General features: G+C 34.8%; 2 protein-coding genes and 2 long non-coding RNA genes across 4 annotated transcripts; all 4 read left to right on the top strand.

Annotated features, from left to right (window-relative positions):
• Positions 1-9,802: 9,802 nt before the first annotated feature.
• Positions 9,803-16,336, top strand: LOC114745008 (pullulanase 1, chloroplastic-like). Its single transcript, XM_028933154.1, has 11 exons — positions 9,803-9,890; positions 11,301-11,442; positions 11,562-11,614; positions 12,215-12,352; positions 12,455-12,654; positions 12,815-12,964; positions 13,676-13,736; positions 14,055-14,171; positions 15,408-15,474; positions 15,575-15,688; positions 16,244-16,336. Exons 4-10 carry the CDS (start codon positions 12,266-12,268, stop codon positions 15,586-15,588), a joined length of 696 nt encoding a protein of 231 aa, XP_028788987.1. The 5' UTR covers positions 9,803-9,890; positions 11,301-11,442; positions 11,562-11,614; positions 12,215-12,265; the 3' UTR covers positions 15,589-15,688; positions 16,244-16,336.
• A 978-nt stretch (positions 16,337-17,314) lies between these two features.
• LOC114745010 (uncharacterized) lies at positions 17,315-18,055 on the top strand. Its single transcript, XR_003740158.1, has 3 exons — positions 17,315-17,367; positions 17,787-17,857; positions 18,019-18,055. It is a non-coding gene; the product is annotated as an uncharacterized LOC114745010 (long non-coding RNA).
• Positions 18,056-18,075: 20 nt separating this feature from the next.
• Positions 18,076-22,683, top strand: LOC114745009 (uncharacterized). The gene is made up of 5 exons (XR_003740157.1): positions 18,076-18,615; positions 20,143-20,214; positions 20,640-20,696; positions 22,392-22,460; positions 22,639-22,683. It is a non-coding gene; the product is annotated as an uncharacterized LOC114745009 (long non-coding RNA).
• A 38,311-nt stretch (positions 22,684-60,994) lies between these two features.
• On the top strand, positions 60,995-62,066 carry LOC114745016 (L10-interacting MYB domain-containing protein-like). The gene is made up of 2 exons (XM_028933158.1): positions 60,995-61,312; positions 61,395-62,066. Exons 1-2 carry the CDS (start codon positions 60,995-60,997, stop codon positions 62,064-62,066), a joined length of 990 nt encoding a protein of 329 aa, XP_028788991.1.
• The last annotated feature ends 2,936 nt before the right edge of the window (positions 62,067-65,002 follow it).

Here is a 65,002-nt window from a genome sequence, read left to right as displayed (position 1 = left end):
TAGATTGGATAGAAGTCAGATAGTGTAATGTGATTTGTGTTTAGACTGAGTTTTGTAAAAAAGTCTGTTTGAAAAGTTGAGAGAAGCTGAAACTTATTTGGGTGATTAATAGAAAAGTAAGTTTAGATACAAAATGACTTAAAAGGACAAAACTTTTATTGAGTAATATATATCTAATATTATATATATAATGTGATCATTTTAAAGAAGTATTGAAAATAAAATTATTAAAAATAAAGAAATTTAATTTATTGCTAGGAAGAAATTGAAAAATACTAAAATACTTAATTACATATATTAATGGATATATATATATATATATTTATATAAAGGTGACAAACGCTACGCCTTTGTTCTTCTCATTTCTAGATTTCCCAGTGAAAATAAAAGCATACAAACACCCAAAATGAATATATGATGAGTAGGTGAAAAAACTACTGTTAATGCCCCTACAGCTTTTTCTGGACGCACCGGTGAAAGCAACAAAAGGGAGCTTCTCCTCGAAAACTCATTTGCACAAATAAGTCAGATTGAAAAAACATAATTTCAAACACACTCCAAATCCAAAAAACCCTTTTGCTAGTTGGGAAGTCACTTTGGGGCTCCAAATGTGATCCCAAACACACCCTTATAGGGTTATAGACTTGGCATTTGAGGGAATAGAGATAGAGTAATTAACTTTTCCCGGCAATTAAAAAGAAAAGGGAAAATCTCATTTAAAGACCACTGTAACCAATTAATATCAGTCAACTTCAAAACATTTGAAAACTTTAGTCAACCTCCTTGGACCAAAATAAAAATAAATTTTAAGGGTAAAATCTTTTTATTTTTTTAAAAAATAAATATTAAGGGTCATCGGCCATTAGAGGTTGGAGGTCCGACTACGGGCACTTAGGTGGCTGGCGCCAAAGCTCGGAGCTTAGGTGGCCAACCATCAGAGGATTTTTTATTTTTTTAAATAAGGTGGTTAAGGGAGGGTTTGAACCCATGACCCATAGGCACACCAAAAATAATGTGACCACTAAGCCAATTGAGTCATTTAACCATATAATACAAAGAAAAATATATATAACAAAACAAATGCAAAGTGTCCAAGTGTAAATGAATAAGTGGAATCAGACAATTTGCAAGTGAAATTCAGTAATTCAGAACAAAGATTTAGCGACTTACAAGTAACATAATGGAATTCACAACCCAAAATGCAAGTGTTTATGTGTGAATGAGCAAGTGAAATTCGAAGGTTTACAACAAAAATTCATAGTTTTATAACCCAAATTCGACGATTCATAAGAAATATAAGGAATTTACAACCCCAAATATAAGTGTTTGAGTATGAATAAACAAGTGAAATTTAATAATTTATAACAAAAATTCAGCAATTTACAAGTCAAATTCAAAGATTCATAGGAAACATAAATATTACAAAACTTAAAGAGAATTCACAACTCCAAAAGTTTTGCTAATTAATGCACTGGAGTTTATATTCAGGGAGGCTTCATTTGGGTTGTGAATTCCATTATGCTCCTTAGACGGTGATCGCTAGCAGTGGCCAGCCATTGGTGAGGGGTTGAGCCCTTTTTTTTTAAAAAAAAAAAAAGATAAAGGACATTTTTATCATAATTTAGTAAATTTAAAATTCCAATTTGGGAATGACTTCTCTCTTTGTCATTTAAAATCCTTAGCTTCAAATTGAGATATCATATATTTAGACTTCTTTATTTGTTATTTTTCCTAGTTTTTTTTTAAAAAAGTATACATATTGAATAAGATAAAGTTAAAAAGTTGTTATATTTTTAAAAAAAGTTAATGTACTTTAAGGTTTTCCTTGATCGAAATGAAATATGTTGAAAGTGCCTATAAATAGAATCAATAGAGTAACTTATTTTATGGTGTCAAAAAAATAAACACTACCTCGAATCTTTCTTGTACAAAAGTTAGTCTAACAGTTAATTTAGTTTTAAATATAAGACCCTAATTCACTTTGTCTCTCATATTTATTTATTTTTTTAAAAGTAGTTTTTGAATAGTTGCACATGTTAAAAGTTCCATCAAATGGTAGTACTATTTCCGATCCTTAATATAAGAACTAGTTGACTAATTTGAGTAGATTAAGAAAATTAGTTAAGTTAATTATTTGTAATAAATAGGTGTTGTCTTTCTTAAAGTGTCTTTACTAATCAAGTATATTGGTTGAAACTACCATTATTACAAGGACTACTTTGGAAATAAATAGATAAATATAAGAGACAAAGTAGATTGTGATCTTATATTTAGGACCAAAGCAAAAATCAAACGAGCTCTTATATCTTATATTAAGGAACGGAGGTAGTACTAGCTAATATACATGATTAGCAAAGATATTTTAGGAAAGATAACACTTATATATTATAAATAACTAACTCAACAAACTTTTTTAATTTATTCAAATTAATCAACTGTTTCTTATATTAGGGATGAAGGTAATATAAGAGGACGGTTTTTTCTCATAACGTACAAAGGGCCTTTTTTTTTCCCTCTCTCTTTCAAACAATTGCTCAACTTGGTTATTCCCATTAACAATTTCAATTTAACTTCCTCATATTTCCGGCGTATGTGTGAACAGAGACATTCCATTAATTATATGAGTTAACATATTATGGTTGGTATAGTTTAATTAAAGTTTGGTTTTAATTCCTATAATTTCAAATTATATTTTTTGTTCTTATAGTTTCATAAGTACCTGATTTGAGTTTAATGTTTAATTAAGGCTTCAAAACTCGTCAAAGATACAATAACTGCCTTGTACCATTCGTTTCAAAGTATAGATTTCCATGGACAAATCAGACATATTAAAAAAATACAATAAATACATAAAATGTATGAACTACACCATCAAATCTGCCCATCATTAAAAGCATCGTTGTGTTGTTGGCAAAAGAAAACATCATTATTGTGTCAAATAAACTGAAATTATCAAAAGCAAATAAAGGAAAAACAAAAATAATAATAAATACTGTTTTGAATTTCTAAAAAAGCTTATAAATTTTCCTGTAGAAATACATACATTTTTAAATAGAGGGATTAATTCGGCCAAAAAGGAAAGAAATAGAGGGAGTAATTATTAGCATGGAATTTAATTTATATATATGAATTCTGATTAAATCATATATATATATATATATATTATAAAAGTTGTAAGGTGTCCATATTTTACACAAATTAATTAACTTTAATCTAAAAAAAGTAATTAAATTTAACTGTTATATTTTTTATATTTTTATCTGAACTAGCATAATGCAAAGTGAGCCCAGTGATTTAACATTTTAACTAACACTTCAGATTAATAAAAAAGGTAAAACAAAAGGTAATGAAATTCATATATTGTTCATATCAAATTCAAAACCGGAGATGGTGTACGGTTGATATAACGGCGCTGCTTGCACTGAAATTTGACTATGTAACTCCACATAGCTAGCCAGCAACCTTTATCTCGCACACAATTAATTTTGCCAAGGCGGTTCGGTCATTATCTTCCTCGAACCAAACACAATCGCACACTTTGGTGGCCCACTTTTTATCATCATCTTCCTGTAACTCCCTCTGCTCCAAACATGGTGGTCTCTTTGGAAGAGGATGCGCTCGAGTAACATAAATACCAGAGATCCCATTGCATGCCTGAAATTCAATATTAATAACAGATCAAAAGATTTAGCTGCAAGTAGGAACATTTCAAAACTGATTGGTATCAATTATTTGATCAACATCTCCAGTACATGACTTACCTGATAAATATCATATTGCTTTCCAGCTTCAATGTAGATATATCCCTTCATATGGCCAACATCTGCAGTTTATTACCCAGGGATTTCAATTCAACAAACTTCTGCATCAGACAGAAAGCCAAAAGCCTTTCACGCCCAACCTGCAGCAACCAAAGATTAGAAGGGAGGAATTGAACTGACGAAGCAACCAAAGTCGTTAGGTGGTGACGACTGCAACTTTTATTAGTAAAAAGTAGTAAAAACAGGATACAGAAGTCATACTGTGCATTTGACTTTCCAAATAGTGGGCATTGATAATGGCAGTTGTTAAAGAATTCAACTCGAATGTTTTCTCATCATATCTTCTCCGGCGAAGGTGGCGAACGTAGAGCTATTGCCATAACGTGCTTCCATCATTTTATCAAACTCCTCCTCATCCATCTCTTCCTCTTTGGGAAAAATATGGAAGGCTATGGGCCTTAGCAGGTTCATTCTTTGTTGGTTGCACGGTATCAAAATCCTCGTCTAGAAAATCTGTTAAGCAATTTTCAGAAAACCACCCAAAGAAGAAGCATGAATGAAAGAAAAATTCACTTCAACTGGCAAAAATAATAATAATTCCATCTCTAAGAAGTCCAAAGCAATGACCAAAGAAAACATGCAATTAAAGTAATCAAACAACTAGGGGGAAAAAATGGTGCCAACCCGGCAAGCTGGAGACCAAATCATAAAAAGGATGATGAATTCCAACAGCAAATGAGGAAATAAATCAGAATGCCACGCTCAGGAGCAAACAAAATATTTTTCCTATTTCACTATGACGTAACAAGCATTACTAGTATGAAAAAGGCGACTCAGAGTTCCAAAGAACCGTAGACCAATCTTCTATATGAAATGCCACTCATTGCTATGTATAAACAGTAAAAACGAAGGAAAGCTAGACGAAAAATAGAAATCAGACAAGCTTTGATGGCTGCAAACTTGACAAAGACAAGTTCTACAACGAGCCCAGAAAACCATGAAGAAGAAGGACGGAAAATGACCACCAAAGACATGAAATTCAAGCTGCCCAGCCCACCCAATCATTAATTGCCTCCCCACAGAGCAAAAACAACCGGATTGAGAAAAGTTCGACAGCCAATGAAAGCAACAAATATGGTCAAAACCCTACTGAGTGCCGGCAAAAGCGTGAGCAATAAACAAAATGTACGACCAGAAGAAAGAGCCACAAGCATATCCATACCATCATCAAAGTCACCGTCGAAGCTGTCGTCGGTATCTCCAGCCTCAGCAGCATCTTCGAAGAACTGCAGAACCCCCCGGTTCCTTGTCTTGTGGCCACCGCCAGACTTGTCATTCCCATCGATTCGCTTCCTCTTTCCGGAGGAATCTCTGCCGGCGACTTCCTTGCCCTTGATCGTCATTTCCGGCGAGAATGCAGAACGCCAAACGCATGCAGATTGTCAGAGACTGGAGAGAGCGGAAGAAAGTGGGGAGTGAGAAATTGCGAAAATGAATTATGTCCCTTTTGCTTCAAAACTCAAAAATAAGACAAATAGTAATAAAATTAATTTTTTCCCATAAAATAGTGATAAAATTAATTATTAATTTTTTAATACTCTCCGGTCCTTAAATAAGACCCATTTAACTAATTTAATTAGATTAAGGAAGTTAGGTAAGTTGGTTAATTATAAGAAAAGTGACACATTTTTCCTAAAACACCATAATCATCTTTCTTAATACCTCATCTCCCTCTTCTATTTGATTATGGTTTAGGGAGTATCCATAGGGATAATTTAGAGAACATTGATAAATATGAGAAATAGGCCTTATATTTAGGACCAAAACCAACTCAACAATCGGGTCTTATATTAAGGACCGGAGGAGTATTATTATCTACAACGACATATTCACCTATATCATAGTTAATTTTAACGTGGTTGATGGTTTCATAATTAATTTAATCAATATATGCGTGTTTAAATAAAATTTTATGACATCCTAGCCTTTAAATTGACTTTTTTGCCTTCCATAATTGATTTAATCATTATATAGTAGTAGGTGTTTAAGTCTTGAGTCACATGGTTATGCTAAATGAGACGGAATGAAAATGAAAATGAAAATTTAATACTCTTCTGGTTTTTAATATAAGACCCATTTAATTAATTTGATTAGATTAAGGAAGTTAGGTAAGTTAGTTAATTATAAGAAAAGTGACACATTTTTCCTAAAACACCATAATTATCTTTCTTAATACCTCCTCTCCCTCTTCTACTTAATTATGGTTGAGGGAGTATCCATAGGGATAATTTAGAGAAAATTGATAAATATGAGAAATGGGTCTTATATTTAGGACCAAAACTAACTCAAGAATTAGATCCTATATTAAGGACCGGAGGAGTATATTATAATTATAAAATGTTTGTAGTTATTTATAGTGTTATTTCCATGCGTACCTGTCACATAGGGATCTTTTTTTCACTCTTTTTTTCCGTTGGCAAGTTGGCCCAAAAAAGGGAAGTTGTTTTGCCCTATTTATTTATGAGCCACATCATAAATTTTTTATATAAATATAAAATTTTATTTTTTATTTATTATTGTCTGGACTGTAATTTTTTTAAAAATATATATTAAATAATAATAAAATTAAAAAATTATTAAATTTTAAGCCAGAATTAATAAAATTTAAATTCTTTTTTAACATGAAGGGTGGCTTATAAATATGACTAAACAAATAATATATTGGACATTTAATTTCTTTTTTTTAAAGAAATTATGTTGGAAGAGCTGCTTTTAATAATTGGTTCCCATACATTGTTAATTAACAAGTAATACATCATTACATTAATGCTAATTCTAATCAAAACGAATATATTATCTTTGGTCCTAATTATAAGAGTTAGTTGACTAATTTGAGGAGATTAAGAAAATAAGTTAAGTTAGTTATTTGTAATAAATATGTGTTTTCTTTCCTAAAATACCCTTATTAATTAAGTATATTAGTTAGAACTACCATTGTTAGAAATATTATCTTGGGAAAAAATATTTAAATATCAGAGACAAAGTGGATTAGAGTCTTATATTTAGGACTAAAATAAAAGTCAAATAATGTCTTATATTAAAAACTGGAGGTAGTAGTACACAAATATAGAACCAGTTTCAGTGTTCACTACCTTAATGAGCACCCTAAACTCGTTAGATCTGGATCGTATTTGTATGATTCAGATTTAAAATATTTAGTTAATTATTTTTAAATAGAAAAAATTATTTTTTGAAAAAAAATGATAGTTAAGAGATTATCTCTATTTTATATTTTATGCTTATTAAAATAATTATTTTAAACAAGTAAAATCAAATCCAGACTATTCAAATGAGATATGGACGATCAGGATCTGATGAGCTTAAAGTGCTAATAAGAGTAATGAGCTTAAGGTGCTCCCACAATATACATCAGCTAATCACCATCATTATTCACTATTACATTAACATTAATTCCAATCAAACAGATACACAATCTGCAGCCAATCAGAATCTCTACTACATCAATGTTAATTTCCAGCAAACCAAATACGTACTAGTAATCAGTAACGGATATATAATTTGCAATCAACAGCTGGTGCATATTAATCAATCTTGACTCTTTTTATTGTCTTTTAATCTAATTATAATGAATTATAGTAATTTTTATAGTACTTCATACTAAATATTAAATAATATACTCAAGAGTCAGGTCCTTTAATTTAATCTTTTTTTTGGGTCAAAAGTAATTTAATCTTTCTATCTATCCACTTATATATATATAAAAAAAAACCGTAGGAAAAGGTGGTTTTAAGAATTGATTCCAATAATGCTTTAATACATTATTAATTACTAAGTAATTCATTATTTAATGTCTGTGATTTATAATAGTAGTAAGTAATATATTATTTAATATATTGTTATATTCAGTTTTAATTAATCCCAACAAAATAAAATATATAACCAATACATTAAAGTTAATTTCCAAATTAGTTAATTCATTATTATTGGATTTAACGTTATTAACACGTTATTATCAGTAATGGGAATGGAAATGTCAATTAATAACTGGCCTCCGTCAATCAATAACGGGAGGATTATCAATCACCAACGGTCGGATTCTGGAGCGGGAAAACTCACGCCCCCGCTCCCGCCAGAGCCACTTGCTTATATATACACTCGCGCGGCACTTTTAATTTAATTTATTCTCCAAGCCTCGTCTTTGTGATTCACTTCTCCGTGCGATTGCGGGTTGCGATTTTCTAGTTTCGATTTTCATCTTTGGTAAGCAGAGTTCGTATGATTTTATTTCTCGTCAAATTCAGAGCCCAGACCGTATAGTTGAGTTCCGTATGATGTTTCAGCCTTTCAGGTATGGCTTTGATGTCTCTTTATCTGATGTCGGTCATGGATCTAAGTTTTGATCATCGCATTTTCCTTTGTGTAGTGCTAACACTTCAGTTTGGCAAGCTTCAGCTGTCTTTAAAATGATTATTTAACCATATTGGCCTTCGTGTTGTGTACAATCATTTAACCATATTGGCCTTCGTGTTGTGTACAATCATTTGCAAAATATTTAGGCTTCTGAATTATGCTTACTGCTCTCTTTCCTCGGTTTTCTATTTATTTATCAATATTCGTCATTTCTCCATTGAGTTTTAATTTTATGTTATCTTGAGCCTTCGCCGTTATTATTTTACTGATATCTATGGGCTAGAGTTTGGACCTATATTCGTGGCTAAAGTAACTGATGATATCACCTATCTCACTTTAAGAATAATTAGTTATTGCACTCAACTTTCAGAACATTTATTGTCAGCCTTCTCAGTTTTATGCAATTCTCCTTTCTCCTTGTAAAGTTGGGGTACCTTTTGCTTGTTGCCATATAGTGCCAATGACTTCTCTGTGCAACCTGAACTTCATGGTGGTTATTTGGCATTCAAATTGCAGGTAGCTTTCATCTTCTAAATCTTTCTATTTTTAAAGTTATTTTAGAATGTAATTTTTTTATGACTTTTCTGTTTTGCAATCTTTTTTGTAGTTTTTCGTGGCCTATTATCTCCCTATTTGATTTAACAGTACTAGTGATGGGAAACTGAAGATTGGTTGAAAGAGAATTTACAAGCAAGTTGCTTGCGAGGTTAGAACCTAATAATATATTCACTTAGGATGACGGGCAGAAGACTTACCAACTATCTGACGTGCAATTATAATGAAGCCCTCACCCTTAAGTTAAGGATTGTCCACACTTTCCAAGCTACTAAAATAGGTGCTTAACAGCATATATCAATGCATGACATTCATAAACCCAATCAAGACATAAATTCAGGATTTTAATGAGCATCTAGATGTTCTTGTTCTCTATGTTATCTTTATTTGATAAGATTCACTAGGGAATTTATCTCAGTAATCTTCCATGCTCTTTCTTTTAATGATTTCCTAGCCATGTTTTCCCTAAATATTCTCCTTTTGACTTTTTTGTTTTCCTTCCCATTTTTCTTCACAGTTAAATCTTTGTGGAGTTGGAATTGGAAGGTGGGTATAATTTCTTCATGGACTTTATATATTAATTTTCTTTCCTATTGCTGCTTAAAATCAATGTCATGAGGCTGATAAGCTTGATAATAGCATAAGTTTGTTTTGTTACTGAATTGAATCTGAACTATTTTGCTGAGGTCGGCACTGCTGCTTGTTATCTTAAACAAAACCCAGCTATAATAGCATAATTTGGCTTTTCTTTCTTCATATAAGTTCCTTTAATTCCTTTATATAATTTCATGTTAAATCCGCAAGTTATTGATAAAAAACTGTTTAAATTTAGTGTAACCGGTTTGATCTTGTTGCATGGCTTATAAGCTCGATGGAATGGATTCAGATTCCAAAATATTTCTTTTTCAGTCCTCGTAACGGGAATTGTACAAGTACCTCGGGGTACAATCTGACCTATTAGTAAGAGACTCACTACATAGGAGTTGTTAGTCAATTCTTTTGATATAGTCTGAGTGATATCCTTGTTGAACTTGCAGGATCAGCGGAGCTGAGCTGCGCTTATTTGCGCCAGACAATGTGGGTTGATCGAAATTGATGATGCTCAAGTGATTGCTGGCGCCTGGGGGAGCTCGTAAGATGAAGGTAGTGGCGCGCTCTTGTTGTCACTTTCCCCGGTGATTCTCCTGTCCTCCTTTCATATCATTTGTTGGAAATCCCATGAAAGAAAAACTCTATAAAATAACTTTTTTTCGAATCGTTACTAATATATATATATATTTTTAAAAATGTCTCTCCCTTGTATTTATTATGAATATACATTTTTAAATGTTAATTTTTTATCACGTGTTCGTATCTTCTCTATTTGTGTCTTTGTGAGACTCCAAATTCGACCAATGAACGTATGATGCAGATTTTTTATGAATAAAAGCAAATGTAAATGAGTAAATCTCACACTTTCAAGAGATTTCGTAAACACATCACTGTTTCTGATTCCAGTGTAAGCAAGACGCTGAATGTGTAGGGAAGAACAAGCTGCCTCTTATCCCAGCACACAGTCCGAGCTATACACTGGAAAATGCTTCGTTTAGTATCTTGTTCCCTTCCGCTTCCTCTATCTCCCACGACTCTGCTTCCCACATCTTCCATCGCTTATCTCTCGATCACCTCAATTGTGCATCCTTCATTGCGCTTTCGACGTCGTCGCTTTTCTCCTCATCTTTCCCTATCCATTTGTTGCTCTCTTTCTCCTTCTTCTCCTTCTAGTTCAACTTCACAGGTTTCTCTCCGTTTTCGATTTTACTGTTGCTGTTTCTTGCTATTTTTGGTATTCCAAAAGTGCTTTAGTTCCTTCACAAAGATCATCTGTACAACCGCTGGTCTATTGGATGCCAAAGAAGCGTCTTTATAGCTGCTGAATAGATATTGCTTTAAATTGAAATGTTAATGATACTTTACGATCCGTTTTGGTTTTCTGCCTTGTCTATATGATAAATTAGCAATCCATAACTATGCATGTGCTTCTGAAGTGATATATATAAAATTAAATGAAATGCTGAGAATGCTTGTGGCGATTTTTTTCCTTGAAAAAAAGGATTTCTTCAGAATCTGGAATATCTTGTCCAATGTAGAACGAGCAGTCAAGGACAACTCAATATTATGCGGCCGGACCGAGACTGATAAGTGCATTCTCTTTGCGACTATGCATTGGGAATCTTGAGAAACATAAATGAAATATCATATGCTTGAACAACTATTATGGTTTTGAGCAGATTAATTGGTATGATGATGGTAAAAGTGCATCTTCTTCTTAAACCATTGCGCGCAATGTTCCTGTTTGTATGTCCTTATCCTTGTTATTTCCCATTCTCTGAACATTATTGCAGTGTGTTACTCTTAATTTGCTACTTTTTTGGATGTAAAGGAATTGCTCATATGGTTTTATAATCTGCATGCAATGCAGTTTCGTTCGCATATATCTGTGTGTTCGCTTAATCTTCTTTGTTGAGCCTGTTTCTTGAGACAACTAACAAGTATCTTGAATTGGTGGCTCAGATGGAGGATAATTTCTTGTACTCCAGAGCACATTGGGTCAGTAAATCTTTGATTGCGTGGAATGAGGATATTGGGGATGGGTTTTGCTATCTACTTGCTAGTAGAGATGCCTCTTTGTCCATTGCAAATAATGAAATTCAAGGTCCAAACTCTAACAAAATGTTTAACCTACTACAGTAGTGCAGCGCGTTGAAGAATACTAATGTTTTCCTATGTGCAAGTGATTCCTGGTGGACATTGACCTTTTCCAGTGTTAAACAGGTAAAGATGTGAAAATTACGCTTGAAGAAGATGGAGCTGGCCTTCCTACATATGTAAATTGCTTTTACTCACAAAGCCTTTAAAAGTTATTGAGAGATCAGGCCCTGTAAAGGGGTGCCTTTGTGATGTCATTGTGTGTGAGAATTTTGTGGCTCTCATTTACAATGGAAAAGGGATTATAATGATGGTTTAATTACGGAATTGCCTCAAAGACGTGTGTATTGTCAGGTGGTCGAAAAATTTCCGCATATTCAAGATTATAAAGCTTTTAAATTGCCAACTTCTTTGGACGTTAAGCATCTTCTCAAATGTCAGTTAGCAGTTGTTACTAGCTTCCAGAAGCAGATTTCTCTTCAGACAATAGTTTTGCATGAAGCCTTCATTATCCTATAAGCAATGAGGAATTATTTCAATGATTATAGAACTATATTTCAACATAATATTTTACTCACAACTTGATTTCTATAATGATGGTGAATTGCAAGGTGAAATTGATAACTTTATCTTTGTTTGACAGAGTTTTTATATTATAGTTCATTTATCACAAGTGTTGCAGTGACTTATAATTTGTAGAATCTTTTTGCATTCTGTTCCTTTTTATTGTTTATTGATTATATTGGCATGCTACTAGCGTCTATTTCCTTTTCTCGCAGCTGATGAGAAGTGCAGGAATTGTACTGGTTTGCAGTTACCTGGTGTTATAGATGAACTTTTTTTCATATAATGGCCCTCTTGGTGCATTGTTCTCAAGAGATGCTGTTTCACTTTATCTACGGCCTCCTACCGCTCAAGTATGTTATGTTTCAATGACCCCCCGGGGGGGCCAAAAAAAAAAAAAATGCTTTTACAACCTTAGCTGCAACTCCCCTCAATATTTTTTCATGCTAAAACAGGCGATACGTGCTTACATCTACAGGGGCCCAACGAGAGAGAACCCCATTGAAATTGTACAGTTGGAGGAGGATAATGGTGTTTGGAAAACTAAAGGACCCAAAAGTTGGGAAGGCTGTTACTATGCCTATGAAGTAAATGTTTACCACCCGAGTACCTTGCGAGTTGAAAAATGCTATGACAACGATCCATATGCTAGAGGGTATGTCAATCTAGTCAGTTGGTAACCTCTCATCTTTTTGTAAATTCTATCCAAATTTAAGGATTATTGAGTATTACCATTCACTGGTGCTTATTTCTCTTTTTTGCAATTATATAAAAAATTACATTTCCCACTTGCTTTGTTGATTTCTATTTAACAGACTTTCATCAGATGGCAGGAGGACATTTTTAATTAATCTTGACTCTGATGAGTTAAAACCTGATGGATGGGATGATCTGGTAAACAAGAAACCTGTTGTGCATTCTTTCTCAGGTATAAGCATTTATGAAATGCATGTAAGAGATTTCAGGTGAGAAGTGTCATGTGCACTATTTGATTTTACTCATAGGCCATCTTTCATGACAATCAGATTCAATAACGATTTGATGTGAGCTTTTGAACATTTTATTTGGAAAAAGATCAAAAAACATGTGTGCATGTACGATTAAAGTTGGAGTGTTTTATCTTCTCTTGTCCTTTTCTCATAAGATGTGTCAAATTTATTCGGAATTGAAATTATAATTCTTCTTTTGAACATAAATGCTAATAAAATTCTATCTTTGGGCATTGCACTCGAAGATGGATGTTCATAGATTTATGGTTTGACTTTGTAGAAAGAAGAGAAAGGTAACATAAGGTCTCAATGAGAGAGAATTAAAAATAAAGAAGATAGAGGGTAGCTGTGTTGTCATCTTGCTCTCTGACTACAAAATGTCTAGGCTTCTGAAAATGCGTACTGCTCCCTTTTTCTTTGATTTTCTGTTTATTTATCAATATTTGTCATTTCTCAATTGAGTTTTAATTTTCAGTTATCTTGAGCCTTTGCTTTTAGTATTTCAGTGATATCTATAGGCTAAAGTTTGGACTTCTATTGGTGGCTAAAGTAACTGATGATATCATCTATCTCACCTTAAGAATAGCTAATTATTGCACTCAACTTTCAGAACATTTATTGTTAGTCGTCTGAGTTTTATGTAATTCGTGGTTAAAGTTTGGTAACTTTTTGCTTGTTGCCATACAGTGCCAATGACTCCTCTGTGCAACCTGAGCTTCGTGGTGGTTATTTGGCCTTCACATTGCAGGTAGCTTTCATCTTCTAATTCTTTCTAATTTTAAAGTTGTTTTGGAATAGGATTGTTAACGTTATTGTTTTGCAATGTCTTTGTTACATTTTTGTGGCCTATTATCTTCCTATTTGATTTAACAGTACTAATGATGGGAAACTGAGCATTGGTTGAAAAATTTTTTACGTGCAATTAGATATGCTCTGGCATGTGTTGCTTGCTAGGTTAGAACCTAATAATATATTCAATTAGAAATTTGCAATCCCTAATTCAGGATTGAAAAGATTACTGTACTGTTAACTGCTGTTGACATATGGAATAACTATATGTTTGAAGGATTCAGCTGGTGTACTTCATCTAAAGAAGTTATCAAGTGCCGGCATCAGCCATGTCCATCTACTTCCAACTTTTCAGTTTGGTGGAGTTGATGATCAAAAGGAGAAGTGGAGATCTGTAGGTAAAATATGTTTAATAATTAAATTATATTTTGAATAAAATAGTACTACCTATATTAAACCCTTTTTCTCTAATAATGGAATTCTACTTCTTGAAGGGTCAAATTCAACCTTAATATTTTTAGTTCACTATTAGTTAAGGACATGGATAGAAAGATAAAAATTTAATTAAATCTCATGTAGTTTTGAGTGTTATAGATTGATCAATGTTCTTAACCCCCTTTTGGTTGCTTTCTATATTAGAAATCTCGTGTAGTTTTAGATATGTTGGTTGCACATGCATTTACTATCTCTTATAGTCCTATATTTTTGTGACATTTGTGTTTGGAGCATTGGATATTCTCTTGCAAATACTAAATGGCTATACCTTTTAATTTTGAAACTTATACTTGAGATATTTGATAGAGATGCGTTCATGAGTCTACTGACTTAATTTTGCTTTTGCTGGAAACAACACACATTGAAGAACATGTGCTTTGCAAATGTCGTTTAGTAGTTCATTTTTAATATTAGTCCTTTATTTATTTGTTCAAGAAGACATTATCTTGCTTGATTTTTACTATCTTGTCTTTCTGCTATGATGGGATAGTTTTATTTTAAATTTTTGACAGTTATTAGACTGTCTGGATAGGTTAATCTTTCGGCATCCAATCCATCTAGTTATGTGCTGTTTGAATATCTGGTATAATAAGATCACAGCCTTGTCTTTGAATTTTTCATGGTGTAAGGTCATAAAGGGCGTGACACATTTCAATGGTAAAATTCAACTCCATGATGGCTCGGAATTCAGAGAACAAACGACTTCATCTGGGAAAATGCCTATTGTGTTCATTCAATTTATGAAAGCTCTCCATTCATGATAATTTGTCACTGATTGGATGGTAACAATTACCTCCAATAGTCCCAAAGCATGCTTTATGCATATTACGGATGTGTAATAAGGATTACATCATTACTAATTCAGCCCCTGCATGCCTAGTTCAAAGAAGCCAAGTACAAAGTCTGGATTGATGAAAATAGCCAAACTATGCCTTGGTTGATCAACTGATGATTGAAATTGGGAGGAATTACCTTTTGTACATGCTAGCGAAAGTTATCTGCCAATGTTTCATGGGAAACATATTCCTCCTTGGAGGATACTGCTTTCCTATTTGCAATCAAAAGTTAAACCTAATGAATTGAGGCAAGGAGATTTAAGTGTTATGCAATATTATAACCCTGTTGTTTATCTTAGGCAACGTTTGTATTCAAATGGAAATGCAGCAGTGACGCAGCACATTACATCAAATTTATGGATCAAGGTAGGATCTATAGACTTCTTGGCCTGAATCCAATATTTGAATATGCTTGGGGAAGAATCGTGACTATTCTCCCTTTACTTTCCCTGAGAAACCTTTTCAGAAGTTGAAAGATAAGCAGGGAGAGAATAATTCAAGGGTCTTCAAGTTCCCAAACCAGCAGCTGAAATATCAGCCTTGATGGCGTGTACTGCTCACTGTAGTGTGACAAAGGGTGGTAAGCTGTGGTACCACTTTTTGCAATTGGGTTGGCCACATGAAAGAGATTTGCTATAAAATACAAGGCTAACCAGAAAATTAGAAACTAAGACCAAGAGATGAGACTAGTGACTTAATGGTGATCAATGAGGATAAAAGTCTGTTTTGAGACAAATCCTTTTGGTCTTTTTGGCAAGGAAAAGTGAGCGTTGTTAAAAAACTGACTTGGAAATAAGGCCAAGAACACTGCAGAAAAAATTATGGGACCTGGCAATGCGAAAGTATTAATATATTAGCTATAAGTTGGGTATGATTAATATTAACATCTTAGCATGAGACACATCGTTACATTATGTGTCATTTTGTAGATTTATCGAACATTAGTCCTTTGATTATTTCACTTCATAAGGCATTGGTTTTTCTGGATTTTTTTTTGGTGGTAAGATAATCATATTTTGAATTCTTGAGTTAGGTTACATAGATAGCTATTCTTTCAGCCTCCAGTACATCTATTTTTGTATGGTTTGAATAAGAATCAGATCCACCAATGTTTGAATTTCTTCAATGCGCAAAGTTTTTTGGCAGATTTTTCAGTATTAAAAGGTCTGCCACCAGATTCAGATCAGCAACGAACTCTTATTACAGCCATTCAAGACTATGATGGATACAATAGGGGGTAATCTCCAAATTGCTACATTGGATGATAATTCCAACCATAATTTTTTTTTGGCTGACAATTCCAACCATAATTTTTACTAAACTTATTTTTTAACATTGCGTACACTATCTTGGAAGGGTACAATCCTGTTCTTTGGGGGGTTCCTAAAGGCAGTTATGCAAGTAATCCAAATGGCTCATACCGTATAGTTGAGTTCCGTAAGATGGTTCAGGTATGACTTTGATGTTTCTTTGCTTGATGTCACTCATGGATCTAAAATATAAGCATCTCATTTTCCATTTTGTAGCAATGACGCTTTAGTTTGTCAATGTCAGTTGTCTTTTAAAATGAATTTTTGGTCTCTCGATAGTTGTATTCTTTACAGGAACGTAATCATGATAGTTATATTCTTTACAGGCACTTAACCATATTGGCCTTCGTGTTGTGTACAATCATCTGCAAGGCAGTGGGTCCTTTGATGAGCATTCTGTCCTTGACAAGGTCATGAATTGTCAAGTTTTCTTTGGTCCGCCTGTAATTGATTAAATATTCCATATGCATAGGTGTCATGTTGAGCTTAGCTTCTTTTTGTGAAACATTTGTCTGTTTTAGTAGTGTGACACAAAGTCTCTTAATAGATTGTTCCAGGTTACTATCTAAGACGGAATGCTAATGGGTTTGTTGAGCATAGTACTTGCATGAACAACACTACCAGTGAGCACTTTATGGTTGATCGTTTGATCATTGATGATCTTATATAGTGGGCCGTCAATTACAAAGTGGTTATTTATATCATGTTGATGCAACAAAATTCGCTACCTCTTAGACTTATGATTGAGGAGCGGCTTCCTTTTGTCTATCTAGATGCTCAATACAATGCTGTTATAATTATTAGCCCTTTATATTTCCCTTAGTTTCTGCCATAGAACAATTCTTATATTTTTGCTAGAGAGTTCCATATATGTCATGTTGCTTTTTTCCTTTTTCAGATTGATGGGTTCAGATTTGATCTCATGGGTCATATTATGAAGAACACTGTGGTATGTAGCCTTTGTCGTTTCACTAGGGTTAACACAGGCTTCTATTTAGAGATTAATGCGATTTTTATTCATGAGGCCTGTCCACAGACTAGGCACTAAAGTGCAATTTATATGTTCTGCTTTGTTAATAGTTGCATTCAAATTATTATGGGTGATTTCCTATTTTATACTGCAAATAAGTTGGATAGTTCAAAGGATGATTTTAGAAACTTAGGATGACAAACAGAAGACAACTTCAATAATATCAGTCAGAAAGTACAGTACCAACCATCTTACATGCAATTATGATTAAGCCCTTGCCCTTCTGAGTCAAGGATTGTACACAATATCCTAGCTAATAAAATAGGTGTTTAACAGCACATATCAATGCATGACATTCATAAACACAGCCAAGACATCAATTCAGGATTTTGTTGCAGGTGAAAGCAAAAAATGCACTCCATTGCTTAACTAAGGAAAAGGATGGAATTGATGGTTCGAGTATCTACATGTACTTGTTATTTATGTTGTCTTTGTTGGATAAGAATCATTGGTGAATTTATCTCTACAATCTTCCTAGTTGTCTCTTATAATGATTTCCGTATTATGATTTCACCTGATATTTTTCTCTCAACTATTCCTTCCAATTTTATTTTATTTAAAAAAAAAAAGATATGGTGAAGGATGGGACTTCGATGAGGTTGCCAAAGATGGATGTGGGGTAAATGCTTCACAGTTTAATCTTTGTGGAACTGCAATTGGGAGGTAAGCATAGTTTCTGTCTTGACTTTATATATTATTCAATTTTCTTTCCTATTACTGCTTAAAATTAATATCATGAGCCCGATATGCTTGATAAGATGTTACTTGATTAAGCATTGTTACTGAGTTCCATCTGAACTATTTTACTGAGGGTGGCGCTGCTGCTTGGGATCTTAAACAAAACGTGGCTATAATATTGTAAAATCTAATAATGTAATTTACTTTAAGTGGTTGTTTCATTTTTCTTTTTGTTTTCTTTTTGGCCAACGGTTGTATCATTTTAATGCTGGGAATTGGTCGGCATAAGCTTATGAATTTGCTAAATCCAAGAAGCGATCAAATTTTTAGATGCTTTTAGTTTTGTGATTGATTTACATGAAAGTTATTATTTTTGAGTTATTTTGAGTGCAATATAGCTTCAATGATCGAATTCGAGATGCTGTACTTGGTGGGTCTCCGTTTGGTCATCCACTCCAACAAGGATTTGCAACTGGTCTGTTATTGCAGGTATCATTCCTTCCTTCCTTCCTTCCTCCCTCGTCTTTTAAAAAAAAAAAAAATCATTTCTTCACTGATTTAAATGCTTTACCTCAGAGTAACAATCTTCGTAGATAAATAACTGTTAGTTGTTCTAATGTCTTTATTCCTCTGTTTCTTTTCCACCCTTTTCTTTTCTTGGTTGGCCTTTTCACCTCTTAAATTTTTAAAAATAACTAGAAAGCTGCATGTTGCAACGAGATGTGGAATGCTTGTACCTTGTAGTCATTGAATTCTTGTAAGTTATGAATATAGAAATATAATACAGCAACAGCAACAAACTTAGAAATATAATACTTCCACATGAAATGATATCTGCACATTAATACAAAACTAGTTATATATATTTATCTTAGAAATTGCATCCAAAACCTTAGATATAGGTAGTATAGATTTTAATGATTTCATATAGTTTCCCAATGGATGCTGCTGTGCATTACGGGTTTGGTTAAAAAAATATAGGGCTTGAGCAAAAGAGAGACTTCTGATATAAGAAATTAAAAAGACGATAATTTTCTGGTCAAGGTGCCATTGAAATTTTATTTATACACAGTGAAACAGAATCCTGAAGATACGGGAAGAGATTAAACAGATATTAGGTGAGCTCATTCAGGTAGAAATTATGGACTTGTTTGATTCTATTTATTTGTTTGAATGATTTGTTTTGAAACCATATCCAAAGACAAAAATAAAGAAAAATAGTATTATGAAGAAATTGATTTGAAAATAAGTTTTAAGAATGTGAAAACAAAATTTTTGTTCAATTCACTTGTTTTACTTAATACATATTGACATAATTTTCTTATGATAAATTAATTTCATATAACATCAATGAACTAATATAGAAATGTCTTTTGAACTTTAAATGAACATAAAATGATATAGTTATAATTTAATTTGACATTATTTTAAACGTATTCCGAATAATGGCATTTATGTGAATAGTACATATATTGATTAAAAAAATAATTGTACCAGTTTATATTCACCGTATATAATCCTTATAATTGAGCACATTCTGTTTTGCTTTCAATAGATAGGCTAACAAACGTGTCTTCACCCATATTTTACCTACATTTTATGGTTATTTAAATTATATAACTTTTTGCCCAACATTTTTAATTATATAATTATATACATTGCATTGTAATATTCTCACGTGCTGAACAATGTGCATGCTTCTGCTTCTTGCAGTTTCAAATACTATGTCCATCCACATGGTTGCTAGGAACATTATTTTTCTTGCTAATCATTTCTTGTGGCCATGCTTCCTAAAACTTTTTCTCGACAATAACAATCCTCCTCCCTGCTTGAAGCGACACAATAGATATCTTTGTTGTTTCCAATTTTTATGTTTCTCGTTTTTGGAGCTATTTCATATTATGGCAAGGCTTCACTGCAATTAGTGATATCAAGCCTATGATGGTATTTATATTTTACTTAGTCGGTTGAATCAGGTGCAATCTGACTTCTGAGGGAAAATTCTTCTATCTGCAGCTTAATGGCCATGATCACGGGACAGAAGCTAATGCAGACCTAATGCTTGGTGCATCAAGGGATCACATCCTGGTTGTCGGACTTCATGCATTCTCTATTTCATTCCATTATCTATTTTTTGGAAGTTAAATATTTCTTTCATAAAGGATTGGAGTTATGTATTGGAATGTGGTGGTGGGATAATGGAATTTACAGTTACTGTAGACAAAGCTGATGGGGATCTTCATGATTCTATTTCATTAAGTTGGCAGGGCTTTTGTTTGGCATAGAGAATGACAGAGTATACCCTTTTTTTAGCTCCTCATTTCTATCATTACAATACAATTGAGACAAATCTACATGCACTATTTACTGCTGTGGTCTATTCAACTAATTTGCTGGAAGAATAAAGCATCTCAAACTGTCTTCATCACTTGAAGGGGAACATCTACTGACTATTGTTGATATCATTCATTGCTTTTGCAAACAAGTTCACCAAATTCTTTCATGCTTTTCAGGTTGGAATGGCTGCAAACTTGCGAGATTTTGTACTAACCAATTCTGACGGAAAAGAGGTATAGAGCTAGGTACATTTGCATTGTTTACTAAGTTTGAACTTTCACCTTTTGCGTGCTATTTCATATATCATCGGCAATGGTTGGTTGGTAAACATTGAATATCAGTTTCAACCTACTACTATGATATCTCTATGCTTGGTGGTCCAAATAGATATAATGTCAACATAGCCACGTGCATAAATATGTGTAGAGCAAATATACTTTGAATAGTCCAATGGTTTAGTCATGTGCGTACTGTACAGTATATAAAGAGGTTAGGGTATACAATCAGTAAACGGCTGTGATTTTGGAGATATTTCCTCCTTGATATTCTCTCCTGATCTACCCAAGATATTCACCCAAGTATGTGCGTATAAATCAGTCATAAGGTACAATATTTATTTTATATAATTACCACTTCCCCCCCAAGTTGGATCATAGATATTGATCATGTCCAACTTGCTTATGAACCTCTCAAAGGTCTCTTCTGACAACCCTTTTGTGAGAATGTCTGCCAATTGCTGCTTGGTTGGAACATATGACAAACACACGATGCCTTCTTTCACTTTTTCTTAGATAAAATGTCTATCAACTTCAACATGTTTGGTCTTGCTATGTTATATTTAACGCCATGCTTAGAGATGCCTTTTTATCACAGTAGAGCTTTACCGGTGAATCAATCTTCACCTGAGCTTCTTCTATCACCCTTTGAAGCCATAGTCCTTCCATAATACCCTGAGCCAATGCTCTTAGTTCGGATTCTGCACTACTTTTGGCCACATCTCCCTGTTTCTGATACCATGTAGAGCAAATATACTTTGAATAGTCCGATGGTTTATTCATGTACAGCATATATACATATTAGGGCATATAATCAATAAATGTTTATGATTATGGAGATATTTCCTCCATGTTATTCTCTCCTAATCTACCCGAGATATTCGCCCAAGTATATGCCTATAGATCAGTCATAATATACAATATTTATTTTATTTAATTGCCACAATATGTTTTCTTGGCATACATTTTATGCATGCTTTCATGTCTCAAGCCCAACATTGGGAGTATGATGGGAGATCATGGGTATGTATGGAGTTCCATATTCTAGTGAGGCTAAAAGATAAGCTGTTGACTGCAAATTGTCCAGATTGTGGGTTGCTAAACACAACAAAAACTGACCCATGATCATTCCTATGAAATTTTAGATTGATCAGGGCTGTTGGCCAATGGCCATAGTTAGGGGCTGTTTCATTCCCTCTTCCAGATAGAAAAAAGGTGTTAATGATGGTAATAGCTGCATTTTGTACCTGTGGCACTTTTGGAAGAAGGTCATGGCAGAGATCGTCTTGCCTCTAGGTCTTGCATGAAGACTAATTGAAAGATGCTCAGATTATGAGTTTTAAGAACTGTAAAGACAACCTCCGGCTAGAGGCAGGATCAGGACATGAGATACAAGACATTCTCTACCCAATGAATATGAGCTGTACTATGTGATATGTAGGGACCGAACCCATATCTGCCTGCAACCCTGACTGGTTTCTATACTGCATTCATGTTGAAAATATTTTATGCTGCATGCATGTTGAAAATCTGCGTGGAAAAAATCTCACGGGATGATTGAATTTCCTCTTTCCAAAGATTAGGCTGTCGAATTTTTAATACCATTGACATCATGATGAAATTAAGAAGAGGATAACACCATTCGAATCTCAGGTAAAAGGTTCAGAAGTTCTACTACATGATGGGATACCTGTTGCATATGCTTCATCCCCCACAGAAACTGTAAGCTTCTTCACTTTTAAATGCCATCATCAGTTGAGTACTTTTCACGAAGTATGCACTGTATTAGGAAGAACCAGCAAAATTTTAAGTAATAAATGTTCACAGTCACTGTCATGAATTTTAAGAGAGAGGGGATAAAGCAATTGGAACGGGCAAAAATCAATTACTTGTTTTGCAGGCTAACTATGTTTCTGCTCATGACAACGAAACCTTGTTTGACATTGTGAGCTTGATGGTGTGATGGGATCTTTAAATTGTCATTGACCTAGAATGGTTGTGTTATGTTGTGGCCTGCTTGCAATTTCATCAGCTACTAAAATTCAACATAATATGGCCTATTCGTTCAAGTTCTGCTTCATACTCTTTGCCCGGCTAATGATTACTCATTATGAAACACTTGTTGAATTAAAGAGAATCCAAAATACATGAACTTCTAAAAGAAAATAATTCAAAGGAACGTTAAGGTCTGAAATTTTAATTATTAGTTTATTACCGTGACTGCCATCTATATGAGTTTATACACATTTAGTACTTGCATTCTATCTTCACAATGGTTAGAACATATCAGCAAGTTCAGAGCATCCTATGTCTGTGGAGTCATGGCTTCGGACAAACCAATCTGTGACTTGGCTGCCTTTCCCATTCATCGTGATGGTTGGGTTTTGAAACACTGGATATTAGGGAACTATAATAACTTGTAAAGCGCAGATGTCTTAAGAAAGAGCTGTATCCATGTGACTCATTTTGAACACTACACGACACTCTATACATTGACACTTGAAATTTTGCCATGTCACCGTGTTTATGTTTATGTTAGTGTTCTTTTTTTTTTTTTTAAAAAAAAGAACAATTATGTGTTGCCTATGCAGTAAAGGGTTCATAGCATGATGGCTGACTGTGTTTTTTGAAATTTAAGCAGTTTAGTCAATTGGGCCACTGAGTTATTGTGTTAACGATTTCTTCATCATGAAATCAGCTGCTTTCCTTTTTCAGTTTATTATTTCTGGGACTCAGTCATTTATGTTTCCTAGGGGATACCATTTTTTCACTCTAGTGATGAGATACTCCGCTCCAAATCACTTGATCGAGATTCATACAATTCTGGAGATTGGTTCAATAGGTTGATTCTACAAATTCTCAGTTCCATAACCTATAACTTATTTTCAATCTTGCAGATAATTCTGTTCAGATAATTCCTTTTCTGTCATTGTCAATTTAATGTGTTTCCTTCTGCATCTAATATTGGTTTTCCTCCTATGATTTCAGGCCTGATTTTTCACATAATTCTAATAATTGGGGTGTTGGGCTTCCTCCACGGGAGGAAAATGAAAAGAACTGGCCGCTGTAAGAGTTTAAACACTTTATCATCACCGTTTAATGTATGCATTTCTTAGTTGAGTGTCAACTCATCAGGCACGATATGACATAAATTACCATATTCTGGTGATAAAATTGTGTTATGCAAAAGATCTTATTATTGATTTACTGTTTATGTTCCGGCCGTTGCTTCATCTAGTAATCTTGTGTCTTTTTTAATCAGAATGAAACCAAGATTGGCAGATCCATCTTTCAAGCCTCAGGAGAGCGACATCCTTGCCAGGTTAGAGAATTTTTTAAACCTGTTGCGTATAAGGTACTCGTCACCACTATTCCGTCTCTGAGGACAGCAAATGCTATCCAGGTGAATACATTTTGAATATCTTCCTATGGAATCACTGCCTTCATTAATCATGGAAACTAAATGCTCCTTTAACTTGCCAAAGGGAATAACCTAAATTGGTGACCAATTATCTTCACATATGGATATTTCAACTCCACTAAGCACCATTGTTTCCTTTCATTTTTAGGGCTTATGTTCTTTTTCAGATATGTTGTTAAATTTGTTTGTGAACTATACCCTTATTTGGAAAAGCTAAATTTCAGCTTATCCAGAATTTCCTTTTAGTGTAAGGTATTTCAACTGTCACTTTTTCTAAATCCTGATCTTCTTGGCCTTGTATCTTAAAACATTTCTGTTAAGTGTAGAGAGGCAAAAACCAGAATATTCATTCACTGAAAGCAATAAGTATCAGTACAGGGGTATATACTCTGGCTGATACACGTCAATGATTACTCTTCTCTCTCTATAACTAACTCTAAAGTTAAAACTTACCACGTTCCTCAATACAATTACCATAAACCCCTTACCAATATGACGCATATATCAATTCTCCCCGCTACGAGAGAATCCTTGTCCACAAGGATAGGACGGTGAACTGGTGCAGTAGCTTGAAATTGAGTAAATTGCTGTTTTATGACAGAAAGATCTTCCCAGGTAGCATCTTTTGGCTGAGTAAACTTCCATCAAACCAAAACTTGAGTAATAGGCAGATTATGGTGTTTAATGAGCTTACGGCCAAGAATTTCTTCCGGCTCCAACATAAACTGGCCGTTGTCATCTATTGGGGGTAAAGATTGAGTAGAGATAGCTGCTGGTCCCACATGTTTCTTAAGGAGGGAGACATGAAACACAGGGTGAATCCGTGTCCCTGCAGGCAGCTGGAGTTCATAAGTGACAGCACCAATTTTCTTCAGAATAGGATAAGGCCCAAAATGACAAGCTGCTAGCTTGTGTAGGGCAGAATTGTTGATCAAATTGTGTCAAAAAGGATGAAGCTTCAGATAAACCATATCACCCACATTGAAATGACGCTCAGTTCGATGTTTATTGGCCTGCTGAATCATTCGGTGTTGGGCTTTCCCCAAATGTTGTCTGAGAAGCTACAAGACTAATTCCCGTGTTAAACAAGTCCGGTCCACCAAGTCATTGGGGGAATCACCTGCTATGTAAGGTAAGTGCAGTGGCGGTGCAACACTATAGACTGCTGACATCCCAATGGAAGAGTGATAGGTAGTGTTGTACCAAAGTTCAGCTAGAGGCAGCCATTTAACCCATTGTTTAGGAAAATCACTAGTCATACATCTCAAATAACATTCAAGGCAGCGATTGAGGACCTCAGTTTGGCCATCTGTTTGAGGATGGTATGCAGAAGAGTATTAAAGCTTGACCCCATATAATCTGAACAATTCCTTCCAAAATTTCCCACAGAATATAGGATCTCTATCAATGACTATAGTCTTAGGAAACCCATGTAATTTCACCATGTTATCCAGAAAAATTTGGGCCACTTCAACTGCTATAAAAGGATGTTTTAAGGCCATAAAATGGGCAGCTTTAGACAACCGGTCAACCACTACTAAAATGGTGGACTTAGAATAGGAACTTAGAAGACCATTGATGAGATCCATAGAAAGATCAGTCCAGATATGTTCTGGAATTGGTAATGGTTGAAGTAACCCTGAAGAAGCAATCAACTTAGGTTTAAAGCATTGGCAAATGGTGCATTCACACAAAAGTACGGACATAGCGTTCTAACCGTTTCTAATAAAAAATAGAGCCAAGGCGCTGGTAAGTGGCATGGACCCCCGAATGACTCCCAATGCTGTCATTATGAAAGTAGGAAATGAGATCATAGCGAAGGTTACGATATGCTCCCACCACTAATTTCCCATTACGTTTGAGTAATTGGTACTGCCATGTAAATCTAGGATGAGAATCCTGATTTTGTTCTAGTTCTCAGATCAGCTGCTGTAGTTGATCATCAGTTAACCAAGAGTCTCGAACACGGTCATACAATGGTGAAACAAGTTGGGACAGAGCTAAACAAGACCCTTCACATCATCGGGAAAGTGCATCCGCCGCTGTATTCTCACTGCCCTTACAGTAAGTTATTTCATAATTCAATCCCCATAATTTATGGAGCCATTTAAACTGATCCTGGGTTAAGTCACGTTGCTCCAGAAGGTGTTTCAGGGGTAGGTGGTCAATTTTGATAATGAACTTGTGACTACATAGCTAAGATCGCCATTGTTTGGCTGCAAAAAGAATTGCCAACACCTCACGTTCATATGTTGACAGAGGCCTTTTTGTAGAGGTCAGAACCTTACTAGCAAAAGCAATATGTGGAAATCCCGGAGATTATGGGATACAAGTAAACAGATATTACTTGCTATTATTTCATTCCTTATTTAATTGATTCTTTTAATGTTGTAATCATTTTATTATACTTTATTATCCTTTAATTCCTTTCCTAGGATAGTCGTCCACAGCTCCTATAAATCTCTGTACAGCTTAGTAGTCAATAAATAAAATAGAAGCATACAGTATTATTTTTTCCCGCCAAGTCAACTCTGGAGCACGATGGCTCCAGTTATTCCCGCCAAGGTATGACATCGGTCTTTGAAGGGGCTGCTGTTCTGATCGTCCTAGAAAAACTCATAGGAGACAACTACCATGAGTGGGCCCAGTCTATTCAGCTCGCAATTGAAGGACGAGGTAAATTGGGCTACCTCACCGGTGACACCTCCTATCCATTTGCGTCTAATCAGCAAGCCATGCGACAATGGAAGACTGAAAACACGATGGTTTCTTCCTGGCTTATTAACGCCATGATACCAACCATCAAGCGGAGTTTCATGTTCCTTCCCACAGCACATGAGATATGGGAAGTAGTACGGGAGGCCTACTCCGATGGTGAAAATGTCTCCCAAGTCTTTGAAATCAAAACGAAACTATGGGAATTAAAGCAAGGTACAGGAAACTTGAATGATTATTATTTGACCATGTCGGCTCTATGGCAGGAACTTGATCTCCATAGTGAAGACACTTGGAAATGCTTAGAAGACGCTGCACTATACCAAAAGAAAGTTGACAAAGAGCGCCTCTTTGAATTTCTTGCAAGTGTGAACTCCGACCTTGATGCTGTTCGAGGACGCCTCTTAAGTCGGGTTCCCTTACCAACAGTCTGAGAAGCTTTTGCAGAGGTACAGAGGGAGGATTCGCTCCGTAGAATAATGATGCCTATCTTTGGCCTTGTCACCAATACAGAATCCTCTGCCCTGCTTTCTCGCAACTCAAACAATGAAGGCCCGAGACCTAAACTCATTTGTAAGCATTGCAAAAAGACTGGACATACAAAGAAACATGTTGGGATATACATGGTAAACCTGCTGATTGGAAACCAAAGAAAGGCAGAGGGCGTGGCTATATTGCTGGCACAGAACGAAGTGCAGATACATCTACCACATCCCCTGTTGGTATCAACGAACAACTTACCAAATTAGTAGAGTTGCTTAGCAACCTACAAGCTCCTGGTCAGTCATCTCGTGCACAACCAATAGCTACTGTGGTGCACAAAGGTAATTTCTTGCATGCTTTGACCACAATTCAAAGCCTATGCATAGGTAGGTGTTGGATAATTGACTCTGGTGCATCAAATCACATGACTGATAATCATAACTTATTCATTTCTTATACTCCTTGTGATGGCTCTCTTAAAGTAAAAATTGCTGATGCCTCTTTATCTGTTGCAGCTGGGATTGGGGATATTCGAATTTCTGAACACATAACCCTTCACGTTGTTCTGCATGTTCCTAAATTAAAGTGCAACTTAATATCTGTGCACAAACTTACAAAGATTGACAAATGTCATGCTGATTTTTATGACACTCATTGTTTATTCCAGGGACCTGTCAACAGGGAAGATGATTGGGAGTGCTAAGGAATTTGATGGCCTGTATTACTTTGATGACGCCTCTATCACAAACACTAGTGTTTGCAATAAAATTTCTCTACCTAGGGACAATGATATATTTCTTTGGCATAAACGCCTTGGGCATCCTAACTTTCAGTATTTAACTCAAATGTTTCCTTCAAGTTTTTCTAATAAAAATGTTTTAGAACTCTCTTGTGATGTGTGTGAACTTGCAAAGCATCATCATACTACTTTTTCCAGAAATATTTATCAACCCCCATCTCCTTTTGCTACCATTCATAGTGATTTATGGGGCCCTAGTCAGATTGCAAACCGAACTCAACACAAATGGTTTATTACTTTTATCGATGATCATACTCGAGTTTGTTGGACTTATCTACTAAAAGAAAAATCTGAAGTTTATTCTGTTTTTACAAATTTCCATCAAATGATCAAAAATCAATTTAATACCTCTATCAAGATTTTCCATACAGATAATGGCACTAAGTACATTAATAACAATTTTTCAGATTTTTTCCAAGAAAATCGCATCATTCATAAAAGCTCTTGCCCTCACAGCCCCCAACAAAATGGGATTGCAGAACAAAAAAACCGACACATTTTAGAAGTCACTCGTGCCCTTCTCCTTACCCATAATGTGCCAAAGTTTTATTGGGGTGATGCGATTCTCACTGCCACTTTTCTCATCAACAGAATGCCAAGCAGAGTTCTCTCCTTTAAAACCCCTCTAGAGGTCCTTCACTCAACTTATCATGTACCTTACCTTCACAACAATCTTCCTTTAAAGATTTTTGGATGTTCTATTTTTGTCCACCTACATAACCAAGGAAAGCTTGATCCGTGCACTGTTAAATGTGTTTTTCTAGGATATTCTACCTCTCACAAAGGGTACAAATGTTACAACCCTTGTACCAAACGCTTTTATATTAGTTGTGATGTCACCTTTCATGAATTTGAACCTTTCTACTCCTAGTCTTCAATTCAAGGGGAGAGTTGGGATGAATTGAAACCTTTAGAAAACTCTACAAACACTCAAAACGAAATGTCGCCTGAACTCTTTATGGAGTATGAACCCCCATTCACTCTTACACTTGACAAACATCCTAGTGAGGGGGAGAAACAAACTAAAAAGGGCTTTAAAAAGGTATACACAAGAAGGCAAAGAAGCACAAACATGCTAGTAACTCCTGCAGCACACCATGAATCCAAAGAGGTGACAGTTCCTGAAACTGATGAACTTGACACTACTATTGTTGATGAGCAAACAGGTGATGCTGACCTTACAGGTGAAATAATATCCGACCTGGATCTCCCAATAGCATAAAGGAAAAAAACGCGAAGCTGCACACAACACCCAATTGAGAAACACATATCCTATAAAGCTCTCTCCCCTCGGCATCTAGCATTCACCAGTAACCTAGACAGCATAAAGACACCAACTCGAATTGAGGAAGCTCTTGAGTCTCCAAGCTGGAAAAAAGCTGTAATGGAAGAAATGGATGCGCTCAACATAAATGGAACTTGGGAAGAAGTAACCTTACCATGAGGAAAGAAGGCAGTAGGGTGTAAATGGGTGTTCACGGTGAAATACAAAGCTGATGGAATGGTGGATAAATTCAAAGCGAGACTGGTGGCAAAAGGATTCTCTCAGATATATGGCACGGATTATACAGAAACCTTTGCTCCAATAGCCAAACTTAATACGGTGAGGATCTTGACGTCCTTGGCAACAAATCTAGACTGGCCTATCTACCAACTAGATGTAAAGAATGCATTCTTAAACGGAGACCTGAAAGAAGAAGTTTACATGGTGCCACCTCCCGGATTCCCAACCAGGAAACCAAACATGGTATGTAGATTAAAGAAATCCCTTTATGGCCTAAAACAGTCATCGCATGCATGGTTTGAACGATTCACACAGGTCCTCAAGATTGAGGGCTACACTCAGGGGCAAAGTGACCACACATTGTTCTTCAAACATCAAGAAACTAGGAAAACCATCTTAAGTGTCTATGTAGACGACATAGTCCTCACAGGAGATGACCATAAAGAAATGGAGAGAATAAAATCTGCAATGACCAAAGAATTCCACGTAAAAGACCTAGGGGAGATGAAGTACTTCCTAGGAATAGAAGTAGCCTAATCCAAGAAAGGAATCTACATCTCTAAGAGAAAATATATGTACTTGATCTCTTGAAGGAAACAGGAATGTTGGGTTGTAAACCGAGCTCAACCCCAATTGAAGTAACAAAGAGGAGAAAGAAGAAGAAGAAGAAGAATGAAAGTGTTAGAAAGCCCCTGATTATCTCCCCTGATTCTCTCCATTTATTGCCCATGATATTAGCTAGAAGATATATTTCCTGATTTATTGAGATATTGCAATATATGTAATTTATTGAGATTGATTGTAACCGGATATTATTTTCTCATCCGGACTCTATATATTGTAACTCAATCATATGGAATAATATATGAGAATGAAATATTCAGCAAAGTAAACATGGTATCAGAGCATAGGGTTCCTCCTGAACCCAGAAAAATTCGTGCGTCGCTGCCGTGAGAGAGAGAGAGAGAGAACGCGAGGAGAGAGAGAGAGAGAGTGAGGCGTCCCAGATCTGAAGCCAGGAGCTGACCGTGGACGACACCGCCCCTCCAGTCCTCACCGGCGTCCTCAGATCGGCGCATCCCTTGAAGACGACGCCGAACGGAGCTGCGCGTGAAGCCCACGCGCCGCCATAAGCTCCGCGCGTGAAGCCCACGCGCCGCCACTGCCTCTGCGCGTGAATTGCACGCACCGCCGCCGGAAAAACCAACAGTGCCTCCCAGAGATCCAGAAAATGAACCCATCAGAATTCCCACCCCTTTTTGGGTCCGTTCGTAATATTCCAATGGCCCTTATGTCCGGTACATCCTCAAATACTCAAAGCACTCCTTCTTCACCTTTAGTCACCTCTCAAGCCTCTGATCCAGAACCATCCCTAACCTCTGAACATCAAGCTATGGTGGTGGCTCACAAACTTAATGGTAGCAACTATCTCCAATGGTCTCAAAGTGTATTAATGTATCTACGTGGGAAGCGTAAGGAGAAATATATCAATGGAGAGGCAAAACAGCCTTCACATAATGACCCCAAATTTGACACCTGGTTTGCTGAAAATAATCAGGTGATGTCTTGGCTGTGCAACTCAATGACTCTTGAAATCAGTGAAGGATACCTCTTGGCAAGCACAGCTAAGGAAATCTGGGACGCTGCTAAGAGGACTTACTCCACACTAGACAACACTGCAGCCCTATTGGATCTAAGGAGGCAGCTCAAAGATCTGAAGCAAGGAAACTTAACTGTAACGCAATATTACAGCACTTTAACGAAGATATGGCAGCAGTTGGATCTCTTTGAAGTTCATCCTTGGAAGGACATGGATGATGCTAATTACTACAGACACCTGGTGGAAAAGGGACGAACCTATGACTTCCTATTGGGTTTGAATGATGTCTTTGAAGAAGTAAGAGGCCGAATTATGGGTCTAAAACCGCTTCCCTCCCTATTTGAAGTCTTCAGTATGGTCAAGTTTGAAGAAAGCCGGAGACACCTCACTCAGGGTAACCAAACCCCAGTAGATGGCTCAGCATTAGTCATGAGGAGGTCCCCAACATTCGAGGGATCTGAGAAGAGAGGGAACAAGTGGTGCAATCACTGTAACAAGAAAGGCCACACCAGAGACGAATGTTGGAAACTACATGGGAAACCAACCCAAGGGAAGCAGAAACAACGGGAAGATAGAAAAAGCCACCACACCTCCTCTGAAGAAAAAGGTGATGAGGGAGACCAGTTGACCAGAGAAGAGCTTCAAATGCTTCGTAAGATACTTGAAAAACAAAACAAATCAAAATCAGTTCCCAACGTGAACTTGATTCAGTCAGGTAATTCTATTATAGCCCTTAATGCAATGGTAACTGGTGATGAAACCTGGATTGTTGACTCCGGTGCTACAGACCACATGACTGGTAATAAGTCCCTCTTCAAAACCCTCAAATATTGCCATGAGAACCTTAGGGTAAAAGTAGCAACTGGACTATATACTAAAGTTGAGGGTGTTGGCATTGTGGCCCTATCTGATGATCTGGAAATCCATAATGTTTTGTTTGTTCCTGCTCTTACCTGCAACCTTATATCTGTGAGCAAATTGACTAAAGGACAAGTATGTCGGGTAATCTTTGATGATGTTAAGTGTGTTTTTCAGGATTCGACCTCGGGGAGGAAGATTTTGACTGCTAAAGAATGGGATGGACTCTACTACTTTGAAGGAAAAGATATGAAGACTGCAGGAGCCAAGAAAGCTATGGTTAGCTCTAATTCTCAGAATAAAAATGTAATGTTGTGGCATCAAAGATTAGGCCACCCCAGCTTTGATTATATGAAGCATGTGTTTCCAACTTTATTCAATAAAAATTCTTTTCCTTTCCAATGTGAAACGTGTCAAATTGCCAAACAAACTCGCGCCTCTTATCCCAAACATACTTACAAACCTACTGCCCCGTTTACATTGATTCATACTGACATTTGGGGACCAGCCAAAATCAACACCCGAACAGGCACAAAGTGGTTTATTACATTCATCGATGATCACACCCGGGTCACATGGGTTTACCTTATGAAAGAAAAATCCGAAGCTTTACAAATTTTCAAAAACTTTCACTCTTTTGTGAGAACCCAATTCCAAACTCCCATCAAAGTTCTAAGAAGTGACAATGCCAAAGAGTATGTGAGTGGAGCCTTTAGGGAATTTCTTGAGCAGGAAGGAATCCATCACCAAACCTCATGTGTCTATACTCCTCAACAAAATGGAGTTGCTGAGCGGAAAAATAGGCATCTTCTAGAAGTAACCCGAGCTATTATGATGGAAAGAAATGTTCCAAGTCTGTTTTGGGGAGATGCTGTGCTAACCGCTGCTTATCTCATCAATCGAATGACCTCAAAAATTCTCCATTTCACTACCCCCATTCAAAAACTCCTCGAGACCTACCCCACCTCACCTATCATCAATACCATCCCTCAAAAGGTCTTTGGGTGTGTCGTCTTTGTTCATAAACATGATGGGGGCAAACTTGATGCTAGAGCAGAAAAATGTATTTTCCTAGGGTATTCCTCCACCCAAAAGGGATATAAGTGTTATTGTCCTACTACCAGAAAACTCATAATCTCCAAAGACACAGTTTTTTATGAGGATGATGCTTATTATCCCAAATTACCCATTCAGGGGGAGCACTATGGAGTAGAATGGCTAATTACACCTGAACCTACGACCAATCCCAACACACATCTTACCACCCCTCTTGAACCTGCCATACCACAAGAAGAAATCACTGTCCCTGAACCGGAACCAAAAACCCCTAGTCCTACACCTCCACTAGAGCACCAAAACCCCACAAACACTCCTCACCCGACTCACCCAATGGAAACGAATGCTGAAATTGATGCAGGGGTGACAGAGCGTTCAAGTCCTCAATCAGGTGAGCAGGATAGTAGTAGTAGGGTTCCTTCCATTCCAAGGCAGCAACATGATTCCAATCCAGAGTTGGATCCTGAAGAGCTAGGATGGCCCATTGCACTTAGAAAGGGGGTAAGATCATGTACTCAGCATCCTATTCAAAAATTTGTCTCCTATGGCAATTTATCTGCTAGAATGCAAACCTTTGTGGTGAATAGCTCACAGGTGAAGATTCCAGAAACATTTCAACAGGCTATGAAAGATCTTAATTGGAAACGTGCCGCATATGAGGAGTTGAGAGCCTTAAAGGAAAATAACACGTGGGATATTACCACACTTCCTAAGGGCAAGAAAGCAGTGGGTTGCAGGTGGATCTTCACCCCTAAATTCAATCCTGATGGAAGTATCAACAAGTACAAAGGAAGATTAGTTGCAAAAGGGTACACCCAGACTTATGGGATTGATTATCAGGAAACGTTTGCTCCTGTGGCAAAGTTCAACACCATCCAGGTACTCCTGTCTCTAGCTGCTAACCTTGATTGGTCTCTACATCAACTAGATGTGAAGAATGCTTTCCTAAATGGAGATTTGGAGGAGGAAGTGTACATGGAAATCCCAGATGGAGTAATAGCTCCACCCAACTCAGTTTGCAAACTGAAGAAATCACTATATGGCCTGAAACAGTCTCCACGAGCGTGGTTCGACAGGTTTGCCAAGGCAATCAAAAGGTTTGGCTACGTCCAAGGACAAGCTGATCACACTCTCTTCGTTAAACACAGTAATGGAAAGGTAACGATCCTAATTGTGTATGTGGATGATATAGTCATAACTGGCAGTGATGAAGTTTCTATCTCCCAACTCAAGAAAGCTCTAGCTAGGGAATTCCAAGTGAAGGACCTAGGACAAATGAAGTACTTTCTTGGAATGGAGGTTGCAAGATCCAAAAAGGGTATAAGTGTGTCTCAACGAAAGTACACACTTGATTTGCTCCACGAAACAGGAATACTTGGGGCTAAACCTAGTGAGACGCCTATGGAAGAATCATGTAATCTGGAAGTGAAACCAGACGGGGTACCAGTCAACTCAGAAAGGTACAGAAGACTTGTAGGTAAACTGATCTACTTGACTCACAAGGCCTGACATTAGCTATGCTGTTGGAGTAGTAAGCCAATTTATGCATCAACCCCAGGAAGAACATATGGAAGCAGTATACAGAATCCTGACCTACCTCAAACTCAATCCTGGAAGAGGAATATTCTTTAAAAAGGGGAGTACAAGGAACATAGAGGTCTACACTGATGCAGATCATGGGAGAGCTGTGGATAACAGAAGATCTGTCACAGGATACTGCACTTATGTTTGGGGAAACCTAGTCACTTGGCGAAGCAAGAAACAGACAGTAGTCTCAAGGAGTAGTGCTGAAGCTGAGCTAAGAGCTGTAGCCCTGGGGGTATGTGAAGGAATGTGGGTGATCAGACTTCTGAAGGAATTGAGAATTTCCTATGAAGGACCTATGAACCTCTGGTGTGACAACCAAGCCAGCATTGAAATGACCAAGAATCCTGTGTATCATGACCGAACAAAGCATGTTGACATTGATCGACACTTCATCAAAGAAAAGGTTGAAGATGGCACAATTAACCTGAGCTATGTGCGCTCAACTGATCAGATTGCTGACGTCATGACCAAACCTTTAGCCAGAGTCAAGTTTGAAGGGCTTCGAAGCAAGCTGGGAATGGTTGACATTTACTCTCCAGCTTGAGGGGGAGTGTTAGAAAGCCCCTGATTATCTCCCTGATTCTCTCCATTTATTGCCCATGATATTAGCTAGAAGATATATTTCCTGATTTATTGAGATATTGCAATATATGTAATTTATTGAGATTGATTGTAACCGGATATTATTTTCTCATCCGGACTCTATATATTGTAACTCAATCATATGGAATAATATATGAGAATGAAATATTCAGCAAAGTAAACAGAAAGCAAGGGGAAAGACGAAGAAGAAAGCGAAGAAGAGGAAAATGAAGGTGAGGATGTTGACCAAGGCAGATATCAAAGACTAGTTGGGAAACTCATCTATCTTTCCCATACTAGACTTGATATTGCATTCGTAGTAAGTGTAGCTAGTCAGTATTCGCAAGCTCCAAAAGAGAAACACCTCAAGGTAGTATATAAAATCATAAAATACCTGAAAGGCACTCCGGGCAAAGGTATTCTATATAAAAAAAATCCCAGAAGAAAAACATAGAAATCTTTACTGATGCAGACTATGCTAGTGATTACGGGGATAGGAGATTTACTTCCGGCTATTGCACATACGTATTTGGAAATCTAGTAACATGGAGAAGCAAGAAACAAAATGTGGTATCAAGAAGTAGTGCGGAATCAGAGTATAGAGCAGTAGCTCAAGGGATATGTGAGCTAATTTAGGTGAAGAGAGTCTTAAAAGATTTAAAAGTTGAAATAGAACTCCCAATGAAGCTATACACAGAAAACATGGCAGCCATCAAGCTGTCTCACAACCCAGTCCAACATGACAGGACTAAGCATGTCGAAGTTGACAAACACTTCATTAGAGAAAAGATCAATGAAGGGCTAGTCAAACTCATACACGTGTCCACTTGGAATAAAAATGCAGACATATTTACAAAGGGGCTATACAAAGAAGTATTTGAAGAATTAGTTCGCAAGTTGGACATGATTGACATCTATGATCCAACTTGAGGGGGAGTGTGGAAATCCCGGAGATTATGGGATGCAAATAAACAGATATTACTTGCTATTATTTCATTCCTTATTTAATTGATTCTTTTGCCGTTGTAATCATAGACTTATAGGCTTTTATTATACTTTATTACCCTTTAATTCCTTTCCTAGGATAGTTGTCCACAGCTCCTATAAATCTCTGTACAACTTAGTATTCGATGAATAAAATAGAAGCATACAGTATTATTTTTTCCCACACAATAGGATGGCCTTTTTAGGATAAAACTGCCCCTAACCCAGTTTCCGAAGCATCTGTCTCCACAACAAAGGGTTCATTAAAATTTGGTAGGGCCAACACAGGTGGAGAGCTCATAAGCTTTTTTTAAACAGGAGAATGCATCGTTTGCCGCCTGGGACCATTGAAAACGAGTATCCTTCTTCAACAAATCAGATAAAGGTTTGCTGATAGCCCCGTAATTACGTATAAAACGTTTATAATACCCTGTGAGACCTAGAAAACCCCTCAATTCTTTTAGAGTAGTAGGTATTGGCCAAGAACTAATAGCATCCAGCTTCTTTGGATCAGCTTCAACCCCCCTGTGTAGAAATAATGTGGCCTAAGTAGTCAAATTGGGTTACTGCAAAAATACACTTGGTAGGCTTAGCAAATAAGTGATGCTACTGTAACGTCGAGAGAGCAGCCCTTAAATGATCCAAATGAGAATTCCAGTCCTTACTGTAGACCCAAAGTCGTCAAAGAAAACCAAACGGAATTTCTGTAGGAAAGCCTTAAAAACAGAATTCATGAGTCCTTGAAAAGTGGCCGGGGCGTTAGTCAGCCCAAAAGGCATAACGACAAATTCATACAGCCCTTTATGAGTCCTAAAGGTTGTCTTGTGAATGTCATCACTCCTCATTCGTATTTGATGATAACCAGACCTCAGATCCAGTTTAGAAAAGAAAACGGCACCATTTAACTCATCTAGGAGTTCCTCAATAACAGGTATGGGAAACTTATTCTTGACCGTGGCTTCATTAAGTTTTCGGTAGTCAACACAAAAACGCCAAGCTTCTTCCTTCTTTTGCACAAGAACCACAGGGGCCACAAAAGAGCTAGAGCTCTGTCGAATAATACCAGTGTTAAGCATCTCTCGTACTTGTTTCTCAATCTCATTTTTTTGGGCCAGACCATACCTATATGGTCTGCAACTAATAGGCATGTCTTTATATAATGGGATAGCATGGTCAAATGGACGAGGAGGTGGTCACTCTATTGGCTCTTCAAAGACATCAGTGAAGTCATTTAATAAATGGGCAAGGTCCTGTTGTTGTTGTTCAGACAAATGAGAATTGGGTTGTAACCCCACATGCAAATAAGAGGTATCCTGAATAAGATAGACATATGCAGCAGTAACCATATTATGAGGGGAATGGAATTCAGTTATATCCAAAGGTGCCCTATAACCCAACCCCTGCAATTTGACCTTTTTACCTTGATACATGAAATTTAAGGTTTTCATATCCACATCCATCAAAAAACGGCCAATAGTACACAACCATTGAGTTCCCAGAATCATATCATAACCTCCTATTTTCATGACTAAAAAGTCAGCAGAGAAAGTAGAATTACCCATGTCCCATGAAATGTTGGGGCAGTGTTTAGTAACAGTCAACTTCCTCGTGTCTGCCACAGTGAGCCTCACTGCACTTCGATCTTGGGGTTTTAATTGTAGTCGCTTCACTATTGAGGAGTCAAGAACATTATGGGTACTGCCCATGTCCACGAGAATAATGACTCGCTGATTTTTAATATGACCCAAGAGTTTCACTGTTGAAGCCTTATCATCCCCTTCAATGGTGTTAATGGTGCCAACCAAATCCACCTGAGGCTCCCCTGGCACATCTTCAAAATATTCCTCATCCTCATCAATCATCAAAGTGAACAGGTGGGAGTCTTTACAGCGGTGACTACTGGTGTATTTTTTAGGACACCAGTGACAAAGCCCCTTTTTCCACCTCTCGTCCATTTCCTTCTTCGATAATTGGTGGGTCGGTTTGGATGATGATGAATATGGCGAGCTGTCAGGGAAGATACAGCTTGTGAGATAGTGGGCCTAATCACAGACCTCGGTACATGCGTCCTGGACTTAACGCTCTCGGAAGGATCCAAACCCAAAACTGATTGGGGGCCCAATTGAACTGTAGCACCTGACCTGGTCACCGTGAGTCCTGAACGGTGAGTGAATGAGGGGGCATGCTAGTGTAAAGCCAGAATGGTTAACTCCTGAAGATGGGCAGTCGACATAGCACTTGCCAAAGAAGATGACGAAAAATTAAGAACAAATTTCTGGATATCAGAACGAAGGCCACCAACAAATAAGCTAATGGCGACTGGTTCTGAAATATTGACCTCCGAAAGTAGCTCGTCAAATTTCTTCTCATACTCTGCCACAGGGTCTGAAAGTTATTGAAGCTTTTTCAAGGCAATCAAAGGATTTTCCTCAAGCACGTCAGCGAATTTGATTTCCATCTGGTGAAATATTCGGCCCAAGATATGTCTGCGAAAGAGCGATGGCACATAAAAGTATGATGCCATCGCAACGCGTGCCCCTCAAAATAGACACTCAGTAGTCAGATGCGTTGATCAGCTGGGGTACCATCCACATCAAAAAACTGGCGAACGCGATACGCCTATCCCCTAAAGTCAGAGCCATCAAATTTAGGGAACTCAACACGGCTCTGCTTGGTAGCTATGGAATAATGTGAGGAAGGATTCTGCAGTGGCAAGTCGGAAAAGGAGCCAAAAGTCAGAATGCGAGGGGAACTAGTTGCGTGTGAGCTCACCTCGCCAGATGGAGGTCGCTTACCAGGAGAGGATTGCAATGACGAAAGCTTTGTTGAAATGTCCTGTAAGGCGAGTTTGAGATTAGCAATATCAGAAGATTGTTGATCCATCCTAGTGTGAACCGAGTCAAGGGTGGTTTGGTGGAGGGTCAAGTGAGTCTCAATATCCCCAAAACGGTTAGTGGAGGATCGCGTCTCTAGCGGAGCCATCAGCCGGAGGTAGGGCTGTGCAAAAACCCGGTGGTCCGGTATGGTCCAGTCCAACCCGAGCAAACCCGGTCCAGTCCGGTTCAGAAAAAATTGGCCCGAAACAAGACTGGACCAGACTGGACTGGACTGGTCTCATCGGGCTGGACTGGACTAGGGATTGGCCCCTCAAACCAATTGGTCCAGTCCAGTCTAGTCCGGTTTTTTTAAATTATTATTTATATAATTTTAATTTGATTTAATTTTTCTATATAAATTTTTTATCTATTGAAATAATCAAGATTTATCTATTAACTTTCTAAGTAATAAGCATGCATATATATTTTCTACAATTTAATATCTATATTGATGAGGATTAATTAATAAAACATGACTTCATTAGGAAATTGAAAAGGAATGATCAAATTTGATAAACTTTGGATTAAAATATGTGCAAAATTTTATATAGTAAGTTACAATCTTGCCTTCTATCGAAGAAAAAAAATTTTTTTTTTTAAATAAATTTAAGTCTGGACTGCCTGGACTGGTCCAGGCAGTCCAGAGGACCAAGTCTAGTCCAACCCGACCTCGGGTTGGCACTGGACTGGACCAGACCTCGGGCTGTCTTTTTCAGCCCGAGGTTTTTACTGGACCAGACTTCGGGTTGATAACAAACCCGGTCCAGTCTGGTCCATGCACACCCCTAGCCGGAGGTGTAAGGCTCTGATACCTTAATGTTAAGTGTAGAGAGGCAAAACCAGAATATTCATTCACTAAAAGCAATAAGCATCAGTACAGGGGTATATAGGGCTTGTTTGTTTCAGCGTTTCAATGGGAGAAAAGTAGCTTATTGAGCCTAAATGTACGATTGTGCAAGTAGGATGAAAATTGGTGTGTTTGTGATGGCGTTGGAGCAATTCAGCTTTTGGATGAAAAGCCATCATAAGCCATAAGTAAAAAATTTGAAGCTTATGACTTTTGGAAAAGTGGAGAGAGAAGATTGAAAAAAAAAAATCAGAGCCCATGCCTTTAAAAGAATTTATCTTAAATCATATTATACTATATTATATTCAAACTTAGACTTATATTTTATATTCTTTCTAGTACAAAATATAAGCATCAAAATTTTCATATTAGTATAATATATATACACTAATTATTAATATAAGAGCTAAATAACTAATTTGTAAATATTTAAAAAATTAATTAAATTAATTATCACTTCATTATTGTTCATTTTAAATTTTACGAAATAGGTATAGTTACGACTTCCAAACACAAGTGTATGTGGTATATATGGTTTGTGCAATAATCGCCATTCATAACCTTATAAGGAAACATTCAAGTTCCGACACCTTTTTTAATCATGTTTCACTTTATATTTAAAATATTTTTTATGATTTCTTTAAAATTTTAAAATTTAATTCACTCATTAAAATTGACTTCTTCATAATAAATTATTTTAATTTCATTGTATTATGTGAAATCATTTTTTTATCATGTTCCATTATTTATTAAAACTCATACTCATTTTGGTCATTTTACAATCAAACTTACTTTTACTTAACTATAACCTAAACAAGCTTTTACTAATCTTACTTTTACAAACTAGCTTTTCTAAACTCTAATCCAAACACAATTCAGTCTATCCAATTTAACTTTTACCAACTTCACTTTTCCATAAGTTACTTTTCCAATAAGTTATTTTTTCAATCGCTGATCCAAATAGACCCATACTCTGGCTGATACACGTCAATGATTACTCTTCTCTCTCTATAACTAACTCTAAAGGTAAAACTTACCACGTTCCTCAATACAATTACTATAAACCCCTTACCAATATGGCGCATATATCAATCTCAGTATGAATTGTTTTAGTAGCAGTAGTAACAATAGTAAAGCTTTGAAATTCAATTTGACTGCATTTAAACTTCAATATGTAGCATCTTGAATTCTCGATATTTTAAATTCTCCTTCTTTTTTTTGCTTCCAAGAAATACTATCGTGTAATTTGACTGAATTTTTATTTGATTTAAATCATGATTTGCTTCTCTCTTGTTTGGATATCCTTTGTGGAACCGATTATAGTAGCTAGAGCGCAGAGCAATTCTTAATGCAAATCTCTTGGAATTTCCGAGACTAAAAATATTATAATCCATTTTTTTAGGAACGAGTACGATTTCGCAATACTGGACCAACATGGGTTCGAGGGGTCATAGTGATGAGCATTGAGGATGGCCATGATGGCGTTTCAGGCTTCTCACAACTTGATCCCATGTATGTATACAAATTGATGGTAATTTCCCGTCTAATCCCAATGACATTCTTTGAATTCATTTTGTGGACGATGGCGTCACAGGTATTCGTACATTGTAGTTGTTGTGAATGCAAGTCCCGGCGAGGTATCATTTGTTAGTCATTCCCTGCAATCTAAGTCTTCAGTTGCATCCTATTCAGGTGAAATTACTGGAGATCTCTATCTGCCTTTATTTTTAAAAAAATCCTACTTTTGCTATTTAATATCTTATCAATCTACAGTGTCAATAAGTTCTCTTTTTTCCCCGAAAAAAGGTTGTATGTGTGTGTTATGCTACCTCCAGTCCTTAATCTTATCCTAAGAGCTAGTTGACAAGTTAGATTTAGTTACAAAATATAAAATTTCAATCTATTTTGTCTCCAATATTTATTATTATTTTTCTAAACTATCTGAATTGCACATATTAAAAAAGTTTATATCAAGGGTTTCAATGCAAATGATTTAAAAGGGTATTAAAAAAAAAAACCAATACATACTTTTGACAAATAACCAATTTAACTAAATTTCTTAATTTATTCAAATTAATTAAATAGATTTTATATTGAAGATCGGAAGTAGTATATAAAGAAGATAACGAAGGTAGACTGTATATGCGTCAGATTGTGTATGTTGGGATGCTGTTGGACTTATGTACGCTTTTTTGTTTTTTTGTTTTTGTCTGTTTTTTTTTTTGGATAAGAAAGCCAGAGTCATTAAAATGAAGAAGCAAGGTACATGAAACAATTAAGCAAACCCACACAAAAACAACACAGACTAGAAACGCAAACATGATACACAAACACAAACATAAGAAACACATAAACTTGACAAAGTAACTAAAAAGTAAAAACGGATATAACTATTGGAGTGATAACTTTTGCGTAACGTGCCAATAGAAAAATGTGGGAGAAAATGATTGATTTTCATTTATCTGAAGAGCAAAGCACCAGCTTGTACATATACAAAGGAGAGTAAACTGAAAAATAAAGACAGATGCCATGCGCCCGAGGCTGAGTCACTAATCCTTTTTAGGAATTCATTTACGATAGAGTAATAAGAGCAAAGATATTTCTCACTTCCCCACAAGCATGATCTTAGATATTAATCATGTCCAAATAGCCTATAAGATCTTCAAAGATCTGTCCTGAAAGTCGATTACTGAATATATCAGCTGTTTTCTCTTTTGATTGTACATGGATTAGACGCATAATCCCTTCTTCTACCTACCCTCTAATGAAATGCCTTATGGTGAATTGGAATTTGGGATATATTTGTGGCAGCCTTGCTACCACAATAGAGTCCATCGATGACTCTATCTCAGCTTGTAGTTCTTGCATCAATTTTTGGAGCCCTAGCCCTTTACATATACCATGAGCATACTCGCAACTTCAAGTGCAGATTAATGAAAACCTAAGACTTGGCATGGAACACCCTTGTATCAGCGACTCACAAAAGCATAGTAACCTTGACAGAACAGATATCAATATGAACCATGATGATTTTGAGGCAAATCCCAAGCCATCTCCGAAAATATGTTCTAACGGTAGCGTGAAAGAATAGAGCCGAAGAAACTTGACAAATCAATTGCATTGTTTCTCAAAACATTCGCAGCGGCCGCCTAAGAGCTTTCGCCTTTGCTAGGCTTGAGAGCTAATGCTGCACCAATCCTTCCTTTTGAGTAGAAATAAAATGAGTGTTGGGTGCAAATGATGATTGTTTACCATCACACAATAGCTGACAGTTGTAATGAAAGTATAAAATTGAGTTGTTACAATAGATGTTGTATGATTCTGTACTTTTCATTCGATTCAGTAATCAAAGGCAGTAGAAAAGGGTATACTATTTGTCAGTTATGGATATTAACTTAGTTGCACTATTTAATTTTGAGAAGACATCTAATTCTACTTTGTACTATGTTGCAGGTAGGGTCATCTAATCCGGCTGCTTTGTTGTGCCGGGTAGGACAACAGCCGTGTTTGTAGAGCCTCGCAAAATATGAGTGCCATCTAAGCACTGCCTGATGCTTTGAGATTTTGATTATGCTGGTTTTGGTTTATCAAAACTGTTGGTTTTGTTTTACTTTTCATCACTATACGAACTCTGAGAAGCAAAACCATGATGGTATGATCTACTTACTTTCCGAGGAACTAACAATTTGAGGGTCTAGTAAATTTTCTCCTTTGGCAACTTTTGCTGATTAAATAAAAGATTACTATCTCTGGTTTCAAATATAAGACCTAATTTACAGTGTAATTTGCAATTTACTACAAACTAGATATTTAGGACCGGAGGTAATATGTAGTTTTTGCTGTTTTGCAAGCACAGGTAGGTGTCACTGGCAGAGAGATAAACATTGAATTGTTAGTTCTTTTTTATAAACATATGCATTGCCCCAAGTCCTTTATAGTGGAAATTGTATGATGAAAAATATAATTAAATCAGAATTGGTTAGAATTATAAGAAAATTTTTTTAAAAAAATAAAAAATAAAATGTATATTTCTCCCAACTTTTCAGGAAACATTATAAATGGGTCTAGATAAAAACTACTACTTTTAGTCCTAAGTAGAAGACCTCGTTTTTAGTTTATAAATAAGTTCTTATAATTAGAATAAGAGGTAATAATAACAATTCACTCTCCTAAAAATGGTTTACCATTCTATTTCTCGGCATTGGGTTAGGTTGAAGCCCGACCCGACCCTACTAATATGCTGTAATCTTGTGCATTGTCATTCGTCTCAAGCAACATATTTTTCTTTTTCTTTGTTTTATTCAATCCAAATCCCTTTTTTTTTAAATAACATGGGAAAAAGATACAAAATTAAACATATTACTTCCGTGAATTTTATTTGCTATGTGTTCTTTTTTAATTTGTTGACGTTTTAAAACTTAAAATATTGAGCAAAGTATTTTCTAATAAAAATATTAGTCTGGCATATATGGACCTGTATCTTGCATTAATGTAAGTAACCAAAACAGAATTATGGTAAAAAAAATTTAAAAAAAAATGTAACCAAAACACAATTTAGCTAAGATACCTCAATTTTATTCCATTGATCAAATTCAGTCAATTGAATTTCACAACCTCTTATTTATAACTATAATTTACATAGTGTTAAAATAATTGAAGTAATAATTATTTTGAAAAAAAAAACTCAGCCTTGACCACCCATGAGTGTGCCATTATCGATTGTCATTCAATGGAATTTTCTTGTCTTTTTTTTGGGGGGGGGGGGGGCCGTAAGGGTGTGTGTTCCATTGATCATTGGTCCCTTGAGTTAAGGGGAAAGCAGTATTGCTTTTATTTTATTTTAATAAAAAAATAAAATTTTAACTTGCTTTTCAGTTGTTTATTGAAAGCTTGACTTCAAATTAAACAAATAACCCATATGGATGAATCATAACTCTTTGAAAATTTTCTTTTTGCTATAAGTGAGAAACAAAACAAAGCTGGAAAAATATGACAAATATGCAGCAAAAAAAAAAAAAAAAAAGCTAGCTACAATGACAGTGACTCAAACTCAAGAAACATCAAGTAAGGTCATTCTCCATAAGCATTTTTGAGGACATCTGGCAAGAAATAACTATAATTTTAAAATAATTTATCCTCGAGAATTATCTTACACCATCTCTGATAACATCTGGCGAGAAACATCCAGTTAAGTAAGGCCCATCTCTTTTGCATCTTTTCAAAATTCCATCTAGCACGACTATAATTTTAAATAATTTATATTTGAGAATTATCTCATAGTTAATTCTTTTTTAATGAATTTGTCTATGATTTTACAAAAAAGAAGAAGCTAATTCTCTTTTATTTGAAATGTTTTACTATGGTTTTTCAAAGGATTGAGTTTATTCTATTGTATATTCATACAATATAAAATAAAAATATTCTTTCATCTATTTTTCATAAATTAAATCTAAATTGCCACTCTTAATGTCAAGCAACCCCCACTAGTTTCAAAGGCACTCAATCATTTTATACTCATATGGGGATGGAGTCAGAAAAAGGGCAATAAAAGTGTCATTTGATGGTGAAAAAAAACATTGAAAAGTGCCCAGATGCACTCAAAAAAAGAAAAAAAAATCTAGAATTTGCCATTTTCCCTTCAGGTGCTCAATAATTGAGAGTCATTTCTTACCGTTCACTCATTTTACAGCAATGTCAACTTTATTTGTGTTCTTTTTTTATTTCATACGCAGCTGTGAGGGTTAAAAAAGCTGAAAAAGAAAAAACATTGCAAACAGATCTGAAAAAATTGTCTTCTTGTAATCTGAAGAATATTTTTTCTTCATTTGATGTGGAATAATGATGAACTGGTCTTTTGTAGCACCCTACATTTTGATATGAACATCTTCACTTTATTATTGTGCCCATTTTCAATTGTATTGGAATTTGCAAGGCAATAAGCCAGTTTCTTTTTTTTTTTTCTTTTAATGAGAGATTGGGTTCTTAGGGTCTCCATTTTTTTAATGGAAGAAAAAGCAAATAAAAATAACCATCTCCAAGTGGCAGATAGGGGTGAATATCGTGGGAAAAAAAACCGGATCAGACTGGCCTATTCAACTGGTGAACCGGCTTGATGTCTAGTCTGGGTTAAGGTAAGAACTGGCCTATTTTTGAACCGATGGTAAACCGGTTGAGCCAGTAAGAACCAATGTTAAACCGGGTAAACTGCCAATTTAGGAGGTTTATCTGGTTTATTAATTTTCCCCCTCCAAAGCCAAAAATGGCTGCATTTTGAAAAAAAAATTCAAACCAAAACCCCTCGGCTTGACCTCGACCCCCTAGTCTCCTTTCTTATTCGGTCTCATTCCCTCGGTCCCAAGCTCATCGAATCTCACCATCGTGCTATGCTCACTACTCCGTCCTCTGTCTCTCAGCCTGACTGGTCACTCTCTCAGCCTGACTGGTCACTCTTAGATCATCATCGCCTTGCTGGAGCCTACTGTCGTCTGAAGCTCTCACTACCCTCACCTCGCGGAAGCTCGTCCCCTACATTGCTTGAAGCTCCTCAATACCCTGCCCACCATCACCAATCCCGACGCTTGAGGATCCTTGTCCTACCATCGCCTCGCCTCGCCTTGCTTGAAGCTCCTCGCCTTGCCCGCCGCCTTGCCTGAAGCTCCTTGTCATGTCATCACCAGTTAGTGAGTTCTCATCGATCTTAGTTCTCCCAAGTCCAAACTCCTAATTTCTCAATCTCTGATCTTTCACCGTCACACTCACTCTCAGTCTCTGATCTCTCGACCTCTCACAGACTCAACTCAACCCTAAACTCTCAGTGTTTGAACTTGGAAGTCGTAAGCTAATAATCTCTGCCATCTTTTATTTTTCTGGTTTGATTTTGCCATTCTGGATTCTGCTTCTGCTTGAGGATTGCTTGTGCAAATTAATTGTATTCTGAAATCTGAAACCATCAATGGATTCCATGTATTCGTGTAATCTCCTCGAGACTGTGTTTGCTGTTTGGTACTTTGGTTTAAAATTACTTGTTTGGTTTCAAAATTGTGGACTGTGTTTGGTTTAAAATTGTGGTGATTATATATAGTTATATACTAAATTTTGAAACTGTGTTCGGTTTTAAAACTATGGACTGTGTTCGCCTGTAATTAAGTGGTTTGTTCAATATGAAATCAGAATCAATATGAAACCGAATAATTGATTGATTGTTTAATCATTAATGTTGTGTTGAGCTTTTGATTTGTTTTTTCAGTAGCAGTGATGGATATTACAAATAACCAAAGTTCTGGAAATGACAACATGACTTCTAATACTGGATCTTCAACTCCCCATACCGAAACCTCCACACCTACATCTTCATTACGTGCCAAAACTAATCCAGCATGAGCACATATTGCCTACAGAAAAGAGGGAACACAAAATATATATACATGTCTTTTTGTACTAATAGTTATAGAGGAGGTGGGATAAATAGGATGAAGCAACATCTTGCTGGCACTATTGGTCAAATAGCTGCTTGTAAAAATGTTGAATCACCAAATGTCATAAGTAGTGCAAGGAAAAGGTAAGCTTCTGGGAGCATAGACAATTATTTTACTCCTAGGACAACTCCTGATTCCCAATCTAACCTGACATTAAGAGTGCATTAGCAACTAAAGAAGCAAAGCATAATGTGAAAATATTGATTGCTGAATGGGCTATTGTAAACTGCATTCCGTTTAAGGCGTTTGATTGCCCTTTATTTCAAAAAGCTGTGGGTGGTATTACTTCAATAGGGCCTGGGTTTAAAGCTCCAGTACTTATGATTTTAAAACCAACTTGTTGAGTGATTGAAGAAAAGAATGTCAGTTACTTATTGATAGTCATCAAGCTAAATAGAAAAACAATAGCTACACACTCATGGCTGATGGATGGACTGATGTTAGACAACATACTGTGATAAACTTCTTAGTGTATTCTACACATGGTATGGTATTTGTGAAGTCTGTTGATGCATTAGATCTAGTTAAAGATGTCAAAACTCTATTCACACTATTCTATGAAGTCATTGAGTGGATTGGTCCTAAAATATTGTTCATGTAGTGATTCACAATGCAGCTAATTATGTAGCATGTGGTAGATTGATTAAAGAGAAGCATACAAGTATTTATTGGTCACCTTGTACTACACGTTGTTTGAATCTTGTATTGAAGGACTTTTCAAGCATGCCTCATGTGTCAAACCTCGCATTAAAGGCATCAAAGATAATTGTCTTTGCATATAATCATATGGTTTTCTTATTGTGGCTGAGGAAAAGACCAGTTTGGAAAGAAATTATGTGTCCTAGTGTCACAAGGTTTGCTACCACATTTATTACATTGCACAGCATATATATGCACAAGAATGACTTGCAAGCTTTAGTTATTGATAAATATTTTGTGGATCATAAATTATCAAGGACTGAAGCAGGAAAAAATTTTAGTGCAATCATATTGGACAATCAGTTTTGGAATGATTGTTATCATGTTGTAAAGATTGTATCTTCTCTTATAAAATTGTCGAGAATTGTTAATTCAGATGAGAAGCCTTCATTGCCTTATGTTTATGAAGGCATGAGAAGGGCAAAAATGGCAATTAAGGAGATGTTTAAGAAGAACAAGGACCTATATAAGCCCTACATTACAATCATTCAAACTTAATGGGACAAGCATTTAGAGACCAATCTTCATGCATCATCATATTTATTGAATCCTGCAATCACATATGCTCCCGACTGCCCTATCAAGTCAAAGTTAATGATGGCTTTAATTGATGTGGTGGAGTCTTACTCAGACAAAGAGGTTGATGGCTTCGTGGTAATGAAACAGGCAACTACTTATCGTGAAGCCAAAGAGTCTTTTAGTAGACCATCATGTCAAAAAGCAGCACAAAAACTTGACCCTTGTAAGTGTTTGTATTTAATAGTTAATAGTATATTCATGGTGATTCACTAATTCTATATTTCATATTTTCATGATTTAGATGAATGGTGGACATATTATGGATGTTCAGTGCCAAAATTGCAACGTGTTGCGATGTGCATTCTTAGTTAAACTTCTTCTTCTTCTTCTGGCTGTGAAAGGAATTATAGTTTATTTGAACACATTCATACAAAAAGAAGAAATAGATTGGAGTACAAAAGGTTAAATGATTTAGTTTTCACAAACTATAACTTGCGATTGAAGCATAGGTAATTTGATCAGTTATAAATGCTTTTATTTTAATATGGATTTACATCTAATTGAAATTTTATTTGTCATTAAAGGAGTACATTGAAGAAGCAGAAGGCAAGCTATGATCCTATTGACTATGAAAACATTGACTTGGTGGACTTTTAGGTGACTGAAGAAGATCCTATTCCAGAGTTTAATGATAGAGATGTGGCAACATTTAAAAGTGTTTTCAACAATCAAGACATTTCAAATTTGACAACTCCTAGGAGGGATAATGAAGGTACTATTGTCTTAGTCTCTTAGAAGTTATAAATACTTTTATTTTAATATTGATTTACTCTTAATTGACATTTTATTATTCTCTTATTTAAGTGGTGATGATGATATGAATATTGTTGAACCCCCACCTCTACAAGATGATGTTGCTACTCCTTCTACTTTTCCTCTTCCAAATATTGATGTCTCAATTCATGGCCCTACCATTAAATTTAATAATGATTTTGATTTTCTTTAGTGATGAAAATATATATATTTGTTAATGTTAGTTTGGTACAATTAAATGTTTAAACCACTGTGGTTGTTTTTTGTATTTTGTTGAATGTTGATGAATGTTATTTTTATTTTGTCATTGCCAATTAAATTATATTATTTTAATATGACCGGTTTGATCCCGGTCTGACCCATTGACCCTTGACCTACTATCTAGACCATTCAGTGTCTGCCCGGTTTTTTGTTCATTGTGTAGTATTGAAATTTTCTTTTTTTCTTTTTCTTTTTTTTTATTGCTAAGGGTGACTTAGAGGTTGAAAAATGGGAAGTAATAGACCCTTGCGAAAATATGTTACCGTAAAGATCACTTGCTTCATAAGACCGAAATCTTCATCATGTATGGGATGAAACCCAGGCATGGCATTTTGGAAAAGTTTTAAGCCTAGAAAGATGCTTTTGAAACTAAGAAAAAAAAAAGCAAAAAAAGAATATTAGCATATAATAAGAAGAGTCATTTGTATTTCACCAAAAAAAAGAAGAAGAGTCATTTGTAGAGATAGGATAAATGTGAATAACTCTCTCAAAAAGAATTTCAACCTTATTTTGTTATGTTACGAGGGACTAGCCTTAAAAGTTAGAATCAAGTCCAAGTAGAGATAGGACTTTTTTTTTTTACTAAAGCATATGCATCCTCCTATTAGAGGTAATTCTATTCGAAGTATTGTCAGGCACTAAATATAAGCACCTCTATCAATCAGGATTTGAATCTTAGTTCGTTAGATTATGATAAGCTAGTCTTTTTCTGTTAGACCCAATCCCTATTAGTAAGAGATACGAAGTTGGTGGTTGAAAAAACAACAAAAATGTAATGGGCCCCGTTAGGCTCATATGGGTCATCCATAAACAAATTGAGCCTAATACAACCATAAACAAATTAGGCTAACTGTGTCTATCCATGTTGTTGGCCCAAAAAATATTTTTGTCTGTCCATGTTGAGTTCAGGCACCAAATTTGTTAAACCGAGTTTAGATTTAGTTTTTCCACCATGAAGAAAAATCCGTTAAGTTGTTGTTTCAAAAGTTTCCACTTAGGAGTAATAGGCTCTGAAAATATTTTTTCATGCAAATTTACTTTAAAAGTTAAAATATTAACAATTTTACTTTTTGTTGTTAAAAATATTAGCAGTCAATATCTCTATTCTAACCATCAATATTAGTTTTTCAATATTAGAAGGTAATATTATTATAATTTTAAATTTTCAGGATAAATCTGTATAAAAAAAACTTTTAGGTGCTAAAAATTCCAAGTAAAAACTTTCAAGACAAATTTGTACTTTAACCTCCAAAATTTTTAGAACAGTATTTAATTGCTCCATGTTAGAAATCATATTGGAAGATGCAAAATACCACCTGATGAAATTGCTAGTGTATAAAAAAAATTTAAGTTTGCACAGAAGAAGAATCATTTAATTTTTTAAATGTCCACAAAATTGTCTTCCTTTTTTCAAGCATCTATTCAAAATTCAACAAGTACCACTGTATCATTTAAAATTTCCGTTGACAAAAATTAAAATTCACGCGTGAAGCAGAACCTAAATGAGTGAGGTCGAAAGAAAAAGAAGAACATAAATAAGCTATTACCTTCGGTCATAATTATAAGAACTAATTGACCAATTTAAAAGGATTAAAAAAACAAATTAAGTTAGTTATTTGTAATAAATAGGTGTTGTTTTTCCTAAAATATCTTTACTAATCAAATTTATTGGCTAAAACTACCATTATTAGAAGGATTACCTTAAAAAATACATAAATATGAGAGACAAAATAGATTGGGGTCTTATAATTAAAATCAAAATAAAAATTAAATAAAATCTCATATTAAGTACGGTAGTATTTGATTGTTGTTTTTTAAAACTCATCGTACCGCCTGAACTGAAACTTAACGAAGAAATATTCCGAATTTGGCTCACGCCTAGAAACAAAATGAGCATCTTTCTTCTTTTTTTTCGGCCGGAGAAATTTATATTCACATCATGAGTATCTTATGACTTCAGTATTTTTACCATAAAAATTTAATGTTTTTGTGGCAATTATATAATTTTATCTATTAAGTCAGATTCGATTATTTCGATCTTGAATAAAATGATGACAGTTCATTAAGGATCCCAAAATTTTGAAATTCCACCTAAGGGCCAAGGACCTTTCACTAATTAAAAATACTGTGAACCAAACAATACACAAAATTGAAAATCATAAAAGTTTGAGACTTTGTAATTTTTAGTCATTTCAAATTGAACTTGAGTTAGAAAAACGACGATGTTAGAAAACACAGATCTTCCCCCCTCTACCGTTGGGCCCAAAAAGACGTCATTTTATATGGTTTATATCTCCTCAATCTCGTTTGATACTTGATATAATACATATTTAATTAATTTGATTACATTAAAAAATTAGATAAATTAGTTAACTATGATAAATATAACATATTTTTTTTTAAATACTTTAATCATCTTCACTATATCCTCCCTCCCTCTCATACCTTGATTATAGTTAAGAAAATATTAATATGGGTGATTTGGAAAAAAATTGATAGATATAAAAAATAGATTTTATATTTAGGACTAAAATTAATTCTATAATTAGATCCTATATTAAGGACAGAATTAGTGTTTATTTTTTTTCCTCAATCAAGACTTTTGTTCCATTTACATATTAATTAATGTTTCTTTTCATTTAAATATTATTCCCTTAAGGATTGGATTATATATATGAGTATTTTTGTATACTGGTTCAACTACAATTAGATTATTAACCTTGAATCGATTCAATGATTAATCCGATGTTTAATACTGCCTCCGGTTATTAATATAAAAGTTAGTTAACTAATTTGGTCATATTAAGAAAATTTGTTAAGCTAGCTATTTATAACAAATAGTTGTTGTTTTTTCTAAAATATCCATGCTAATCAAACATACTACTCCTCCTTATTATAAATTCTTTTAACTAAATTACATGGTTTAAGAAAATAGTTAAAATTAGTTAAAAGTAATTAATATGTAGCAAATATAGTTTTTTTTCCAAATATATCTCTGTATATAAATTGATAAATATGAGAGAATATAATAGTGAGATAAATGAAAAAAATTTATTAAATATATTAAATTAGGAGTAAGATAGATAATACCGTATTAAATGCTCAAACAAACTAAAAAAAGATCTTATAAAAAGGGATAAATCCATTTAAAAAATTAGATCTTATAATAAGGGGCGGAGGGAGTATTTGCTAGAACAACTATTATTACAAGAACTATCTTGAAAAATATGGATAAATATGATAAACAAAATAGATTAAAGTTTTATATTTAAAACCAAAATAAAATTAAACAAGATCTTATATTAATGATATTTAGAGTAAGTGGAGTCAAAGCATTTGGAGCAAGTGGAGTCAAAAGCACGCGCGATGCAAATTGAGAAAGAGACTGGATTTTTTTTTTTGACCAGCAGAAAGAGACTGGATTTACTTGTTTGAATGTGATATATGTGAATAAATATTGTGTTTAAAATTGATTGGGGGGGGGGGTGACCACAATTTCTATCTCCTTTTTTCTTCTCAGTGATAGTGTCCTTAGTGTACTATATGCACTGAATTTTTGTTGACATTGATAGACAAAGTACCACCAACGAAGAAAGAAGAGGATTGGAGCAACTCAAGAATATAGAAATAATTAGTTTATAACTAATTAACTAGTTATATTTATTTGCATCTGTAACTTTATTGGACAGTTATTAATATACCAATATAAAATGGAGCCTTATTATTTAAAAAAATACACATCCACAGGCATATTTATAAAATTTGTTATACTTTTCCTTTCTTTTCCTTATTGTTGTACTGCCCAACAGGACCTGCATCTAATTACTTCATACAAGAAAAAAATTACTTAATACAAGAGAACGAGTGTTTTGATGAATTGATTATATTTTATTTATTCCTCATTTTCATGATTTTTTAAATCATTTATGATAAATGTTGACTCTTATAAGTCTTAACTTTAATGGAAGTTTTTCTTTTCAATTAAGGGAGCATGTAATTGCAACTTGAGACTACAAATCCGAAATTAACCCCATAACCTTTCATGTGCAAGGAAGCTTGCATGTCTGTTAACGAAAATTTTCTTAATATTTATTTAAAAACTCCAATATTTGTAGGAATGGAAGACTTGCAAGATTCCCGACCCCAAATATTAAATTTTATTTTAATATTAGTATATAAATAACAAACATTTTCAGCCTATCCAAAACGTTTGAATATTTATACTGCAGATATTTTTAATTTTAATATTGTTCCTTATCATAAAATCTTGGCTCCATTTTTATGGGCACAAACATCTAAAAAATATATAACTGTTATAATATAAAAATTATTAAAATAATATTGATTTATTTTTAAAATATACGAATATTGAAAAATAAATTTATTTTTATATTGTTAGGATTTAAAATTTAATGAAGCAATTATTGAAGTGGGAGATTAGAGAGGGTAAAGAGCTCCACAACTGTCTTGGTCAAAAAAAAAAGAGCTCCACAACTGATCAGTCCGGACAGCTGGTAGTGACTAGTGAGGGGGGACGACCGCTCCCACTTCTGTGGCTCTTTCTTCTTTGGTCCATAAAACGTGTTGTTTTGATGCTGACTAGTTTGGTCTTGCTTTCTTGTCATCTTTTTCGGCCCATCTACTGATTTTCCATCCTTAATACTACATCCGATATTTAATATAAAAATTAATTAACTGATTTAAAAAAATTAAAAAAATTAATTAAATTAGTTATTTATAATAAATAAGTGTTTTTTTTCTAAAATCATTCTTGCTAATTAAATGTATTAGTTAGAACTACCATTATTATAAGAACTACCTTGAGAAAAAATAGATAAATATGAGAGATAAAATGAATTAAAATATTATATTTAGGATTAAAATAAAAATCAAACAAGTAGTACTATGTTAATTTTTTATAAAATCCAGTTAAAAATTTAAGTTGATCGTAAATATATTTCTCATATTTATTTTTGATGCCGACTAGTTTGGTCTTGCTTTCTTGTCATCTTTGTCGACCTATCTAATAATTTTTCATTTCTAATACTACTTCTGATTCTTAATATAAGAGCTAATTAACTAATTTGAGTAGATTAAATAGTTAGCTAATTTGAGTAGATTAAGAAAATTAATTATGTTAATTATTTGTAATAAATATGTGTTATTTTTTTCTAAAATAATCCTGACTAATTAAGTGTATTGGCTAGAACTACTATTATTACAAAGATTATTCGGAGAATAATAGATAAACATGACATAAGTGGGTTGAGATATTATATTTAGAACCAAAATAAAAGTTAAACAAGAAGTAATATGTTAATTTTTATAAAAGCTAGTCAAAATTTTAATTTGATGGTAAATATATTTCTCATATTTTTTTTTCTTTCAAATTGATGCTGCTCTTGTACCAATACTAAATTAATTTTGATTTATGCACTCGTCGGCATGGGGAGAATGAGATTTAATTTTGTACCAAATTAAAGGAGACCCACAAGCCTTTTTAAATCATACTATCTCCTATTCTATTTATAAGCTTTAAATTTAAATAAAGGTATTTTCTATTTTATAAGTTTTAATTTGGGGTTTGTCTAAATGTTTAATAGATTTTTTTTCAATTTTGTCCTTAATTATTTATTTTTTCTCTCTTGTCACATTTCCCTATATATTATCTTTCATTATTTTTCTCATTTATTGTAAAAGTATATTTGAAAATAGAACTATATTTTTAACATATTTATTACTTTTAACTAATTTTAACTATTTATTTATTATCTTAAATTAATTATTTAAAACTTATAATAAGAATAAGAGGGAGTGCTACTTATTCATCCCGGGGAAATACTTTTTGATATCTTTTTGTGGGGTTATAATTATTACTACCTCCGATTTTAATTATAAGAGCTAGTTGACTAATTTTAGGAGATTAAGAAAAGAAATTAAATTAGTTATTTGTAATAAATATGAGTTTTCTTTCTTAAAATATTCATACTAATCAAGTGTATTGATTAGAACTACCATTGTTAGAATAACTACCTTAGAAAAAATGTATAAATGTGAGAGACAGAATAGATGATTATCTTATATTTAGGATAAAAAAAAGATTCTGTATTAATAACCAGCGAGGTAGTATTATGATTATAATTCGTTTTTTTTTTTTTATTTTGCTGGTTACACGGGTCCTGATCAACAAGACGCTCAGATTCAAACTGGGCATTGAAAGTGGGTCCTGCCGTGGTCTCCAATCATAGAAGTATCCTTTGATTGATTAATTGTTATTTTTGACATTACTACTCGAATAGTCAAAGCAAAGAGATTTTCGCTTCTTTCATATAAATGATCTTCTGTAGAAAAGTCACTGGACGTACATGCCACATTTGTGTGTGTGTGCGTGTGAGAGAGAGAGGGGGAGGGAGAGAGAGAGAGGAACTTAACCCCTTAAAAGTTAAAACCAATATTGTGAACTCAAATGGCATGCGCCCCAAGGATAAAGGATCTGAACCTCTTCAAGGAATAAATATTAAAATAGGGCCCTTTTTTGATCTAAAATATTGGGAATCGCTACATTATCTTGTGTATTTGATAAAGAATTTCCTTTGTATTCTTATTAATTAAACATTATTAAATACATAGTCACAATATCAAACAATTAATATGGGTTTTTTGAAATTACGAGTCTGTACACATGCTTCTAGAGTTACTCGATTAGCTACGACACCAGGTGCATTCACTACAAAAAAACATGCTTTTAGCGACGGAATTTTTTATTTAGCGACGGAATTTGTTCCGTCGCTAATTCCTTTGTCGCTAATTGATTAGCGACGGAATTGAAATTCCGTCGCTAATTACTAATTAGTGACGAATTAGCGACGGAAAATTCCGTCGCTAATTACAGACGGAAATTTCCCGTCGCTAATTCTTGACCGAAATTTCCGTCGCAAATTTTTCCGTCGCTAATCAGTCACTAACCCGATTTTTTTAAAAATAAAATAAAATGCCACGTGGCACCTCTACCAATTGCCACGTCATCACTGTGGACCACCTCCACGTGTCTCTGCCACCTCACCTCTACCTGCCACGTGTCGCCACCACATAATTTCCTCTTCAAAGTGACTTCTCCATGGCTCGAACCCAGGACCTCCTCTGTGCGCGCGTGCGGCTTTACCAGTTGAGCTGCAATGAACCTGTTGACTTATTATGTAAAATTAAATATATATAATATTATTTTACACAAACAATTATATATTATTAAAAACTAAAAATATACTATATGATAATTTTAATCATAACTATTTTAATGTAAAAATAATTTTTTAATATTTTTTAAATAATTTTTTATTCTTAAAAAATATTTTTAATATAATTTTAATTTCTAACCGCACTAATCTTGAATTTTAAATCATAAATAGTTTTTTTATAAATATTTTTTAAATTTATTTTTTAATTAACATTGATAAGATATACAATTTAATGATATATGTATTATATTACATTATATTATATTATCTATCTGTGTTTTATATATTTGAAGAAAATCATTTATGATTAGTCAAAAAATCTTGTTATTCAAAAAATAACTACTATAATAAAATCTAATAAATTATTCTACATAAAAAATTAAATAATTTGAATAGATTATGATAAACAGTATTCTCCTGCTTGTATATATATCCTATGTAATTTATTTTCTTAAAATTTTTTATATATACCATTTGTTTTTGTATCAAGACCAAAATCAATCTATCATGGGTATTAATTATATCGTGATTAAATTTTATTGTTTAATGATTGAAATTCAAAATTCACTTGAATATTAATTTGCATTCATATAAATTTATTAAATCGTTTTGAATTTCTATCACATATTATATATTTCAATATATTTTACATATGATAAATTATTTCTTTCTTATATCATTTTGTATAAAAAAGTTATTAATAATCTTATTGTATTTTTTAATTATTATTAATAATCAAGAGGAATTTATTTTAACAAAATATAAATAAGTTTTCTAAGAAATTATCTTTCTATTTTCAATATATACATAATTATGACATGAATCATGACGATATCTTCATTAACACCAACTCCATAAGTATATCAATTTATTTATAATCAAATTTTTTTTAAATCATTATATTCTTAATTGTTATAATATAATTTTTGTAAGATTATAATTTAAAATAACAAAATTTAAAATTAGTGACGGATTAACGATGAAATTGCGACGGAATAGAATTAGCGACGGAATTAGTGACAAAAACTTCTGTGACAAACAATTTAGCAATGGAATTAGCGATGGAAATTTCTGACGGAAAAAATTCCGTCGCTAAATATTTACTGACGGATTTTCTGACAAATTAGCGACAGAATTTAGCGACGAACAGAAATTTCGTCGCTAATCCTTTGCTAATATTAGCGACAGAAAAATTATGTCGCTAATCCGTTGAAAAAATTAGCCACGAAATTTCCGTCGCAATTCCGTTAGAAATTAGCAACGGAATTTGTTTTCGTCACTAATCAGCTGTTTTTTTGTAGTGATTTCCCCAAGAGTGCCCTAAAGTTCCCCCTGAATTGTAGTACGGAATCATCTCCAATATTTAAAATATGTTTATATTAATCGGTTCATTTATGAAATTATTAATTTGTTATAAAAAAAGTATAAAGGGAGTACATTGAAAATTAAAAAAATCAAATTAGCAAAATATGCTCCTATTCAAATACAACTCTGTTGAACATAAGTAATGCTATCTTATTGGAAATTATTCATTAAAAGATGTTGGTTTTAGGAGAAGAAGATATAACCGTTTAAGTGTAAAGTTTAGATTTGACTCTATTCAGATGCAAAAGACATTTTTACAAGGGTCATTCTTGTTTGGATTTTGTAATGTTTAAAACTATTATTTTTTATTTTAAATATAAGATCTATTTTATAATATAATTTTTGTTATAAAATAAATTTTATATTTAGTATAGGATGTAGTATGATATGATAATGCTATTCGATGTAAGGTACTGCATTTAAAATATTTAATATCACCGGACAAAAAATATTTACTATGTAATTTCAATTAATGATTGCTATGTGCTCATAGTAAGATACTCTCTCCACTATTGATACTATAAAATAAGTTTTATATTTAAAATACTACCTAAAGTTTTAAATGTAAGAGTTATTTGACTAATTTGAATATATTAAAAAATAAGTTAAATTATTTATTTGTAGGTATTGTTTTTTTTAAAATATCTTCGCTAATCAAATTTATTAGCTAAAATTATCATTATTAGAACAACTATCTTAGAAAAAATAAATAAATATGAAAGACAAAATAGATTGAGATTTTATATTTAAAATTAAAATAAAAATTAAATAAAATTATATATTAAGAACCGGAGGTGAGGTAACAGTAGAACCGCAGGAATGTAATACTTGTTTGGATCTTAAGTTTTTTTTTTTTTTTTGAATGGAGGATCTTAAGTTTTTAACTGTGTTAGGCTTCGTTTGGATTACCGTCTGAAACGCTAAACGGCCCTAGGAAATTGTGAAACGGAGGTTTGCATCTGAATTGAGCCAAAATGATTGTTTGGCTGGGACAATTAACGCAACCAGCTTCTGAACCAAATGGTAAACGTTTCCAACGCAGCTGGGAGTTACTTTTGGAGAGTTTGAAACTGAGATATACCGTTATGGAGCATTAATTGCATCTGAAAAATATGACCTACCAGTATTAACCCTCACTCCATTTCCCCTCCCCCGAACGGCCGAACCCACCTTCATTTCCATTTCAGGTCACTCCCTCCGTCCGTAGAGCTCACCCCCAGGCTTTCATCTTCACCGTGACCGGCTGCTCTCCCTCCGTCCCTCTCGCCGGCGCTTCTCCGTCCGTGACTGTCACCGGTGATTCTCCCTCCTTCAGTCTCTCCATTTTCTCCCACACGGCCGAGCGTTCTCCCCTGCTCTTCTCTCTCACGCTCTCCCGTGTTCTTCTTCCATTTCAGGTGGTCCTCCGGTTGTTCGACCGAGCTCGCAATTTCGTTTGCTGTTGGATGTGCCAGAGATTCGCCGGAGTCGATTTGCTGCAGATCGGTGTGGTCTTCTCCCAGATCTTCATTTCATCCTCAGTTTTTTAGTTTCACCGGATCTGTTGAGCTTCACCGTGCTTCCCGTAGATCCAGCCATCTCTGCTCCATTTGATTTCTGCTAGTCGATTTACCGTGGCTGCCTCAACTCGGACGCAAGTCTTCAACTCTGTTCTGCTCCACTCGATTTACCGTGTCCATTGAAGTCGGCACTTCTCCCTCCGTCACTCTCTTCTGCTTGGGGCTGGTTGAAGGTCTTCAACTCGCAGCTCCAATTCGCAGCTCCGATTCGCAAGTAAGGTCACCGTGTCTGATGCATATATACATATATATATTTGAGCTGGACTGATTGTTGTTCCAATTCAGCTCCAATTCGCAGCTCCAATTATGTTTGAGTTCTGATTGTTGTTCTCCTTTTCGTTTAGATACACTGTGAAAGCAGAGGGAAGTTTTGTGCCTTTCGATTGCTACTGCTTCTGTCCGTTTAGCTTCACCCTGCGTCTGCGTCGAACTTGTCTGCTCCTCTGACATTGGTTTGTGGTTTTAATTCTCTTGTAGTATCTGATGAATTTGCCCATTTTTGATTAACCTTGAATGTGATGAATTTGCCATCTGTGATGAATTTGCTTCACGTACAATGACTCGGTGCTACTACTTCTCTACGTTTGCCTGTGTTGTTTGTGCTGTTAGGAGCCATTGTAGGAATATAATTCAATCTTGAATGTCATATTTGTGACCGGGGTTTAACATCGAATTTGGTTTCCTTTTTCAGAATATAAAATAGTTTTTTTTTCTAATTTGTTTTAGCATGTTGTAAATTCTGTTATTTTCAAAATATCATTCTTAAGAATATGTGAGACTTATTATTTAGGGGTTTCATTTAGAATTTTGTGATCTTGGTGAAGAGGGATGTGGTTAGGTTGCCCTATGGTGAATAAAGTGGATAAGATATATAAACATTATTACTTTAAAAATGTATTGATTGATTGCTTCTAAACAGAAAGTTTAGGCACTGTTAATTGTGGGCTTATTCCTGTGTGTTACTGCTTGATTCTAAACTTATTGTGGATTTGATACATTTTTAATTTCATCAAGAACAATGAGTAACGATAGAGGCAAAGCGCATTGGGATGTAAGCACTACTGGTGTTTTTCTCAAAATATGCGTGGACACAATTTATAGCAAACATCGTCAAGGATCCTCGTTTACAAAGCAAGGCTGGGACATCATTCACAAAACATTCAATGAAAAGACAGGGAGAGGATATGAGAAAAGACAACTGAAAAATAGGTTGGATAACTTAAGAAAAGAGTGGAAGGCATTTGAGCAGCTAATTGGTAAGGAGACCGGTATAGGGTGGGACCCTGAAAGGAACACAGTGGTGGCATCTGATGAGTGGTGGGAGAGAAAGAAGCGGGTATGAACTAGCTTCTGTTAATTTTTAAGCAGTTAATGACTTTTGAAAATAATTTAACTTTTGTTTACTTTTGGCTTTGCAGGAAAATCCAGCATACGAAAAGTTTAGGCAGCATGGGTTAAAGTTCCGGACTGAATTGGAAACTATATTCAAGGGCACTATGGCATCAGGACAGGATATGTGGTCACCTTCTTCGACCCAGCCTGAGCCACAGAGGGCTGATCAGCCAAATGATTACCGACCCACAATGGATTGGGAAGAAGGTTCAGGGGATAGTGAAGACGGGCTGATAGGTGTTGACACTGGACGCCGTGCAGGAGTTTCGGATGATTTGGACGGTATAAATTTAACTGCAAACACATCAAACACTGCACCCAATATACCTAGTGGTTCAGGGAGCCAAGGAAAGAGGAAGAGAGGTGGAGGGTTGGATAAATACAAGAAGCAAAAAATGCCAGCGACAAAAAGAATAGCAGATGCAGTAAGCTCGATTGAGAAGGCTTCCATTAGTACAGCAGCGGCAATAAACAAAATCTCCAATAGTGATAACACTACTGAGCTGACTGCTGATTTGTTGAGTATGGAGGAAATTGTCAATGACACTCATCTTTGTGTCATGTGTTGTAATCTGCTGGCAAACAAGACTTTCAGGGACATATATGCTGGTCTGAGAGAAAATCGGAAGGTATTAGTGGCTTGGTTGAAGCACAATGCTGAAAATCCACCGCCGTATGCTGCACCTAAGAATCCTTGAGTTGTGCCAGGGGACTTGTTATGACTTCTGTTTTTCTACCTTAATGTTGTATTATGTATTATGTGTTATGACGATGTATTTAATGACTAGGTTTAATGTTATGTGTTTCGTGACTATGTTTAATGACTAAGTTTAATATTGTATGTTTCATGACTATGTTTAATTATTATGTTAAAGTTTAATGATAATTTGTGTATTATCTTTTCTTTTCTTTTCTTTTTTGTGAAAATTTTTACTTACCTTTAGTATTTATCTATTCACAGGTAACACACATTTATTATGTCTGATTCAACGGAGGGTTGGGGCGAGGGTTGGGAGGATGATTGGGGAGATGAATTGTCTCAATTAGTTCCCGCTTTACATGAACAGACAACACAATTATCAGAGCTAAGTGTGTTAATGGGTCAGTATGTGACACCTTTTCTGTGCAAACAGCCATGTAGAACTAGTGAACAGACTGGTTATTTGTGGGTTCAAGAACTTTTAGACGGGCATGAAGGACGGTCTAAGGATATGTTTCGAATGGACATAGAGACATTTCATCAGTTATGTTCTAAATTGGTTGAACATGGGTTACAAAATACTAAGTACATAGGTGTCCATGAATCTGTTGCCATGTTCTTGAATACAATTGCGCATGGTCAGTGTAATAGGATGATTCAGGAAAGGTTTCAGCGTTCAGGAGAAACTGTCAGTCGGCATTTTCATAGAGTGTTGGCTGCTTGCCTCAATTTATCTCGAGAAAATATCAGGCCAACTGATCCTACATTTTCCTATTGTCACCCAAAAATAGCAAATGATCCACGATACTTTCCATTTTTTAGGGATGCAATCGGAGCAATTGATGGTACCCACATACATTGTACGGTTAGTCAAGCTAGGCAAGACAAATATATCAATAGGAAGGGATTTCCTAGTCAAAATGTCATGGCCGTATGTGATTGGAATATGTGCTTCACATTCGTGTTGGCGGGCTGGGAAGGTAGTGCACATGATGCTCGTGTCTTTCATTCTGCTATCTCAACTCCATCCATGAATTTCCCTCATCCACCTGAAGGTATATTTCTTTAATTTCCAAATTAATTATTTTTAAATTCAGCTTCACTTGTATTATTTTCACCTTAACATACTTGAGTCATGATTTTTTAGGAAAATATTATTTGGTTGATGCTGGTTATCCATCACAAATGGGATACCTTGGCCCGTACAGACGTGAACGCTATCATCTCCCAGACTTTAATCGTCACCCAGGATTTACAAATCAGAATGAGGCCTTCAATTATTATCATTCAAGTTTGAGATCCGCTATTGAAAGAACTTTTGGGGTGTGGAAGAAAAGGTTTGTAATCTTAAAAAATATGCCCAGATTCAAGTTTCAAACACAGGTCTGCATAGTTTGTGCAACAATGGCTGTCCATAATTTTATCAGGCAAAATTCTCCAACTGATGATCACTTTGTAGAAGCTGAACATGGAAGTGTAATAGATGAAGACAATAATCATGCAGCTGGTGAGGCATCCTCGTCAAGTTTAACATCTGCCGCACAAATGAATCGTGTTCGTGACTCAATTAGGGACCAAATTGTGCAAAGCTTACTATCTAATTAGTTATGTGATTTCATTTACTTTAATTAGAGACCAAATGAATTTTAATTTATATTCATGTTTGTCCATTATGCATGTGCAAAGCTTACTATCTAATTACTTCATTAATTATCTATGATGTTTTTAATTTTTTTCTCCGTAATAAATATTTTTATTTCATAATTTCACAAATAAACTATTTATGTTTTATCATAATAATTTTATACTTTTTTTAAAACTATTATCAAATTAAAAACATAAAATTTTAAAAACTACTATTCAATAAAATCCATACCCTTTTTAGTCATTTTACACCTAAACTAACTTTTTCATTCATCATCCAAACAACTTTCAGCTTTTTCAACTGACTTTTCAAAAGCACCTATCCAAACATACTCTAACTGACTTTTACTCTAACTTCAGTTACAAAAGTCAGTTGAGCTAGAAGTCAGTTTTGCCCAACGCCAATCCAAACATACCCTTAGAAGTTTAAAACAGGAAAGTTTACTCTTTCACCGAAGCAATAATGGCGATAATGATTGCACCCGGTGACCAAAAACAAAAATCGTTATTGCATTCATTTCCTTTAATTTTTTTTTGACCGAGTCACCAAATTCAAACCTCTAAAAATTATCTCCCCCCCTGTGCGGATGAATACTACTCTCATTTAATTTAGTGGATGTCTGAAGTATTGCTCTTATCGTATCTACAAAGCGAAAAGAATGTATTTTTTTAAAATAAATCATCTTATTAAATTTTTAATATGAATATATTATTTTGTCTTTTATTTATTATAGTATAAATAATTTTTTTAAAGTTATATATATTAAATATAAGTTGAAAGGTTGTTATATTTAAAAAATAATAATACAATTTAAGATTTTTTTTTTGTTTGTGTGAAATATGTTGGAAGTGTTTTATAGATAAGACTAGATGAGTAAATTGGTTTATGTTGTCAAAAAATAAATACTACCTTTAATCTTTTTTGTACAAGAGTTAATTTAACATTTAATTTAGTTCTAAATATAAAATTTCAATCAACTTTGTCTCTCATATTTATTTATTTTTTTAAAATAGTATTTGAATAGTTGTACATGTTAACAATTTCATCAAATAGCAATATTATCTAATGCATATAATTAGCAAGTGCATTTTAAAAAAAATAACACTTACTTGTTATAATAACTAATTTAACAAACTTTTTTAATTTATACAAATTAATCAACTAGTTTTATACTAAGAATGAGGTAATATAAGAGGAGGGTTTTTCTCATAACATACAAAAGTGCTTTTTTTTTTTTTTGGTTGCTTCCAAACACTTACTCAACTTGGTTATTCCCGTTAACAATTTCA

Source organism: Neltuma alba, unplaced genomic scaffold (assembly GCF_004799145.2).
Source record: "Neltuma alba isolate B1F8T4 unplaced genomic scaffold, ASM479914v2 tig00004508_pilon, whole genome shotgun sequence".
In the NCBI taxonomy this organism is placed as follows: Eukaryota; Viridiplantae; Streptophyta; class Magnoliopsida; order Fabales; family Fabaceae; genus Neltuma; species Neltuma alba.
The sequence above is the reverse complement of the archived record's forward strand: the minus strand, read 5'-3'. Positions and strand labels throughout refer to the sequence as shown.

Coding starts and splice junctions, on each gene's coding strand:
- LOC114745008 (XM_028933154.1), top strand. CDS start 12,266: ATGAACTTTTTTTCATATAATGGCCCTCTTGGTGCATTGTTCTCAAGA. Junction 12,353..12,454: donor TACGGCCTCCTACCGCTCAA/GTATGTTATGTT, acceptor ATGCTAAAACAG/GCGATACGTGCTTACATCTA. Junction 12,655..12,814: donor AACGATCCATATGCTAGAGG/GTATGTCAATCT, acceptor TCTATTTAACAG/ACTTTCATCAGATGGCAGGA.
- LOC114745016 (XM_028933158.1), top strand. CDS start 60,995: ATGAGTAACGATAGAGGCAAAGCGCATTGGGATGTAAGCACTACTGGT. Junction 61,313..61,394: donor GGTGGGAGAGAAAGAAGCGG/GTATGAACTAGC, acceptor TTGGCTTTGCAG/GAAAATCCAGCATACGAAAA.